Source organism: Nilaparvata lugens, chromosome 9 (assembly GCF_014356525.2).
Source record: "Nilaparvata lugens isolate BPH chromosome 9, ASM1435652v1, whole genome shotgun sequence".
NCBI classification, from domain to species: domain Eukaryota; kingdom Metazoa; phylum Arthropoda; class Insecta; order Hemiptera; family Delphacidae; genus Nilaparvata; species Nilaparvata lugens.
The window spans coordinates 3,814,619-3,879,367 of NC_052512.1; the positions used below are offsets into that span (position 1 = coordinate 3,814,619).

Sequence of the window (64,749 nt, forward strand, 5' to 3'; positions counted from 1 at the left end):
TCTGATTTGTTGACATGACATAATCCTCCTAAACTAGAGTATATCATAATTTTCAAAGTTGATCATTATTCGACAATTTCAAGTGATTAGTGAGTGTTATTTTGTTTTCGATTTGGTTTGTATATAATCTAAATTATACATTTTTTGTTTTCAAATTGATGTTTGAGCAGAAAATCGAACCTGAATTCAAGTGTATGGAACAAAACCCACTTTCTGGACTATTTATAGTGTATAAATCAAAATTCGGGAAAGAAACTGTTTTGGGCTGTGCCTGTTAGTACTTCCCCAATCATTTTAAAGAATTGTGTTCGGTTTATCAAAAGTCAATAAATAAATAACGAGCGAAGCTCAGTGCCCCGATATTATGTATGATCTGTACACTCGACTGGAGAAATCATTAAGTACCTGGAGCAAGGTGGAATTTTTCAGTCGTAATATTTGAAAATGCTTTTTCTTCTATAAGGATAATCTTTATTCGATATCTCTGGTGACTCTAATTCTGAAAAAACAGTTAATACAAATAATTCCTTGTTCAATGAGGAACGACATCTGATACCTTCAACATTAAAATCTGAAACAATTAGTCTTTGTATTTATTAAGAGTATAATTTGTCGTCTGCAAGTTCTCAAAGCATTGTTTCAAGAAAGCCATTCATTCAAAACGTTTGAGGTACAGGGAACAGAATCTGTTTTTTTTACTAACGGGAAAAGTCAAAGAGTTTTCCTGTTTTCCGGCGACGGTTGCAGACATATTAATCAAGGATGAATTCTGAGAAAGCTCGGTTAAAAATATTGGAATCGAACGGTTCAAGTATTACAAAACGCTCATAGAAGAAAGAATGGTTATTCAAGTCAAATTGAGTATTTATGAATTCATTTAACGGTGAAATGACGAATCAAAGTAAGTATTTTTTTCTTTGCCTTCCTCCTTCTCTCTCCCTCATTTATATCCTTCCATCATATTCTTCTCTTTCTTCTTCTTCTCCTCGTTCTCCTCCTCATCCTCCTCCACCTACTCCTCCACCTCGTCCTCCTCCTACTCCTCCTCATCCTACTCCTCCACCTCATCCTCCTCCAACTCCTCCTCATCTACTACCTTTTCCACCACCTCCCACTCATCCATTTTCCCCTCTCACAATTTCTTCACCACCCTCCCTAACTCTTCCTCTTCGTGTCCCTCTTCTTCTTCTTCTCCTTTTTCTCCCTGCTTCTTCTTCTTCTCCTGTCTCCATCTACTCATTCTTCCAATAGAAGGTATGCCCAGAGTATTTTAAGGTAGAATATTGGCTGGTGGAGGAGTGTGAGGGGAGTCTCGGATTTGTTTATAGCTTGGCAAAATCGGAGGAAAGAATGTTCAATATTCAACATCAGACGATTCATCAATTTTCAAACGTGCTTTCAATCCTTATCTGTGAAAAGACATTGTGGTCTGAATGGAGTTCTTGCTAATTCTGTAGATAAGAAATTATTAAAACCTAAGAATGGGGTTTGTGGTTTGTACCTCATTCAACTGAGAAACGAAATAGTAAAATTTTACCCTCTTATACAGTTACCCTTATATACTATTAAATATCAAATTATGTACGATATCCTCATATCATAGAAGTATACTTTTTCTACTTATAGACCATACTCTTATCATAATTTTTTTCAATTCTTCATCTCTCAATACGCTCATTCAATTGATTTGATAGGAAGTATAACTTGATATTTCCTTCTGCTTTTAACAAGGGCTGACCAGTTGACACTCAAGTATAAGGCCCGCCGCAAGTAGACCCACGTTAATCCACGAAAAGCAACCCACGCCGTGGGATGTTTTGTAAACCATTGCTAGGCTTCTCCAGACATTTGTGTAATACATGCAATGAATAATCCACTTGTCAGCTGATTGATTATGAATAATTCTATAGCAACGGTTTACAAAACATCCCACGGCGTGGGTTGCTTTTCGTGGATTAGCGTGGGTCTACTTTGCGGCGGGCCTAAGGCCCCAACTATACGGGAGTCTTATCATTCTACAGATGGAAATTACTGAGATATTGCAATTATTACACAAATGCTAATGAATTAATTATTATTATTAAATGAAAATTATTAGACTGGCTGGCTTCGTATAAGATTAGCGCTGCTATCCAGAGATTGTCAGTTTGGTGTAAGGGTAAGCATTCCTGACCGGCAATTAGGAGGTACTGGGTTCGATTCCAGGCTGACAAATAATTTTTGAATAGTAGCGCTCATTTCCATCTAGCTGTTTACTCTGTTGTCAATGTTTGCAGTAGCAGAAGTCTTCGAGGTGAATATTACAGCATTTAATTTGGATTCTCGTTTGATAATAATAATTAAGTATTATCATTGAGTCAGCTGAACAATTCATTGCATGCAATTACTACACTTCTCCATTCATCATTCTTGACATCAGCTGAGGCTATTTGTGAGCTATCATACTGACCGAGGTATCTAGATTACAATCATCTACATACCTAGATACAGACCTTCATGCACTGACACATGATTCCAGCTGGTTAATAAAACATAATTTACAACTTTTACATCAACAAACTAATACGGGTTGAGATATCAATGTGCGATTTTCGCTATTTATTTTCTCTTGGAACTCTGTAACGAAATCATGTATCACATGACCACCTTCTCATTTTTAAAAATGAATTTGAATTCATGTGTGGGTCAAAGATGTTGAAACGACAGAGTAATATTTCAAGAGTAATTTTCCATTTCAAAAAAGGACCACAATGAAACCCACGGTCAAATTATTCTTGTAAGAGAAATATTAAACTGTTCTCACGATTTTCATCAACTCTGTACGATTAGAATTTGCGGGTTTCAAAAATTATAATACAACAGTTCTTGAGCGTCTTATCGAACCAAGGGGGTCACTAGTAATAGAGCTATATGTGGGATCTTATTGCCTTAGTTTCGCCCACAATTATTTGAAGTGTGTTAAATAAAGGCAATATTATCTATCTATCTATTTGCTCTCAATGAAACAGCCGACCGAAAATCGGTGGCATTTGAGCTTTTGTAGCATTCTGCAGCCGCGGGAGGCTCAGCACTCAGCAGTTCTGTATTTTATAAGAGAGGCTCAAAATCAATAACTTTGAAGTTGGGGGAGCAGCACAATCAAATCCAGCTCATAAATAACTGCATGGCTCTAGAATTGATATGATAGATGCACAGCTCCAATCTCAAATCACTTCTCTTCATCTTATTCAACAAAACTCATGTGAAGTGATGATTATTCACAGAAGAGTCTCCCCCCCCCTACAGTGAGATCCACGTTATAATGACAGTATTCTCTATCTTCCTCCACTGTCATTATAATTTGAGCCTCACTCTAGGAACCTCTTTCAGGATATCACAAATTGTTGATATTGGTTCACGTTGCAAAGCAGCTCTTCCTGGAAGGAAAACATAATTAGTTTATGACATCATGATGGGATGAAACTCCATGTAGCCATTCAGAACCGGCAGAGGGGAGTTGTAGTTTTAATTATGATCCTTTGTAGGATGATGATCCTTTTCCAATACTGTAGCAGTAGAGGTAGATGAGATAACTTATCGAAAAACTTTATTTGAAGATACTAATATGGTAGAGAAATCGAAAAATCAACTTTTAGAAGAAAATTCTGAACTGCATCCTCTCATGAAGGATTTTTTGTAAATCTGAGTAGAAATCTTGTTGAAGTTTCTGAAGTAGACAGACTTGATTAATCTAGTGTACCCGAGTAAATCAATAATCGCTGTTTGTGATTGAGAGCTCATTTCCCTCAATCGCGTACTTCAACCATTTCCGTTATTTTCAGCTTAGTAATTACTTTACAGAAAATACGTTACTTTGATCAGTTTACAAATAACTTTCGATAATAGAAGAAGACTATTACGGTTGGGGAAAAAGCAACTTGGTACAACAAGAAAGTTTTAGAAAATTGAAAAAGTTTGCTTGATCCAGATTGGCAGCTGAATGCAAGTTTTTCTGATTGAATTAATTGAAAATGAATTTATTGCAAGTAACACGGACAGTGTTACTTCATTCATGAGTATCAAGACAGATCTGTTATTATCCTTATTCCATGCAAAAGCGTAGTCAAAGAGTTTTTTTTCTTAATTTTCTTTGATGCAACAAGGCACGGTGCACACTGTCTCATGGCATTAGTATCATCATGGAGAAAAGAATTAGATTAGAATTATTTATTCAAGTAAGTTACGAATTTACAATAAATTACAGTATAGCAGCTAATTATGCAACAAATTTCACATATTATGAAAACTTAATTACAATGAAGATTGAATGCAACATTAGAATATTGATAATATATTATTGTAATGTAACTACATAAATCGGTGGTGTTTCAACAATGAATAAATGATAATTTCAATGAATAAATATACACCCCACTATAAATTATAATTATGTGTTGGGGTATAAGTAATTAGTTGCTTATTGCGTGTTACAATTACTATTTACAAACTTCATTCACTGATATGGGATTAAAGTTTTTTATAATAAAATTAGTAAAAATTCATAATACAAACACAATTATGAAATTAGTAGATGAATATTAATGTTCTATTAAGGATAATAATAAGAAAGTTAATTTTTAGAAAAATGAAAAACAGTAAATAAAAGAATGAAGAATAAATAGTTTCAATATTTACAGTCTAACTAAATTTTCACAATTTTCCACTCCAATATCAACCAACCAGGAAAATAAACTTCTCTTGAACCTGTGTCTATTGAATTCTTCCCTAATGTAACTTGGTATTGAGATTGTAAATTTTTGGTCCCAAATATATGTAGTTTCTTTGCCCAAATGTAGTGTTCATCCTTGGTACTATTAAATTCGTGTTTCTCTGCCTTGTTTGATGGTTATGATCTGCCAGTCTTATGTGTTCGTTGTTTCTCCTCATTCGCGTGATGATAGCCTGGATGTAGAGTTGTCTTACACTCAGTACTTTACTGTCCTTGAAAAGATAGCATAACAGAATTACAAGTCGATTTTTCGTTAACTGAAGCTGATTACTGTCGACTACTGTCTATTACTAGTTCATCCCTGGGTTGAGAACTCGCTCAAGAACTGTTGTATTTTAATCTTTGAGACCCGCAACTTTTAATAATTATACAGAGTTGATGAAAATCATGGAAACAGCTAAATATTTCTCTAACAGAAATAATTTTCCCGTATATGTTTCATTGGAGATCCTATTCGAAATGTAAAATTACTCTGTTGCTTCAACATATTTGTTCCTCATATGAATCCGAACTAATTTTAAATGGGAAGGTGGTCATGTAAAGGTGCGTACAGACACAGAGAAGAAAGTAGAAAAATTCCTTCTACTTTGTGGTACAGATTTACACGCCGCGAACATGAGCAATTCACTTTTAATCAGCTGATGCCAAGCTTTTTATATCTGTATCTTACCGTTTCTGTGAAAATACAGATATAATCAGCTGATAAAAAGTGAATTGCTTATGTTCGCTGATGTCAAGCTTTTTACTTTCCTTGCCCTATTACCATAGGTAAGGAGAGTATTGCTTTCCGAAAAAAATTAAGGTACCCCAATTTCTAATTAAAAGTGTGTGTGTGTGTGTGTGTGTGTGTGTGTGTGTGTGTGTGTGTGTGTGTGTGTGTGTGTGTGTGTGTGTGTGTGTGTGTGTGTGTGTGTGTGTGTGTGTGTGTGTGTGTGTGTGTGTGTGTGTGTGTGTGTGTGTGTGTGTGTGTGTGTGGTGTGTGTGTGTGTGTGTGTGTGTGTGTGTGTGTGTGTGTGTGTGTGTGTGTGTGTGTGTGTGTGTGTGTGTGTGTGTGTGTGTGTGTGTGTGTGTGTGTGTGTGTATGAGTGTATGTGCGTCTGCTGTGTACACGATATCTCATCTCCCAATTAACGAAATGACTTGAAATTTGAAACTTAAGGTCTTTACACTAGAATGATCCGACACGAACAATTTCGATCAAATGCAATTCAATATGGCGGCTAAAATGGCGAAATTGTTGTCAAAAACAGGGTTTTTCGCGATTATCTCAAAAACGGCTTCAACGATTATGATCAAATTCATACCTAGAATGAAATTGAAATTGAAATGAAATTGCAGAGAATAGTCACTGATAAGCTGTATCAATTGCCACAAGTCACATATCTGTAAAAATTTCAGGACTTCCGCCCCATCTATGCAATGTGTAATTTTAGATTCCCAATTATCAGGCTTCAGATAAAATTTGAACAAAAAATTTCAAGTGGAAAAGATTCAGCATAAAAATCTCTACAATTAATGTTCAGTAACATTTTCATCTAAAATTGAAAATAAGCTCGAAATTCGAGAAAATGTGATTATTCAATTGCAAACTGTTGATTCTATTAAATCATTATTTTACTATGAAGAGATAGCAGACTTCGTGTCTCCAGCGTTATTGTCATGTCACCAGCTGACAGATCTTTGAATAGTATACTCTTGAGATGCGCGTAAACACTAGCGTCATGTGATCAATTTTCATAACGGCAAGGAAAGTTGTGTGAGTGCGCCACACCAGATTTTTATATCTGTATCTTACCGTTTCTGTAAAAATACATATATAATCAGCTGATAGAAAGTGAATTGCTTATGTTCGCGGCGCACCTTTATACATGATTTCCATACAGAGTTCCAAGAGAAAATTAATGGCAAAAGCCGCACTTTAAAATCTCAATGCGTATCAGTCGGTTGTAAATTTTGTTGTTTATTAATCAACTGAAATTATGTTTCAGCGCATGAAGTCTGTCAGTATGATATTTTTCAAATAGCCTCAGCCGAAGTTATGAATGAATGAATGGAAAAACTGTAGTTATTGCATGCAATGAATTCTTCAGCTGTCTTATTGATAAATCATAACAGTTTTTTCTTATGCACTCCAATGTTATATGTTATATTCTGAAAAAGGACGAAGGAGTGAGTCAATTTCGTTGTTCAACGAGCTTGACCTGTGAAAAAGTTAGAATACGTGTTCAACATTTGAAGCTGATTGATCAATTCCTTCAAAGTTATTGTAGAGCACACAAACAGATGGACATCGACTTCGGTTTTAGGTGAGTCAAAAGTGAAAACTCGCCAAAGCACGTTCAATAAAATTTTAAGCCGATTTTTTGTTAACTGAAGCCGTTTGCTGTCAACTACTGTCTATTATAACTGTTTTGGCCGGGTGAGTGTGTAAGAACGGCTCAGTATGAGGGACTACCTGCGACACATGTTGATCAAGTAATGTCATTGAAACGTGCACCTCAGTTAAGTAATTGTCGATCCATCACTGCCGCTCTGCCGCTCTGCCGCTGCATCATGCTATGGTCACATGAAACCTGTAATGTGTGTTCATCTATCTATCTATTAGATGTTCACCCATCTACCTTGGGTGTCCATAACTGGGATTGGGTTAGCTAAGCACTGATTGATTCCAGTGAGGAAAGCATCTAGTTTCCGCGATATGGTCAGTGCACTGATCCGTCATCTGGCATCATAGCCTCAGGAAGAGCAATAGGTCTATAATTGAGAGCAATTGGCAATTGCAGTAGTCACCAGCGCAGTAGACCAAGTTCACGGTCGAACGTTCCAGGTTGAGCATGTTACAAGGTGAGATAGATATCAAGTACTAATTCTCCGCTTCACCTATCAGCGAATCGATCAAACTCAAATATCTATATATTCGTATATACATTCAAGTATCTATGTATTATTCATATATATCTATCAGATTATCTCTTTGAAGAATTTAAGGTATTAAATGTACAACAATTATACATAAGAACCCTAACCTTGTATATATTCAAACACAAAGTACCTATATTTTCTTATTATACCTATATCATTCACAATTATAACACCAGAACAGCTGTAAATATCGGTATCGTCAACCCCAGACTTACTAGAACTTTCTCCTCCACTTCGTCACATTATAAAATGCATTTCCTTTTTCGAAAACTACCCGTCTATTTGAAAAATCCTGAAAATTTGAGAATAAGTCACTAAAAAATTAGTCTACGATTGGGTGACTTCCCTAAACCCAGAGGAGCAGGAAGGTATTTTAGTATCACCTTACTCTTTCCGATGATTGTACCTTCTTTGGCTAATAATAATTAATAACTGTACATTACCTAAACATTGAGGGTGAGTGACTAATGGGTGAATGAGAACGCTTGTTGGATGTGAGTGTTCTAGATCCTTGGTCAAAAAAAGCAGGTTTTCAACAATTATTGTATATTTTTTACGATTTTATTTTTTTCGTCGACCTCACCGTGCTTCCCACTTCGTTTTTAGTTTACCTGATTTGGTTTATTTTATTTTTATTCATAATAATACCTCTCTCCAGATTGAGTTTTGTTTTATTTGTTTCACTAGTCTATTCTTTTTTAAATATTTTTTTTATTGTATTTAGAGTCATATTTTTCATAGCTATGAATAGTTAAATTTAAGATCATGAATATTTGGTGCTACTAGACAACTCGCTCCTCTCTCACAGGCATGTGACCATAAGAGGAGCCTCCAATTGAATGTATTTTTATTTTATATATGCAAATATAATTGTATTGTTAATCTTTTTTGGAGAATAAAGAATTTCAATTTCAATTTCATACATGAATACATATCATCAAATAAAGTATTTTAATAGGGCTACTAGAATATTAAATCATTATGACAAATTACAAGTGCACTCTTCATACTATATATTGTATTTAAAAGAAAGGTATATCTATGAAGAGGCTACTAGTAATTTTCTCGCTAGTAGGTATTTTTTTTTATTTATGACGGGGTGTTTTTTGAAATAATCAGCCGTCAATTTATTATACAATATCAGTCGCTGATATCCGATTCTGATAAAATCAATAAAATGCAATATTAAAAATAATTTGTAAAACTATTAATATTGTTTAATTTTATGTTAACATGGGCAATAAGCCAACTATAGTGAGGTCCACTTTATAATAGCAATGTTTTATTAGCAATATTGTATTACTATCCTTGTCTATCATTCAACAAAGTGGATAGCGCTATATCTTTCTCGCTTTGCTCTGTTGCAAGATTGTTTTTTTAACAATCATCATCTTACGTGCAAGGATTGGGCTAGTGCTTGTTCCGACTTACAAACAGCTTATAAAACTAGTTAGAGAGTTCAAAAGAGTTATAAAAATTTACATTCATACATAACATGTCATTTATTGCCATCTCTTACGTGGCCTTCCAATTGATATTTTACCTTCTGGTCTATAATTTAATACTTTACTAAACAAAGAAATTCGAGTGGAAAAGATTGAGCATGAAAATCTCTACAATAATTAATGTTCAGTAACATTTTCACCTCAAATTGAAAATAAGCTTGAAATTCGGGAAAATGTGATTATTCAATTGCAAACTGTTGGCAACGGTTGATTCTATTAAATTATTCACTATGAATAGATAGCACACATCGCGTATCTCCAGCGTTATTGTCCTGTCACCAGCTGACTCAGATCTTTGAATAGTAGACTCTTATGCTCGTGAACACTAGCGTCAGGTGTTCAATTTCCATAACGGCATGGAAAGTAGTGTGAGTACGCCACACCAGATTTTATATCCTAAAAAAGGACGAAGGAGTGAGTCAATTTCGTTGTCCAACGAACTTGACTTGTAAAAAGGTTCAAAAAATATGTGTTAGATAATTGAAGCTGATTGATCAATTCTTTCTTGGCCTGCAGTAAGTCAAAAGTGAGAACTCGCTATCGCTCGTTAATTTAATCTAGAACGAATAATAATCTCGAATCTGATGATAGTGCAAATTATCACGATATTTAGATGAAAACGGTAGGGGTCACAAAATGTGTGCGCAGTGGCCAGCCAGCTAGATTGCGTCATCGCCACCAACCGAAGTTTTTAGCACTTATTGGCAATTTATGAAACTTATTTGTTAGAAACAGATGATTGGATATAAAATGACGTCAGCTACACCGGAAATTTAGCACAATGATGCACGAGACACCTACCGTCTTCTTCTATATACCGTGCTAGCCATGACCCGAATGCTTTTTGTCACTTGAAAGAGAGTGCTGAGGCAACTGAATTCAATCAACTTTTTACTGGTGATATTTTTCGAAGTTTTTCTATTTGTATACTATCAAGCTATCAAAATGAAAAAGTTTTCTCAGGAAAACATTTTTTTTTCGATCATTACTTTTTGAGATATGAGCGCCTAAATTTTAAATTTTTGGGACAGAACATTTCAAATTCGGTGAGAGATAAATCCATGAGATTTAGAGGATAGATTCTTCATGGTATTTTTGATATAGTAAAACGAAAATTTCCTGAAAATATCAATTTTCGAGAATGTTATTCAATTTACTAAAAATTACTAAAAAACAACTTTTAGTTGAGTTATTTTTGGTCATTTTTGGTAAATTGAATCAAGAATTGCAACTATCTCAAGAATTGTTAGTTTCAGAAAATTTTTATTTTACTGTATCAACAATACCATGAAAAATCCATCCTCTAAATCTCATGGGTTTATCTCTTACCGAATTTCAATATTGTTCTGTCCCAAAAATTTAAACTTTAGGCGCTCATATCTCAAAAAATAATGATATAAAATGATACTTTGCACAGTCTTAAACGTTCCCTTTAAAGTTAAGTGAATTCTGTTTCCTTTGAAACTCCACTACACCTCGAATCATCTAATCAGAATATTGTCTACGATTCAAAAGTAATAGACTGTAATTCTGTTTCCTATAGAGAGGTCCACGTTATAATGGCAGTGGAGAAAGATAGGAGATCAACGTTGCCGTTGCCTCTGTCTTGTAGCTGATACAGGTTTATCGATGTAATATTAACTGTTAATTCTCATTTAAAATAATCAATTATATTCTATTAAGCAAGTAATTATATTTTCCATGATGAATTTTCATAACTGGGATGTAATATTTTGTTAACCAATTAATAATTCTATATTGTTAAAAGACGATCTGGCAACAGAGCAAAACGAAAAAGAGATAGCGCTATCCGCTTTGTTGAATGATAGACAAGGATATAGCAATTGCATTGCTAATTTAAACACTGCCATTATAACGTGAACCTCACTATAACTAGGATGATAATTATTGAACAAATATAAATTATTGTTAGCTACGATTCAGAAGTTATAGACTAAAACTCTGTTGTGTATCACTTCCATAATAATTATTAAACAAATAATGTCAGCTATGAGTCAGAAGTTCTATCAATTGATACCGCTTGAGAATTGAGTTCTAGTCCAAGTTGTGGGTAGTTGTTACTCCAAGATATGGATGATAATCATTGAACAAATATAAATGATTGTCAGCTACGATTCAGAAGTTCTGCTGCCTATCAATTGATACAGCTAACAAATACCGGTACCGGTAACGCTCGAGAATATTTGAGTTCTAGTCTAACTAGTAGTTGCCACTGTTATCACACTTCACGGATTTCACAAGTTTGAATCACACACGAGTGGAGCTAACCTGATTTCCCGTTTCATTCTACATGGCCTAGTCCAACTTTGAATAACTGGGTAACGCTGTAATAGTTTATGAGTTGATTATATATGATTTGAATCATATTGTCAATGTTCTACTCCAACCTTGAATAACTGGGTTATTCTGTTGAAGAGTTTATGACTTCAAATCGAATTTATTCACTCGAAATTCAAACTATATATTCTCAAGAACGACAAGTTTACAAGTGAACAAGATACTACTCAAAGTTGGTTATATGGTTTGAAGTGAGGTTCACAATGACAGTTGAGAGAGAAACAGTGGGTGACGTTGTCCCACCTCGCGGAAAAATATTCAAGTCAGTTTATCTCCAATCTCTCTGTTATCCGAAATCTATGATCAACATCGATAGCAGTAGCCCTGATCATTATAAACGTCCTAAAATATTTGATATCTTGTCGAATCTCGATATATTGGTTGAATTATCGACATACAATCAAACTGCTTGCTTCATCTTGCGACTTCGTTGTCGGAAAACTTCGTATTAGAAAACCTATTTCTAAAAGACGGTAAGTACATTTTATTTTTATTATATTTCAATTGGTATATCCATAATATTTATAGTTGAACTGGTTAGGGTTCTGCTACTAGTTGAATACAAAAAGGTTACTTTTAGGTTAAAATGGGGTGACTTGGTCCTAGTAAAAAATGTGATATTATGCAAATTAAATTCGAAATATGATGTGATCTACCTAATAAAACAAAATATCCACCTTGCTTGAGATTAATTGAAAGTTCTCAATATTCATTTTTTGCTGATTCTGCAGTAGGAACCAACATGCCTTGAGGCTACAAAATATCATTATAGGCAGCAGAAACTGAAATATTTTTCAATAAATAATTTATGATTTATTGAACTGGATTTCATTATTCATTTTAGACGTTAACAGTTGGTTTCACTTCGTCTAACTCATGAAAATTTGATTTTTTCCTTATATTTTTCAAAGTGAGACAAAGTCACCCCAACCCCTGGTTGACGTTACTTATTTTCAAAAATATATTATCTTTGTTAAGTGAAGAAAAATACTTAATTTTATACTGAAAAATTTTCTTCAGACATTGCAGAATACAATAAAAAATATTGTAAGAGATTTTTTCCAACTGTATGCCTTTCGCTAAACATTCAGCAGCAGTGGCGCAGTTGTGTGCCTAAGAAGATAATTTTGTATAAAATTTAGAATTTAGAAATAGGCCGACACATCTAGAAAATACCTGAGTCTATACCTAATTCATGCAGGTGAACGGGCTAGAGTCAAGAAAACTTCAATTAATCTTGCCATGCCTGATTTAATAGGTTTATACTATAGAAAATCACAACAATTTGAAATAATTGAAAAATACAAACAGTTTCAATAAACATTGGCAACTAAAATCGAACAACAGAAACAACAATTTCATGTTACTTTGTTGACATTCTTCATCTGATTCGGGGGCGCATTACTATCCCCGTTTAGATAGCAATACGTCACAAAACCAAACAATATCAGTCATCAAATAACAAATAATTAACTTCAACATAAAATTACTCAAGAAAGAAAAGCCCGTTGAACCCAAGTTTCGTCGATAGTAACCCATATAACCCATTTCATAATAATTTTGAATCCCCACTTTTGATTGACATTCTCGAATGAACCTTTGTTTCACTACACTGCACTTTCGTTGGTCTGTACGTTGCTTTATCGTCGGGGTTACAGTACCTTGTTTTTGGCGGTGAGCTTTTACCGGTTGAATTTGGCTTGACGGCGACGTCCTCTTACGTCCCTAGACCTGTCGTCTGAACGGGTGTCTTGAAGCGGTGTTACATAAAGTTGCGGAACCAAAGGGGCGGTAGTACAAGAAGTTGGTTTGGGGACACACATGAACCGCTGTAAATAAATGTATTACAGCATTAATTTCTAACTCTTCCTACAATTCATCAAAAGCTAAAACAGGAGTTATCTATTTATTACAATTAATTAAATTCTCTCATTCTATTTGAATCCTCATTTTATATAGATTTTTATCTTTAAACTACTGATTCTTTGTATCAGAATTAATGGATCTTTCTTCACAAATAATTCAAAAGTTCTGTTATAATTTAATAAATTAGCGTTCAGTTAAAAGCCTTAACGCCACGAGAAAACACAGTCAGAAAAATATAAAATTGAGTCTTAAACTCAATATGAACATAATCTTAAAGATTTCATTCCAATTTAAAGGCTATCTTCCTGACTTTCAGCAATACTCCACGATAATATATCTCCAGAAACAATAACTCAAATGTAACGTAACTGAAAACTTTCTATACTTCTGTAGAAAAAAAATTTATAATTATCTTCCATCACTAATAAAACCAAAAGGATTATTCTCAATCAATATTATTAACTTGAAAAATAACAGGCTTAATTAATTCAATACTCTTATGGAAGTTTCAATCAATTAAATTCCCTAAATTATATTTTAACCTTATTTTACGTACCTTAGCGGTTATTTGAAGAAACAATTATTTGTACATGATGAAGAAACACAATTAAACTTTTCAGGACATGGCACTACTAGAAAATTTAAACTTTAATAAAAATAAAACTAGCTCCTACATTAACTAACGAAATAAACTTATAAACTTGCCCAAAAAGGGCGAAACATAATGACTACATCTTTACTCTCGTAGTGCTCCTAGCAAAGTGTCCTCCGAAACGTAATCTGGTCTTGCGCGGCTGGGGAATCGCCCCACTACTGTATTTAGAAACAGGTCTCCTATTGGGCAAAGGGAATCAATTTGACCAATCGTCGCGTGGCTTCTAGAGCCTTTGGACCAAATAGTAACTGCAAAATCGGTAGTTTGTTATAATTTCAATGCTTGCTGTTTTCCAACTTATCGCACTTTATGTCGCGACAAGAAGGCTAAGTTTTAGAGATAATTCCATAATCTACATTCCTCGACGACTCGGAGCCACAATTTTTAAATATCTATCATGGGAAACTCGAAGTCATGGCCGTTCATAATAGAGAGAGAAAATAATTTATTTCGCTAACTCACTTACAATAATGGCTCTAGTCTATTGCGTATTAAATTTACTATTATAACTTGGGAAAAGGCCTAAATTAAAAAGAGTGCTCGGCACACAACTTAAGTATTGATTACAAGCTGTTTAAAATCTAGACTCCTAAAAATTGGGACAGTCACCCCGGTTTAACGGTATATCAGGAGTAATATCAACTGTTCTTTCTTGTTTATTATGATCAATTATACTCGTACTTTATTCGTCAGGGAAATGTCTCTTTATGATTAAATGATGGATTTTTATAATTTAGATGAGATATTTTGTTAATGAATTATATTTCTAACGATTTGGCAACGTTGCAGAGCTAACGGAGGATAGCTCAATCTGCTTTGCCGAATGATAGACAAGGATAGTAACACCAATGTTAATCAAATACTGTCATTATAACGTTGACCTCACTCAAATAACTGGGTTATTCTGTTAACTTAGCTCCGCAGTGCAGGCTGGATGCTTGGCTGACTCGGACTAGGCGCTGAGACAGCAGATAATAGCACCGTTGGTGGGATTGCGAGCGGCCGCAGTAACATCTTCCACCCAGCAATGGTCGGCGTAGTTCCGCCTAGCGGACAGATTCAAGATCAACCTAGTCGGTTGATTTGATTCCTCAGACATGTCTCAGCCGAGCGGAGCGGCAGTTTAGCTTCATTCCAATTCATCAGTTTCAGTTTCATTTAGTTTCATTCCAGTTTTATTATTTACTATATTATTTGATTTATTTGAGTTTCAATATAATATGTATTTCAATTATTATATTTAGTACTCCAAAAAGTAATAATATATTTTATATTGGAACAGCATAACGTTTCAGAGTTTTCAATACAAAAATACCGCCATGAAGCTGGCCCCAACATATCGAGCCCAAAATTTGAAACACATGCCAATCTTTAGGGCTTTTTTTGGGCTTCCAGAATATCCAAGTTACAAATATTGGCGGGCCAGCTTCACGGTTAGCCCGCGACCATCACCGATCTTCAAGATGAAGGTGTCATTCGATAGAGCAAATTTTGGACTTCCATTTTATACCGTTTTCAAGTTTTGGGCTCAAAAAATAAGACCGTGAGAGACTTCGAAAGTTTTCAAATTCGGCGAGACAGCTTCACGGTTAGCCCGCGACCATCACCGTTCTTGAAGATGAATGTGTCATTCGATAGAACGAATTTTGAACTTTCATTCTATACCATTTTCAAATTTTGGCTCATCAATAATTACGCAGTGGGCAGGGGAAAAACGATATTTGGGCTGTGGCGGGGGGGGGACTATATTGAACCAGGTCCCTTGTCGCCCCCAGGGAAAGTGTATTCCAGGGAAATTTGATAAGAATCGATTAAACAAGTCTTCAGCTATCATGTGATACCACTTTCAAATTTTGAGCTCGACAATTAAACCGTCAGCGGGGGAAAGGAAGGTTTGTAAGTAACCAGGTACCTTGCCGCACTCAGGAAAATTGTATTCAAGAAAAATTGATTGGAATCAATGTAACAGGTCTACAGCTATCATATGATACCACTTTCAGATTTTGGGCTCGATAATCACGCCGTCAGCGGGGGGGAAGGGTTGTAGGTAACCAGGTCCCATGCCGCCCCCAGGGAAGGTGTATCCAAGAAAAGTTTGATGGAAATCGATGTAACAAGTCTACAGCTATCATATGATACCACTTTCGAATTTTGGGCTCGATAATCACGCCGTCAGAGGGGGGGAAGTGTTGTAGGTAACCAGGTCCCTTGCCGCCCCCAGGGAAGGTGTATCCAAGAAAAGTTTGAAGGAAATCGATGTAACAAGTCTACAGCTATCATATGATACCACTTTCAGATTTTGGTCTCGATAATCACGCCGTCAGCGAGGGGGAAGGGTTGTAGGTAACCAGGTCCCTTGCCGCCCCCAGGGAAGGTGTATCGAAGAAAAGTTTGATGGAAATCGATGTAACAAGTCTACAGCTATCATATGATACAACTTTCGAATTTTGGGCTCGATAATCATGCCGTCAGCGGGGGGAAAGAGTTGTAGGTAACCAGGTCCCATGCCGCCCCCAAGGATAGTGTATCCAAGAAAAGTTTGAAGGAAATCGATGTAACAAGTCTACAGCTATCATATGATACCAATTTCGAATTTTGGGATCGATAATCACACCGTCAGCGGGGAGGTAGGGTTGTAGGTAACCAGGTCCCTTGCCGCCCCCAGGGGAGGAGTATCCAAAAAAAGTTTGGAGGATATCGATGTAACAAGTCTACATCTATCATATGATACCACTTTCAGATTATGGGTTCGATAATCACGCCGTCAGCGGGGGGGAAGTGTTGTAGGTAACCAGGTCTCTTGCCGCCCCCAGGGGAGGTGTATCCAAAAAAAGTTTGGAGGATATCGATGTAACAAGTCTACAGCTATCATATGATACCACTTTCAGATTTTGGGCACGATAATCACGCCGTCAGCGGGGGGAAAGAGTTGTAGGTAACCAGGTCCCTGCCGCCCCCAGGGAAGGTGTATCCAAGAAAAGTTCGATGGAAATCGATGTAACAAGTCAACAGCTATCATATGGTACCACTTTCGAATTTTGGGCTCGATAATCACACCGTCAGCGGGGGGGTAGGGTTGTAGGTAACCAGGTCCCTTGCCGCCCCCAGGGAAGGTGTATTCAAGAAAAGTTTGATGGAAATCGATGTAACAAGTCTACAGCTATCATATGATACCACTTTCAGTTGTAGGTAACCAGGTCCCATGCCGCCCCCAGGGAAGGTGTATCCAGGAGAAGTTTGATGGAAATCGATGTAACAAGCCAACAGCTATCATATGATACCACTTTCGAATTTAGGGCTTGATAATCACGCCGTCAGCGGGGGGGAAGGGTTGAAAGTAACCAGGTCCCTTGCCGCCCTCAGGGGAGGTGTATTCAAGAAAAGTTTGATGGAAATCGATGAAACAAGTCTACAGATATCAAATGATACCAATTTCAGATTTTGGGCACGATAATCACGCCGTCAGCGGGGGTAAGAGTTGTAGGTAACCAGGTCCCATGCCGCCCCCAAGGAAGGTGTATCCAAGAAAAGTTTGATGGAAATCGATGTTACAAGTCTACAGCTATCATATGATACCACTTTCGAATTTTGGGTTCGATAATCACACCGTCAGCGGGGGGGTAGGGTTGTAGGTAACCAGGTCCCTTGCCGCCCCCAGGGGAGGTGTTTCCAAAAAAAGTTTGGAGGATATCGATGTTACAAGTCTACAGCTATCATATGATACCACTTTCAGATTCTGGGCTCGATAATCACGCCGTCAGCGGGGGGGAAGGGTTGTAGGTAACCAGGTCCCTTGCCGCCCCCAGGGAAGGTGTATTCAAGGAAAGTTTGATGGAAATCGATGTAACAAGTCTACAGCTATCATATGATACCACTTTCAGATTATGGGTTCGATAATCACGCCGTCAGCGGGGGGGAAGTGTTGTAGGTAACCAGGTCTCTTGCCGCCCCCAGGGAAGGTGTATCCAAGAAAAGTTCGATGGAAATCGATGTAACAAGTCAACAGCTATCATATGGTACCACTTTCGAATTGTGGGCTCGATAATCACACCATCAGCGGGGGGGTAGGGTTGTAGGTAACCAGGTCCCTTGCCGCCCCCAGGGGAGGTGTTTCCAAAAAAAGTTTGGAGGATATCGATGTAACAAGTCTACATCTATCATATGATACCACTTTCAGATTTTGGGCACGATAATCACGCCGTCAGTGGGGGGGAAGGGTTGTAGGTAACCAGGTCCCATGCCGCCCCCAGGGAAGATGTATCCAAGAAAAGTTTGATGGAAATCGATGTAACAAGTCTACAGCTATCATATGATACCACTTTCAGATTTTGGGTTCGATAATCACGCCGTCAGCGGGGGGAAGGGTTGTGGGTAACCAGGTCCCTTGCCGCCCCCAGGGAAGGTGTATTCAAGGAAAGTTTGATGGATATCGATGTTACAAGTCTACAGCTATCATATGATACCACTTTCAGATTTTGGGCTCGATAATCACGCCGTCAGCGGGGGGGAAGGGTTGTAGGTAACCAGGTCCCTTGCCGCCCCCAGGGAAGGTGTATTCAAGGAAAGTTTGATGGAAATCGATGTAACAAGTCTACAGCTATCATATGATACCACTTTCAGATTTTGGGCTCGATAATCACGCCGTCAGCGGGGGGGAATAGTTGTAGGTAACCAGGTCCCATGCCGCCCCCAGGGAAGGTGTATCCAAGAAAGGTTTGATGGAAATCGATGTAACAAGTCTACAGCTATCATATGATACCACTTTCGAATTTTGGGTTCGATAATCACACCGTCAGCGGGGGGGTAGGGTTGTAGGTAACCAGGTCCCTTGCCGCCCCCAGGGAAGGTGTAAACAATAAAAATTTCATGGAAATCGATGAAACAAGTCTACAGCTATCATATGATACCACTTTCAGATTCTGGGCTCGATAATCACGCCGTCAGCGGGGGGAAGGGTTGTAGGTAACCAGGTCCCTTGCCGCCCCCAGGGAAGGTGTATTCAAGGAAAGTTTGATGGAAATCGATGTAACAAGTCTACAGCTATCATATAATACCACTTTCAGATTTTGGGCTCGATAATCACGCCGTCAGCGGGGGGGAATAGTTGTAGGTAACCAGGTCCCATGCCGCCCCCAGGGAAGGTGTAGCCAAGAAAAGTTTGATGGAAATCGATGTAACAAGTCAACAGCTATCATATGATACAACTTTCGAATTCCGGGCTTGATAATCACGCCGTCAGCGGGGGGGAAGGGTTGAAGGTAACCAGGTCCCTTGCCGCCCCCAGGGAAGGTGTATCCGAAAAAAGTTTGAAAGAAATCGATGTAACAAGTCTACAACTATCATATGATACCACTTTCAGATTTTCGGCTCGATAATCACGCCGTCAGCGGGGGGGTAGGGTTGTGGGTAACCAGGTCCCATGCCGCCCCCAGGGGAGGTGTATTCAAAAAAAATTTTATAGAAATCGATGAAACAAGTCTACAGCTATCATATGATACCACTTTTAGATTTTGGTCTCGATAATCACGCCGTCAGCGAGGGGTAAGGGTTGTAGGTATCCAGGTCCCTTGCCGCCCCCAGGGAAGGTGTATACAAGAAAAATTTCATGCAAATCGATGAAACAAGTCTACAGCTATCATATGATACCATTTTTAGATTTTGGGCTCGATAATCATGCCGTCAGCGGGGGGGAAGGGTTGTAGGTAACCAGGTCCCATGCCGCCCCCAGGGGAGGTGTATCCAAAAATTGTTTGATGGAAATCGATGTAACAAGTCTACAGCTATCATATGATACCACTTTCGAATTTTGGGCTCGATAATCACGCCGTCAGTGGGGGGGAAGTGTTGTAGGTAACCAGGTCCCTTGCCGCCCCCAGGGAAGGTGTATCCAAAGAAAGTTTGGAGGATATCGATGTAACAAGTCTACAGCTATCATATGATACCACTGTCAGATTTTGGGCACGATAATGACGCCGTCAGCGGGGGGGAAGAGTTGTAGGTAACCAGGTCCCATGCCGCCCCCAGGCAAGGTGTATCCAAGAAAAGTTCGATGGAAATCGATGTAACAAGTCAACAGCTATCATATGGTACCTCTTTCGAATTTTGGGCTCGATAATCACACCATCAGCGGGGGGGTAGGGTTGTAGGTAACCAGGTCCCTTGCCGCTCCCAGGGAAGGTGTATTCAAGAAAAATTCTATGGAAATCGATGAGACAAGTCTACAGCTATCATATGATACCATTTTCAGATTTTGTGCTCGATAATCACGCCGTCAGTGGGGGGGAAGGGTTGTAGGTAACCAGGTCCCATGCCGCCCCCAGAGAAGGTGTATCCAAGAAAAGTTTGATGGAAAACGATGTAACAAGTCTACTGCTATCATATGATACCACTTTCGAATTTCGGGCTCGATAATAACACCGTATGCCGGGGGTGGGGGGGGTGGTAGGGTTGTAGGTAACCAGTTCCCTTGCCGCCCCCAGGGTAGTTGTATCCAAGAAAAGTTTGAAGGAAATCGATGTAACAAGTCTACAGCTATCATATGATACCACTTTCAGATTTTGGGCTCGATAATCACGCCGTCAGCGGGGGGGTAGGGTTGTGGGTAACCAGGTCCCATGCCGCCCCCAGGGAAGGTGTATTCGAGAAAAATTTTATAGAAATCGATGAAACAAGTCTACAGCTATCTTATGATACCACTTTCAGATTTTGGGTTCGATAATCACGCCGTCAGCGGGAGGGAAGGGTTGTAGGTAACCAGGTCCCATGCCGCCCCCAGGGAAGGTATATCCAAGAAAAGTTTGATGGAAATCGATGTATAAGTCTACAGCTATCATATGATACCACTTTCGAATTTCGGGCTCGATAATCACGCCGTTAGCGGGGGGAAGGGTTGTAGGTAACCAGGTCCCATGCCGCCCCCAGAGAAGGTGTATCCAAGAAAAGTTTGATGGAAAACGATGTAACAAGTCTACTGCTATCATATGATACCACTTTCGAATTTCGGGCTCGATAATAACACCGTATGCCGGGGGTGGGGGGGGTGGTAGGGTTGTAGGTAACCAGTTCCCTTGCCGCCCCCAGGGTAGTTGTATCCAAGAAAAGTTTGAAGGAAATCGATGTAACAAGTCTACAGCTATCATATGATACCACTTTCAGATTTTGGGCTCGATAATCACGCCGTCAGCGGGGGGGTAGGGTTGTGGGTAACCAGGTCCCATGCCGCCCCCAGGGAAGGTGTATTCGAGAAAAATTTTATAGAAATCGATGAAACAAGTCTACAGCTATCTTATGATACCACTTTCAGATTTTGGGTTCGATAATCACGCCGTCAGCGGGGGGGAAGGGTTGTAGGTAACCAGGTCCCATGCCGCCCCCAGGGAAGGTATATCCAAGAAAAGTTTGATGGAAATCGATGTATAAGTCTACAGCTATCATATGATACCACTTTCGAATTTCGGGCTCGATAATCACGCCGTTAGCGGGGGGAAGGGTTGAAGGTAACCAGGTCCTTTGCCGCCCCCAGGGAAGGTCTATTCAAGAAAAATTTCATGGAAATCGATGAAACAAGTCTACAGCTATCATATGATACTACTTTCAGATTTTGGGCTCGATAATCACGCCGTCAGCGGGGGGGAAGGGTTCAGATTTTGGGCACGATAATGACGCCGTCAGCGGGGGGGAAGAGTTGTAGGTAACCAGGTCCCATGCCGCCCCCAGGCAAGGTGTATCCAAGAAAAGTTCGATGGAAATCGATGTAACAAGTCAACAGCTATCATATGGTACCTCTTTCGAATTTTGGGCTCGATAATCACACCATCAGCGGGGGGGTAGGGTTGTAGGTAACCAGGTCCCTTGCCGCTCCCAGGGAAGGTGTATTCAAGAAAAATTTTATGGAAATCGATGAAACAAGTCTACAGCTATCATATGATACCACTTTCAGATTTTGGGCTCGATAATCACGCCGTCAGTGGGGGGGAAGGGTTGTAGGTAACCAGGTCCCATGCCACCCCCAGGGAAGGTGTATCCAAGAAAAGTTTGATGGAAATCGATGTAACAAGTCTACTGCTATCATATGATACCACTTTCGAATTTCGGGCTCGATAATAACACCGTATGCCGGGGGTGGGGGGGGTGGTAGGGTTGTAGGTTACCAGGTACCTTGCCGCCCCCAGGGAAGGTGTATCCGAAAAAAGTTTGATGGAAATCGATGTAACAAGTCTACAGCTATCATATGATACCACTTTCGAATTTTGGGCTCGATAATCACACCGTCAGCGGGGTGGAAGGGTTGTAGGTAACCAGGTCCCTTGCCGCCCCCAGGGAAGTTGTATTTCATAATAATTTCATGGCTATCGATGTAACAAATCCACAGCTATCATATGATACCACTTTCGATTTTTGGGCTCGATAATCACGCCGTCAGCGGGGGGGATGGGTTGTAGGTAACCAGGTCCCTTGCCGCCCCCAGGGTATGTTTATTCAAGAAAAATCCGATGGAAATCGATGTAACTAGTCTATAGCTATCATATTGTACCACTTTCAAATTCTGGGCTTGATAATCACGCCGTCAGCGGGGGGGAAGGGTTGTAGGTAACCAGGTCCTTTGCCGCCCCCAGGGAAGTTTGTATTTCATAATAATTTTATGGCAATCGATTAAACAAGTTACAGCTATCATATGATACCACTTTCAAATTTTGGGCTCGATATTCACGGCGGTTACAAAAATTGGATTATCATCTGCTTGTCTCACGCATACTTCTAGTTAATTTAAGTTGATAGGACTCAGCTCTCGAAAACAATTATGGGTAGACAATCAATCAAACTTCAATTCATCAATACAAAATTATTACAATGATCTATAATAATATTAATAATACATCATATCATCATCCGAAAGAGGGAAACTGAGCTTAGTCTGCACTATTCCTTCTTAAAATTTAATGTTAATGGAGTTATTTAATTGGAGTTGTAAGCTGGGAATAAATTGGATTTTAAAGTATTATTATATTAATAATTACCGTATATTATCGGTTTTTGTCGGCACGGTTCTATAAACTCAGTTAACCAAGAGCAAGTATTATGAACCCATTGTTCCTGCATTTTCTTTTCAGTTGTAAACAAATATAACAATAATTGTTATATTTGTTATATTGTCAATGGGAAAAAATTTGCGATTCATGTTGCTCAAAGTTAATTATTTTACATTGATGGAACACAATATCTTGTTTTGTTGTAGTAAGGTAGTTCGATTCACAGACGATACTAAGAAGAATCTAGTCTCGAATATCACCAATAATTAGAAAAAAAAACTTTTCATAGAGGAGGTCTTTGTAAAAAGGGCATATACCTGAAAACTGTTTTCTGAGATAATGAGCTCTAAAGTTTTCACATGCTTGTAACTTTTTAACTATTGAAGTTATCCTTTTCATCCTTATTATATAATTTTCTAATTGAAATTCTATCTTCAAAAAATACCAAATTTATTTGGTTTTTAATAAAAAACATAGAACATTATGGAGGTACTTTTTCCAAAAACGCTTTACTGAGGAATGTTTAATCTAAAATGTTCATTAGATTGATAAGTTTCCTGCATCATATTGTATGAAATTCTGTCCTTGGAAATTTTTGGCCTACGAATAATAGCATAGTAATCTTTACTAGAACTAGAACTTCTACCTTCATCCATTTTAACACGTTGCCTTTACAACAAAATGTCACTTTTCAATATTTTACCTACACTTGTAAAAGTTTTAGGATGGTCTAAACAATGATAAAATATTCAACAACTTAGGCCTACAGGTCCAGTAATACAGGACGTTTCTTTTTATGAAACACAAAAATGATAAAGTTCTGTATTATTCACTTCTAATACAGGAAAATGACTTGTAAATTGTTTTACAGGGTAAATTGTTTATGAAACACAAACTTTTAATTTTCACCTGTAATACAGGAAAAGTTATTGTATTATAGGTAAAAATCTGGTGTGGCGCACTCACACAACTTTCCTTGCCGTTATGAAAATTTATCACCTGACGCTAGTGTTCCCGCGCATCTCAAGTCCACTATTCAAAGATTTGAGCCAGCTGGTGACAGGGCAATAACGCTGGAGACACACGAAGTCTGCTATCTCTTCATAGTGAATAATTTAATAGAATCAACAGTTGCCAACAGTTTGCAATTGGATAATCACATTTTCTCGAATTTCGAGCTTATTTTTTATTTTAGGAGAAAATGTTACGGTACTGAAAATCAATTGTAGAGATTCTCATGCTCAATCTATTCCACTCAAAATTTTCTGTTCAAATTGTATCTGAAGCCTGATAATATTGAGAATCTAAAATCAAACTTTGCATAGATGGGGCGGAGCTCCTGAAATATTCACAGATATGGGACTTTTAGCAGTTGATAGAGCTTATTGATGACTATTTCAGGTATAACTTTAATCAAAATCGTTTGAGCCGTTTTCGAGAAAATCGTGAAAAACGACACGTTTTTGACAACATTTTTCCCATTCTAGCCGCCATCTTGAATCGCATTTGATCGAAAATGTTCGTGTCGGATCCTTATATTGTAAGGACCTCTCGTTCCAAATTTCAAGTCATTCTGTTGATTGGGAGATGAGATATCGTGTACACGGACGAACATACACTCATACACACACACACACACACACACACACACACACATACAGACCAATACCCAAAAACCACTTTTCGGACTCAGGGGACCTTGAAACGTATAGAAAACATGAAATTGGGTTAAGTAAAAAAATTTCAAGTCTATCGGTTAATTAGGAATGAAGTTATCGTGTTCACAGACATACACACACACACACACACACACACACACACACACACACACACCCAAAAATCATGTTTTTGGACTCAGGGGGCCTTGAAACGTATAGAAAACTTGAATATTAGGGTACCTTAATTTTTTTGGAAAGCAATACTTTCCTTACCTATGGTAATAGGGCAAGGAAAGTAAAATAGTCATTGAATGTCAAAATTTGAGGCTCGATTTTTATCTATACAGATTCCAGTTATATTCAGCAAGCAATTTGTATGATGTATGAAGATTTGTTCGTATGATGGATCTCAAAAACGATTATAACGATTTTGATAGAATTTAGATTATAAATATTTCACAAAAACAATCTTATCTTTTAATTCCCGTAGCGAAACACAGGTGCCCTGCTAGTCTTCTATTTAATCCAGAATCTCAGATAACTCATCTTAACTTAAGCTTATTTCATAGGATGATGGAAATAAAGGATTGAGAAGGAAATAAACACATTTATTCCTAAATCTTTCATTTTTGAGCGAGGCCTTTTTCGTCAGACAATATCATTTGTGCTTTCGTGATTTTTCCAGATTCTCGTGAACATAGTTTGTACGAGTATGTGGTGTGTACTTTACACGGCTACAGCCGCAGCTAAACTGAGCGCGTAATCTAATAAACGCTTCTAAAGTTTTCTTAACCTGCGCACAACAGCGAATCTTGCTCTTGCGCAGTCTTTGACTCCCCCCCCAACACTTCCCCGGTACAAAACACTTCCACCCTCCGAACACTGCCCCTCACACAATTACCATAACCTACCTTTCGTCAATACTTCCGCTCACCCTATCACAAACCCTGTGACCTCAGGGCTGGGAAAACTAGATGTGGTTCAATATTATTTAATTTACGTGTCATACACTTTTAGAGCTATGCTCATATATACAGTTTCACAAAATAATAATGATAATAAACAAACACTTCCCTTCCCCTCATTAGCAGCAACAGATCATTCCATCGGACTATTTTCGTGAGGTTGACTATTAATAGCTCTCCCTGCAAGTGAGGATATTCTAAATCGTCATCAAGTATTTCATCAGAACTTAATATCGGGGGACCGAGCTTTGCTCTGGAGTGTAAAAGCATAGAAAATTTGTAACGAAAGATTAAACGAAAATAAGTTTTTCTTGCTGAATTTTTCTTCTCGTGAGATCAGCTGGATGATCCCATACACATGCACTCGTTCACTCTCTTCCATTACGGTATCGACAGACGACAAAATTTCCAGCTGTTTTTCCAAGGAGGTATTTATCCTTTCAATGTACTTCAGCGAGTTATCCCAGGGTTGAGACCTAGTGCAATCGAATCTTCATATCATAAACCTACTTTGTTCCAAATTTCGTGAGGATCGTTAGAGCCGTTTTCGAGATCCGGTCACATACACACACACACACACACACACACACACACACACACACACACACACACACACACACACACATATATATATATATATATATATAATATATATATATATATATATATATATATAAATATTGTGACATCTTAAAAATTATTGAGACAATGAAATAAAATAAATCTAAGTAATAGAAGATATTATTATTGTCAGAGGCTAGGAAGAGTATCAAATGTACTGTTACCTGATAGCAATGAAGATTACACTTATCAACTGCTGTGACTGAGATAAGAGCACTGTTATATACGGCATATTTTGGAAGAATTATTTATTGAAAATTATAATTTACTGCAAATAATTTGTAAATTGTTTATAGTCAACCATAAAATTTGGAAGTTACAACTTCGTTCATGTTAGTGAACAGCTGTTTTGAATGCAATCAAGACATTAGTCAAAATGAATTATTATTTGTACTGCTGAACTTACGTTTCAAAGCGATGATATAATTACTTCTAAAAACCAATAATTATTGTAATAAGGATAAGAGTTACAAAATAAAAATATAATTATTATTGTTAAAATAATTTATTAATGGAAATGTACAACATGTTAGATATTATAAAAGCGAGCACGGTCATGATACAAGCATTATCATTGATAAGAATTATAATATTCATTTTCTTTTATTCGTTAATGTAATAAGAATCTCTTGTATGAAATATTAATATTATATAATGATTATTATAGAATCAACCGCATGGACTGATGTAAAAATCTCTGTAGGCCAATCATAGGTCAGAAAAATGACACCAAAAAGGGATGATATTGAAACATGATATTCTATTTTTGTTATCAGCAACTAGAAAAGGCCTTATCATATGCGGTAACACATTGTATGTTGAATAAGGAGAAATATGAAGAGAATTTAATCACTAATAAAAGGCAGATAATTTAAGTTTATTTATTGTAAAGCAAGAACTATTCTCTTACTCATCTCTGAAGTGATGTATACGTCATACTATTTCCACCAATAGCAAAATTCTATGCAAATAAACTAAGACGGAACTGCTCCGCAAGAGTTTTTCGAGAAGAGAGACACTACTTCCCTTCCAATGCCTTCACTGTGAAGACCTTGTTCTAAAAGTTACCATTTTTCTAGTGGGATTCTTATTTGTTAAATTTATGTAATTTAAATGTTAGCCTATATCTGAGGCAATATTATTCGTTATATTTGTAGAATTATTCTATCAATTGATTACTTCCATAAATCTAAATCTTATTATTCATTTTGTATTAGTGAAGGAAATAATTAATTTATGAATAAAATCTCCCATGTGCTGAAGATTGAAGTTGGGACGAACCATCGAATCGAAATTAATTCAAAGAAACTACCATACCAAGAAGGATCACGTGAGTTTTCTTTTTATTTTTGGGGCCCCACCCTTCGCTTCGAAAAGTACAGAAATTACTGCAAATTTTTCTTCGCTAATCATTAATGGCCACATCGAAAGTGCAAATAGCTTAAGTGTACTGAATTATAATTGTAAGTTTTGTGGTCATTTAACTGTCCTTATCTGCCTGAACCACGACCCTGATTAATTTTCACATATTGTAATATTTTCTAGTTAAATCATTGCAATTATAATTTATCTTTAAGGATTTTAAACTTTGTAAAAAGAACGTGCATGATAGCCCAGCATCATAGCACCAATTCAAATAAGCCTGTCAGCAGAAAATTATTCAAAACCTGTTTATCAAATCTTGAAATTGTACTGTTTATTAATATTATTATTACTGCTCATTATATTTCAAATTTAATACTTTATTTCCTAAGTTCAATTATTTCTTTAGCCCTTCAGATTTTGTGTTTGGCACGTTTGTACTTGTTAAGCACCGATCAAAAAACGATCATTGAAATAAATGATCCGAATTTGGTTCAAGGAACAGATCTAAGTGGAAGTATTAAGTGGGGTCAGATCGAGATCATACGTTCTCTGTCCTTACCTGCTAATATCTCAGTTTCTATCTGTGCCCTTCATCGACTTAGGAATAAAAGTTCCTACCACAGAGCAGAAACAGTTACAGCGTAAAGAATCATACAATAGAGCCTGAAACTTGGAAAGATTCTGTCCGCGAAGTATCTTCCGAACGGCATTTGGTATATCGAACCTAGCCTAAACCGTCGGAATTTATTAGTGGCGCAATCCCGCAAATTATAGTTCCCTGCTCGACCTGTTTGATTTTGTGCACTGTCCACAATACAGGTAATAATTTAAAGTCTCTGAATCTGGTGTCTAGCAATTGCTACACTACGACGCATACTTGCAAAGAACATTATTCTCATGATATAGTCATTGAACAGATCAAGGGTGTGCAGGAGTTTGTGCCTCCCGCGATTTGGACTATTAAATTAAATCTTATATTGAATCTCTCAGTCTGGTGTTCAGTAGAATTCATACACATACTCATAAATTTGAGATTACAACACCGAGGGTTCAATGTAGGATTTTATACCTGTGTGAGGCATTTAAATAAAGCAACCCCACAATATATAAGCATAAAAATATCTAAACAGAAATTGCTCCTTTAATATTATAGGATTCAGCCGGGGCCACACCTGTCATAAAGCGTTCCCATCCTACTCATGTCAGATATTTCTGTCGGTTGGGACAGATCATAAGACGGATCACGCTATCATCCGAGACTACAAGACTTAACCTATTTCGGACTAGCCTGTGTAACCTTATATGAATTTGGGAGAGGAATAAGCACAAGGCTAGGTACCTTATTTTTTCCCTCCCTATCATTTTGATGATGTACTTATTGTATCGAATATCGGGGGACCGAGCTTCGCTCTGGAGTGTGAAAGCATAGAAAGTTTGTAACGAAAGATTGAATTTATAGTTTATAATTTATTCATTTTCTCAGTCGTACAATTATTTTTACAGTTATATGAAGAGGCATAACAGGCTTATGCCCAAAACTGTACCTTTTCAAATTTATACTACAGTCCAAATCAAAATCTAGGTTAACCTACTATCACTCATCAAAATAACAATTCATTCACACTTCAAAAAACAAACACATAATCAATTATTACAAATAGATATACTATGAATTCCATTTAGAATGATATGCAATGTTTGCTAAAATATTTGTTAATATAATATGTACTATTCTACACTAACAGCATAATTATAATTACTATAATTTGGACTCTCTGAAGTAAACATGTTTTCTAAAAAAAGAGAAATAATCAAAAATAAGTTTTTCTTGCTGGATTATTTTTCTTATGAGATCAGCTGAGGAATAACCCACACATGCACTCGCTCACTCACTTCCATTACGGTATCGACAGATGACAAAAGTTCCAGCTGTTTCCCCAAGGACGTATTTATTCTTTTAATATCTTTCAGCGAGTTATCCCAGGGTTGATACCTAGTGCAATCGAATCTTCATATCATAAGCCTACTTTGTTCCAAATTTCATGAGAATCGATAGAGCAGTTTTCGAGATCCGGTCACATACAGATATATAATCATATAAACATCTAAACAGAAATTGCTCGTTTAATAGTATGGGATCAATGAAGAATCTATATAATAATAATCGAGCCTCAAATTTTGACATTCAGTAACTTTTTTATGTGGGCACCGAATTTGATGATTTTTGTTTAGTTGTGTTTGTTATATTCAGGAGCAGGTTTATGGCCTATCAAATTCATGATCCGACTTCAGGACTCTTTCCTACGGTCCTTCAAAGTTTAAATGTAATCCTTATGGGAGAAGATTTATGAGTTGACCACACACAAAAAAAAAATCAGCAGTTATAATCATTGCGTCATCTAACGACAGCCGTCGGTTGATCAGTTTTTCATTTTCTTTCTACTGATTCACAAAATTGTAATTCTAATAATAATGCCGCGGAACGAACGACGTCCAAACTTGAGTCGTAGAACTCGAAATGCTGTAAATTTAGAATATACAGCAAAGGAGAAAATCAGCAGCAAGGAGACATACCATTCAATTTCCCAGCAAGCTGCATTGAACTATATATAGAAATACAAAATGTTGCAGAACTAACTAAGCACACAAGAAGTCCATATTGAGATATTAATGTAATTACTGATTGTGGATAATTTTCATAAAAATATAGTGCATCGATTAAGCTAAGACTGAGCACACCTGAGGAGGCGCGGCTTGGTGATACAAAGTGTTGATCTTATGGAGATTGCCTTAGTACTCCGTTCCACGCCATGCCCGATTCAGAAGCCAGAAGCACCTGGATGCAAAATGCCGCTGCGCGCCTCCTCAGGTGTGCATACAGCTAAAGTGTGTCATGAGATACATTAACTATTTGGCGGTACGAAGTTCGCTGGGCCAGCTAGTAAAGAATAAAGATCGGATCGGAGTCGAAACTGAACACTGTATGACAGGTGTGTCCCAGGCTTTATTGAGGCGTTTGGTAAAGGTTTGAATAAACAGGATTCTCTTTGCAAAACAGTAGATATTTATTGTGAATATAAAAGTGACAGGAGATATACAAATTTGTATAGAAGATGAATACGTTTGATTATTAATACGTATTATACGTTATTTCTCTTAATTTATTTTCAATACATATATGATATATAAATAAATACGATGACTTGAGGTATCACGCCAGTGTATGTATTACGCCAGTCAACAATGCCCTGGTAACATCTGTAATAAAAAATAAAAGTTATTTTCAAATAGGTTTCCTTATTTCTAACCAGTACAAGAAAATAGTTAAAAAATAAATATTAATTGAATGAGAAAAGCAAATTTCCAGTTTAAAATTAAGTTTTTCAAGATTCAATGATTTAATTTTAATGATTGTTGTATGTTCTACAATTACTCGAATCCTTTCAACAATTAACTTTTTCAACATTTCCAACCCCCCCTCTCGCGTTGGAAGACCAAGGAAAAGGTGGTCTCAAAACTATACACTATTTTAAAGTTGAATTTCTAATTATATTTTTGATAAATTTTAATTTCCAAGGCTATTATAAAGACGGGAACAGGCAATCATGCCTATAAGGTGGAAGTCAGAAGAAGAATCATTTCTAACCTCACTTCACCTCAAATTTTATTATAATTATCATGAATATTGTCTTATCCAATTCTTATTATTGTCTTATCTAAAATGATGAAACAAAAAAGAAGCAACAAGAAAGAAAATGTTTGTACTCAGTGCTTTAACCATGAAGATGAAACTTTAAAGTTCAAATTCTAACCTCACTTCATCAAGAATACTCGGTAATTCAAGTCGCTTCTCGACCAACATGTCGAGTCGTCTCAGTCTCACAGTCGTGAGATCGCGGAGACTATAATGAGATCCACGTTATAATGTCAGTGAAGAAAGATAGGAGAAAAACGTTGCCAAGTCTCTCCATTTTGCCACTGACTGTACACAGCTGTTACTCAATTCATCCCATTAAATTTGGTCTATTAATAATTATCATTTCCTAGATAAAATAATCAATTTAATGTCAAATTGATCAAGACTATATATTTTTTCATAATTTGATTCAAAAATTTGCTTCTATAACTAAGATCAGATTTTTATTTTTATACAAACCTGAAATGGCGGCTAATTAAAAAAGCTGTGATACACCAATTTGAATTTCAAAACAACAGAAATTAAGTTATTTGGTAGGTATTCTATTCCAATTTATTTAAAAAATAATAGAAAAATATAAATCCTATTTAAAATAAGTAATTTCAATGGTAATAATTCTGAAATAACCTTTCAATATTATTTATACTGGTACGAGTAGGTCTAACCTATATGAGGCTAACTGAAGGATGGATGAAGTTTAGGATGATTAGTTATCAACTTTTGAAATGTCATTTAAGGTATTTTAATTTGTGTTTCTCATACGGTAATGTCTAAAAATCATCTCATTGTTTCAAAAATACATTTTAAATCAATTATACGACTTGTGTACCAAAGTATTTTGATAGAATGAAGGAAAAAAAATGGCGGCTGAGAATTGTTTGTTTACTTTTGTAGTCACTGTCAAAAGTAAAAATAAAATATTCTGGCAGACAACATTGCAGAGATAGAGAGAGATAGCGCTATCTGTTTTGTTGTATGATAGAAAAGGACAGCAACAGTATTGTCAATCGTACACTGCCATTATAATGTGGACCTCACTATAGAATCGATTGGTCTGAGTGTCAACATTTGAAAACATATGCTGCGTCTGCGTCAGGAAGAGACTATATTATAGAGTAATATAGACTGTTCATTCTCTTTAAAAATGATCAGTTATATTTTATTCGTCAAAAATCTATATTTTTCAATGATGAATAATTGACCGAACGAAGTGAGGTATAAGATTCAAGTCGACGGTATGGCGTTTCTCTTGATGTTTAAATGTTAAAATGTTTATATGTTTTTTTGTTGCGCATTTACGGCGAAACACGGTAATAGATTTTCATGAAATTTGACAGGTATGTTCCTTTTTAAATTGCGTGTCAACTTTTATACAGGTTTTTGGAAATTTTGCATTTCAAGGATAATATGAAAGGAAAAAGGAGCCTCCTTCATATGCCAATATTAGAGTAAAAATCAGACTAGAATTATCCATCATAAATCAGCTGACAAGTGGACTATAATACTACCCGTTCAAAAACATCGAACATCTTGAAAATGTATCTTTCCATCAACGTTAGTAGACAGTTGACTATTTACTAGTAGTTCTGTGAACAGTAGACCTCGCGCTCAGTAAGTTACATTGACCTGTTGTTATGTTTTCTCAGAAATTAATAAATAATTTATCAATTTAAAATGTCTAGAAAAAATCCTAAATAAATATAGTGCTTTCTGTCCTATATCGTACCGTGACGTGTCGTCCCGGAATGTGAGTGTGAGCGCTGTTATCAGATCTGGCTGCAACTGTCCAACGTTGATGGAAAGATACATTTTCAAGATGTTCGATGTTTTTGAACGGGTAGTATTATAGTCAACTGTCTACTAACGTTGATGGAAAGATAAATTTTCAAGATGTTCGATGTTTTTGAACGGGTAGTATTGTAGGACAGTTCTTGTTTGAAAATGTGAGCAGTTTCGTTTACCTAAGCACAGAGCTGAATGTAGAAAATAAAATGTCTGAAGAAATAAACAAACGAATAATCAGTGGTAATAGAGCATATTTTGCAAATTTTAAAATAATTAAGTCCAAGCTGATAACACGTGACACTAAAATAAAACTCTATAAAACAGTAATCAGGCCAGTAGTTACATATGGCAGCGAAGCATGGACATTCACTGTAGCCGATATATCCGCACTTAGAGTCTTTGAAAGGAAAATCATCCGAAGAATTTTTGGACCAGTTCGGCAAGATGAAACATGGAGAATAGGAAGCAACAGAGAGATAAACAATATCCTCCAAAACCAGGACATAGTTCGTTTCATCAAATCACGAAGAATCAGCTGGCTGGGACACGTCTGGAGAATGGAGCAGAACAGACTCCAGAGACAACTGCTTGAGGGTGAAATTTTCCAAGTAAGAAGAAGAGGGAGACCCAGGAGAAGGTGGCTGCAGGATGTCGAAGGAGATCTGAATAGAATGGGGATTCGTGGATGGAGAAGGATGGCGAATGACCGGAACGAGTGGAGGCGAGTGACGGAGGAAGCCAAGGCCCACCCAGGGCTGTAGTGCTAAGAAACAACAACAACAGTATTATAGTCAACTGTCTACTAACGTTGAAGGAAAGATAAATTTTCAAGATGTTCGTTTTTGAACGGGTAGTATTATAGTCCACTAGACAGCTGATTTATGATAAATAATTCCATAGTCTGATTTTTATTCTAATATTGGCGTATGAAGGAGGCTCCTTTTTTCTTTTATATTATCCTTGAAATTCAAAATTTCCAAAAACATTGTATATACGTCGACGCGCAATTTAAAATGGAACATACCTGTCAAATTTCATGAAAATCTATCACCGCGTTTCGCCGTAAATGCGCAACATAAAAACATATGAACATTTAAACATTCAAACATTTAAACATTAATAGAAATGCCAAACTGTCGACTTGAATCTTAGACCTCACTTCGCTCGGTCAACTACCCGTTTAAAAACATCGAACATCTTGAAAATGTATCTTTCCATCAACGTTGTAGACAGTTGCAGCCAGACCTGATAACATCGCTCACACTCACATTCCGGGACGACACGTCACGTTACGATAAGACAGAAAGCTCTATATTTACTATCGATACAACAACCCAAACAGCCATTAGTTGTTTACACACCGATATCTCGCCGACACGACAGGACAGAATTTACTCTGATGGGCAGTATTACAGGAGGCTGTGGTTTATAACTGTGCGAGGTCTACTGTTCACAGAGCTACTAGTTATTGAAAAAATTGAAAAGAAACTCAGACTTACTTCTGAAATAAAAGCTGTAAGAAGTTGACAAGAATGAAATGAACCAACCATGATGTAAGGACAGGCAGGCGTTGCGTTGATCTATGCCTTGCCTTTCCTGAAACGGAAGCGAGCCTGTGCCTTGGTGTAGCGATTGTGGCCCGAGCTGCTGTGCTGGTTGCTGGTACCAGCTGCATCCTCCTCCCTTGCTTCACATCCACCATCCCCACCTGACAACTCGGCTCCTGCCAAATAACACAAATACATTATTAAACTAATGATCATTTGGGTTGAATAGGTCGCTCACGAACTGTTGCAAGTTGATATGAAACTTATAATTTAAATACTATGTTGTGTATTATTCAGCTGAAATCATTTGTCGGCGCATAAAGGACAGTCTGTGTGATAACTCCCAAATAAGGCAAATTTATTTCAAAAGACTTCTTGAACATATTGTTAAAAACAATAAACAAGATACATTTATCAGAACTGATAAACTTTTTATAACTTAAGACCTGACACATCTTTGAAATATATTATCCACGATTCAAAGTTGAGCTTTCTAAGAAGACAGATCATGTATATGAGCACTAGATTTATAAATATTTTACCATTCGATTTTAAATTAAAAGTCCAAGATAGAATGATTGATACTTGGATTAAGGAGAGGTTCTTTTTTTCACTGGGAGCGGAATGGTGGTAGTGTCAATTTAATTTGTCTTTTTTTGTCTCATTTAATTTTGTTTTTCATTCGTTTTTAAGCTATCTATGTATTTACTCGTTTATTCTTTTTAGTTGATCTACTTTTTCAAGTTTTTGTTTTTATTTATTTATATAAATTAATACTCCCACCAGCGGGCAAGATGTTTTTTCTTCTGCTGGTGGCGCCTAAAAAATTCTACTTTTATCTTAGGTTTTCATGATTAGTCAAGTTCTATCCTATGTTATTTCTTAGATTATATATTGTGTTTTTGTTAGACTTGTCTATTTTTGGCAAATAAATTTCAAATTAAAAAAAAATCAGCTTTTTTTAGATTAAAATTACAGAAATAGCATGCAATTAATTCCAGTTGACTAGATGATAAATCACAACAGTGTTTATTCTTATGCACTTTCGATGTTATTTTTATATCCTGATAAAGGAGGAAGGAGTGAGTCAATTTTGTTGTCCAACGAGCTTGACCTTTAGAAAGGTTCGAAGAATACGTGTTCAAAATTTGAATTCTTTCTGAAGTTATTGCAGAACATACTAGTAGTTCTGTGAACAGTAGACCTCACGCAGTGTTCTCATCCACAAGTACCTGATTGGAAATATAGACCTTATGGAAATACAGCAAAAGACTGGCTTCTCCACACATCAGTGTAATCACTTATCACCTGATTTATGATGAATAATTCTATAGTCTGATTTTTACTCTAATATTGGCGTATGAAGGAGGCTCCTTTTTCCTTTTTTATTATCCTTGAAATGCAAAAATTCCAAAAACCGTATATACGTCGACGCGCAATTAGAAAAGGAACATACCTGTCAAATTTCATGAAAATCTATTACCGCGTTTCGTTTTAAATGCGCAACATATAAACCTTTAAACATTGAGAAAATGCCAAACCGTCGACTTGAATCTTAGACCTCACTTCGCTCGGTCAGCAAACAGACGGACAACGACTTTGGCCTTGAGTGAGTCAAAAGTGAGAACTCGCTCAGCGCTCTTTCAATAAATGTATGTTCATTTCAGTTTTTCAATTCAATATATGGCACTTCAAGCCTTTATTTCAAAAGGGAAAAGGGGAGGAAGAAGAAAAAAAGCAGATGGAGGAAGAGGAGAAGACTGGATGAAAAGAAGACGTCGAAGAAAACAGGAGAAGGACAAAGACAGGAGAAGGAGATGAGGAAGACAAGAGAAGGAAGAGGAGGAATCGGAGAAGGAGGAGGAGACTCGAGAAAAAAAAGAAGAAGACAGGAGGGAAGGAGGAGGGGAAGACAGAGGAGGATGAGGAGGAGCAGGAGGAGGAGTGAGAGTAAGAGTAGGAGGAGGTTGTGGAGGAGAGAAAGAAGAAGACAACAGGAGGAGGAGGAGTAGTAGTAGTGGAAGGAGAATGAGGAAGAGGAGGAGAATGAGGAGGAGAAGAAGAAGGTTTCATTTTCAAATTGATTGATGTAGTTGGATTGTGAAGTTTACCTTTGAACAGGTCGACGGGTGGCTCTAGCAGTCCATTCCACTGGCACTTGTTGTAATAGCGATAGGCCCGGGCGAAGCCGTAGCCCAGCATAGCTATAGCAATCGTCAACAGCGCCATCAGTATAGGATGCTGCAATTCAAAACATTTTCCACATTATTTATTCATCTCATTTTGTGCAATACTATTGACCAAAGCGAATCTGAGGTCTTAGTTTCTACTCGATTTGCTTTTGTCTGTTTGTTTGTACCACAGTTAAGTCGCAGTTTTTGTCCGATTTGGATAAAATTCGGTATACAAGTAGCCTGATTTGAAAAAAGGCGCGTCGACGGTGGGAGAAAAGTCCGATAACGGCTTAATATCTTCTCATACACGAAGGCAATTTGACGGTGGGTATGATTGGGGATCCTACTCAAATTTGAAATACTACTTTACTAAGACTTGGAAAATCTGGTCCGACAATTTGAATGCAACTTTATTTTTTTCCATAAGAAGATGGTCATACAAAACATGTCTTCGATACAGAATTTCAAGAAAAAATGAATGGCGAAACCCGCACATCGATATCTCAAACCGTTTCAAAGATATTCATTCACATTGTGCCTGACCTTTATGAAGGTAATAAAATAAAAATCATTCTCAAAATTTAACATATTGAATTAAAACAAATTTACTTACCAGAGTTTCATTAATATACAATGCAACATTTATGAAAACACCCGTAATAAGTTAACATAATGCTTTTAGAAAATGAATACTTCAGAATGAAATTATGTTAACTTTTATATAAATTCATATAATACTCTTACAAAAGGAATAATTCAGATTGAAATGATGCTAACTTATATGATATTTTTCGTATTGTTTGCGAAATCAAATATAATTGTTCATATAGTGGCTCGACTGGTATCTTTGGAAGCTTGTGCGCTAGCCAACATTTATTTTATTTATTTATGAACTATAGGACGCAATACAAGTGTAAACAATTGGCATTCGCTCAAAACTGCTCTCAACCTTAATTTAAAATGACAGTCCAGAGTTTATGTAGAGTTCATGATTTGATTTTCATACAAATTCAAGTCAAAAAACGTGTATCAACTAGAATAATTATGAATTTATCACAAAACAAAACAAGAAACTTATAACACAATAAAAGAAAAAATATTAAAAATTTCTCTTTAAGGTAAAAATAATGTTTGCCCTATAAGATTCAAATTGTAGATAGTTTTTACCTATAATTGAATAAAATTAGCAGACACATAGAAATTGACTTAAATTGTATTGAAATTTGATGATTCAAATTATATTTGATATTTATAATATCAGGCTCAATATCAGGAATTAACTCATGTATGGTAACATCCATTAATTAATTTCATGGAAAAGAAAAGCTTTCAACTTCATCTATTAAGATTTCTATCATAAAAATTTACTAAATCATTCGAAGATCTTAATGCTATAAGAAAACAGAGTCTGAAAAATATAAAATTATGAAATGTCTCAAAATCAACTGGGACTACACATTAGAATAACAACAGTACTTTTATCAACAGAAGGTTGATTAACAAAACTCGGATTCCTAAATAATTATATTTTAACATTTTTCGCCACACTGCACAGAAAGCAGCTGTTTTCCAGTCCCTACGTAGATCTGAAAGACATTGTTTGCAGAACACTCTCGTCTGACATCAGAACAGGTTTCTTTCCGGCCTAGGCCGGAAAGAGTACCCTTTCCAGCCGCTAACATGGAACTAAGAAAGGTGATCAAAAAACAGCTGATCAAAAAACTTTTCATTATTTGTGTTCATTATTCAATAATTAAAACATTATTTATAATATCATCTTATTGTCATTTGAAAGAATAAAAAAGTATAAACTCAACCTCCCACATAATTGAACATCATCTTTTAGGTTATTTAGACAAATCAGAATAAAAAATACTTGTACAATTTCCTGATATTCATATTACCTCAGATTTGCTAGAGCTATCACCTTCCACTTCTGCTTTCGGAAGTGCTTAGTAAACAACTATTCTCATATATATTGTGACTAATCGTTCCAGTGGCTACTCAAGAAGAAACTAATTCTTTAAATCATATTGTGAAAATCATGCAAACAATCTCGAAATATAATAGTTATCAACATTACCGCTAACTGATAACAGTATCAAATTGAATCAGTCTCTTCCAGTAAACCAATTGAGTTCATATTGCGTATTATATTATTTATTCTATTAATTTGTAAAATTATTGTATTAAAATCACATCTATAGGTTAAGGGAATGTTGTGGTAAACCTAACCTAAAACGTTCAAACGCTTAGAACACCAATATAGAGTCGAGATAGTTCAGACCTGCTTATTGTATAATATAATGTGATGGCATGCTATTCATAAATTATTATTTTTCGTTATTGTGTAGGAAAAAAGGAATCTATAATAATAGGCTAATCAAAATTATTAGCACAATAAATGAGTTTATTTTTGAAAAACAAATTATAAAAAAGATATAGTATTCTTATGTACAATAATAGCAAAAAGTTACAAATACTCTTTGTATGTAAGTCTACATTAACAAATGGTACTATTTAATTTTATTATATTTATTGTTTGAATTATCAACAAATAAATATTAAATAGAAGTGATCTCGCTAGATTTATTCCTCTTTGCACGAACAACCAATCAGAGGATAAAGAAAAGGATACCAAAATTTGAATTGTTCAGATGCAACATAGAATGTCGAGATCTCTGTCATTGTAATTTTATTTATTATTATTAATTCACCTACACTGTTGGAATTGAACTGTATTTTGAAATGATTGAATTATATTTATGTTTTAATGTATTTATTCGTCTTGTAAGTCAGAGAATTGAATGTAAACAAAGGAACCATTTTTCATAAAAATATGACGTGTGCACTACGTCACTCAGCTGCAACCAATAGCAATCATCCTATGCAAATTAGGAACAAAGAGATTCCTAGAATTGTGAATTGAATTTGGGGGAAGAAGATTTTAAGCGGTTCTAGCACTGACCTTGCCCTAGTCACACGTTTTTGAGTAAACTTGCATTCTTGTTGAAAATTTTATGTAACTTATTATTAACTGTTTATTTGTGAATTTAAATGTTAAATTGTAAAGTTCCTTTTTGTTTGTGGAGATAATAATTAACGTAAAATACCCGATTAAATCTACATGAATCGCAGAGTGATATACCAGCAACACGTTCTACTTGGAGGCCAGAAAATCCAGCACATGGCAGAAGAATAATTATTTGCGAACCAAGGAAAAAAGGAAAACATAGTCGCGTGAGTGTTCTTCTAATAAATATATTGGGGCCCCATCTACGATTCATGAGTGATATAAATTCTAGTGAAAATTAATGGTCATGACCAGATTATAATCAGGGAAAATCCAACGTTAATCCACATTATAATAATCATCATTGAATTAGATCAATTTGTAATAATCTGTCTATCGATCAAGCTATTCCAAAGCAGAACTCACAACCCTGAAATTATTATTTTAACATACAACTTCTTTCAATTTTTAAATCATTATTAAATTGTAATCTATACATGTCTGGTATTGTTAAACCAGAACACGTTCTACTGATCATCATCATTAACTTTAAAAATTATTATTTATTATTTGCTTATCTTGAGAATTGTCAATATATTGAAATAACTGAGCATAACTTCCGGTTCGTTTCTTTTCTGAAAACCTTGATACCGTCTTTGACACGTTACCATTGGTATTGTGATAGACCTCATATGGTCAGTGTAACAAGTCGGGAAATTAATTGAGTGGAAGGTTGTGGATGGTTGCTAATGTATCAGTGGATCACTGCGGGATTAATAAATATAATTCTGCTTATATTTGCTTTTACATTGGTCACTGTCGGCAGCTTAGCTTATAATTTCCAGACTAAATTAAACAGTGTATGCAACATTTTGTAGGATTTAAGTCAATGTAATCCAACACTGATAGGATTAGATTCTGTACTCAAACCCCTTTTCAGAAATTATATTTATTTAATAAAATATTCATCATCAATTCTGATAGCGGTAAGAGGCACAATCATACATGGATTTGTGATCTATATCTTTGTTCGGGTTGCATTGGCTCTTTATCAGAACAACAACCAGGTAATAATTTTAAGATCGCTTTGTTTAAGCTCAATATTATTGGAACACTCCAATCCTACATTTGGGATAAACTACAGATTTCTCAACCAATTAAATAAATTCTCAGGTCTGATATTACACAGAGGGGCATATATTCATGTACCCGTAAAAGTGAGCACTTTCATAAGATTATCTATTTTTTGTGTGGTCCATGCCCTCCCTGGAGCTAGGTCCGTGTCAAAATATTGTTTATTTTTGTGTGTAGCGAAAAATAGCGTTCGCACCACGGTAAAAAATGTTTTTCCGGCTCTCAATCTTTTCTAGTCCTCGGACTTGAAAACCGATTTCGAGCCGGAAAAAATTCATTTTCTGCTCTAGGTGCGAAATATACTATTTCGCCACACTTGGATGTAATGAGCTGGGTTTCGTGCGTCATATGGAGGCCGAAAGTGATTGTTTTCTGACCAGGCCGGTAAACTTTTTACGGCCCTAGGGCTGTAAAATAATCTTGTAGTCAGCTGATCCTGATTTGATGTGAACGTGTTTACAAAATTTTATAAAAATTGTACCTACACGTGAAATTCTAACCTTATCTTTGACTTTGTCACCTATAAATTTGGAAGAAAAATAGCACAAGGACTACCTTATTATTTTATCTTTCAATGTTATTACATTAGTGTTATTTGCATTGTAGAAAAATAAATAATAAATGAAATAGTTTATGAAACAGAATCAGTTTATGCTTCTAGTATTGAATAAAGTATTTTGCTATAAGATACTATCATTTTATTTGGATGAATGAAATACAAATAATATATTATAAACTATTCAAATACCATTTTCCGAGTAGGATAGGACTTCTAACCTCAACTTCCTCAGTCGACGATAACAAGCATTGTTGACATTCAGATTGTCCAAATTTCAAGTGCGCTAAAACAGCTGATAAAAAAACTTTTCATTATTTGTGTTTATTATTCGAGAATCAAAACATTCATAATAATATCATCTTATTGCCATTTGAAAGAATAAAAAAGTATAAACTCCACCTCCCACATAAAAACATAATTGAACATAATGTTATTTAGACAAATTGAAATCTACCCAAACCCAGCTTAAGTACTGTGTTTACCACTAAACCTGGTGGATAATTTTGGAACTACTTAAAACAACCTATTTTTCGGACATGTTATTCATTATCAAAATTTGGGAACAGAATATTTTTGGGCCATGCCTGTTGTTCTTTCCCGATCATATTTATAATATGATTTGTAATTGTATCCACTGAAAATGAACAAAATAAAAATACTTGGACAATTTCCTGATATTCAGATTACCTCAGATTTGCTAGAGCCATCACATTTCAGTTTTGCTTTCGGAAGTGCCTAATAAACAATTATTCTCATATATTCATTGTTTTATTTTTTTTGTGTGGCGAAAAATAGCGTTCGCACCACGGGCAAAAATGTTTTTCGGCTCTCAATCTTTTCTAGTCTTCGGCCTACGGCCTCAGACTTGAAAACCGATTCCGAGCCGGAAAAGTTTCATTTTCGGCCCTAGGTGCGAAATATACTATTACGTACCTTAGCGGTTATTAGGCGATGCTATCTATCCACACAATTGAATTCAATTTATTTATTTCCACAAAAAATACATACATATTCAGTAATATTCACAACAAACAAAACAGATCAAGGAAATATATTTCCTCACTTGTGCCGGTTGCACAAAAGCCGGCTAAAATTCAACCATGATTAATTTCACGAGAGCCAATCAGAGATGCCGTATTTTCAAGAACGCCTTCTCTGATTGGTTCTCGTGAAATTAATTACGATTACAATTTAAACAGCATTTGTGCAACCGGCACTAAGTGGATAAATATATTTCCTTTCTTTGTTGTGAATATTACTGAATATGTATTTATTTTTTGTGGAAATAAATAAATTGAATTGAATTGATTAACATTGATGTTGCAATCCTTGTCTATCATCCGACAAAGCAGATACCGCTATCCTTCTCTATCTCCGCAACATTGCCAGATCGTTGTTTAACAATTTAGAAATAATAATTTATTTAGTATACTTATTATAAAAACTATATACTCGTAATCTACTATTCGTCAAGAAAATATATTTTTCAATGATTAAATAATAAATTTTCATTGTTTCTATTGAATATTCTTTTAATAAATTGTATTTGTACATTGTTGAACAACGTTGTGAAGCAAGAAAAGGGTAGCGCTATAAGTTTTGTCGAGTGATTGACAAAGATAGCAACAATGTTAATCACCTATCATTATAACGTAGACCTCACTATATTAGCTACATAACCCACATTTGGAATATTGTATGGATTGGAATAACACCAGTTTTGGGCATAAGTGTGTTTCACTTATGCCAGTAGTGTATTTCTGTATAAATTTGATGTATTAATACTAAAGTTATATATGATATATTTTTGCTATATTTTTACTTTCCTTGCCCTATTTACCATAGGTAAGGAAAGTATTGCTTTCCAGAAAAAATTAAGGTACCCCAATTTCTAAATTTCCATACGTTTCAAGGTCCTCTGAGTCCAAAAAAGTGGTTTTTGGGTATTGGTCTGTATGTGAGTGTATGTGCGTCTGTGTACACGATATCTCATCTCCCAATTAACGGAATGACTTAAAATTTGGAACTTAAGGTCCTTACTCTAAAATGATCCGACACGAACAATTTCGATCAAATGCAATTCAAGATGGCGGCAAAAATGTTTTCAAAAACAGGGTTTTTCGCGATTTTCTCGAAAAACGGCTCCAACGATTGTGATTAAATTTATACCTAAAATAGTCATTGATAAGCTCTATTAACTGCTACAAGTCCTATATATGTAAAAATTTCAGGAGCTCCGCCCCATCTATGCAAAGTTTGATGTTAGATTCCCAATTATCAGGCTTTAGATACAATTTAAACAAAGAATTTTGAGTGGAGAAGATTGAGGATAAAAATCTCTAAAATTAATGTCCAGTATCATTTCCACTTAAAATTGAAAATAAGCTCGAAATTCGAGAAAATGTGATTATCCAATTGTAAACGGTTGGCAACTGTTGATTCTATTAAATGATTCACCATGAAGAGATAGCAGACCTCGTATGTCTCCAGCGTTATTGTCCTGTCACCAGCTGGCTCAAATCTTTGTTTATAAGTAGTACTCAGTAGACTTGAAATGCGCGTGAACACTAGCGTCAGGTGATTAATTTTCATAACGGCAAGGAAAGTTGTGTGATTGCGCCACACCAGATTTTTGTGGAAATGAATACATTGAATTGATGCAACCAGGCCTTAGACTATTAATCCGTGTCTGAGGAAGAATCGAATAATGTCATTACAACGTGGATCTCACTATAAGAAATTAGATTTGATTCTATGTTTTATTTGAAAGTACTCACTGTTAATGAAGGGTTTTTGGAGACTGCGTAATCAGCAAGTACAATTGCAACTCCAATTATTATACCCAGTCCAGCTCCAAGCCAAGGAATCTGCTCATCGGCTGTAGGAATACACAATTTATTTATTTCACAATTACAGCAATAAATTATGAGCAAAATAACATACTCAATAATTAAATTTCATGCCTGAGCCGAAGCCTTGTGCAGGAATGAGTTGCATCATCACATCAATTTTTTTTTCTCTTGCTGAGGATGATGCCCACATGAGCTCAAGGCTTGTGCGTGGGTAATGAAACGGACATTTCATGCACAGACACATGATTTCAGCTGGTTAATATACAACATAATTTACAGCAACAAACTGATACGGGTTGAGATATTAATGTACGGTTTTCGCCATTCATTTTCTCTTGGAGCATTGTATCGAAACCATGTTTAACATGACCACCTTCTCATTTATAAAAATTAATTTGGATTCATATAAGGGACTAAAATGTTGAAGCGACAGAGTAATTTTCAATTTTAAATAGGATCCCCATTGAAGACTCCTTCAAATTATACTTTTGAAAGAAATATTTAGCTGTTTTCATAATTTTCAACAACTCTTCATAATTAAAGATTGTGTGTTTCAAATATTTATTTATTTATATTTTTTACAAAGAAGCACTGATTGGGAGAGAAAAACTAAGGATAAAGTAAATTCGTATGGCTTTTGTTGGTGAGGAGTCCCTTGCGGGAAGGTTCCACCGCCTGAATATATAATTTAAGTCGTCAATGAGCCTTACAACTGTCATACTTCAGCCGGGACCGACAGTTTAACGTGTCCATCCGACAACACGGGAGTGTACTGAGGATCCTCTTGTACTATTTCTTTCCCAAATTTAGATAACACTTTAAAAGTCCAAAATAGGGTTATGATTTCACTTTCTCATAATTTAGTCCATTTTCACTCAAAAACAAGGAAAACTAAGATTTTTAAATTTTGACGGTATAAACACAATAAAAAACAAAAATATCACACTCAAATCATCATTAATTGGAAAATTTTTGACTTATATTACAAAATTTAGAGCCAGAAAAAACACAACTCACTATTCAGCACAGCTGATATGTTTTACTTACAACATTATATTACAATACAACAGTAAGTTCTTCAGCGAGTTCTCTAACCCAGGGGGTTAGTATTTAATGTGTTATATTGTGTGAAAATGAAAAAGTAATTTAATTTGGTTTACCTTTCTTTGTTTTTTGACTTTCTCTAGCGGTGTTTGTGAGTGCCTCGACGATGGTCACATCGTTCGGCGCCAATTGCAGCGCTCGACTGTAGGACAGAATCGCCTCGCCAAAGTGCTTGGTGTTTCTTTGCACTTCGCCCAATCGGAAGTAGCCCTGCAACAAAGTTAGTAGGTAGAAGGTCACTCACTCATCTATTGTATCGGAATTGGCATGCAATTAACGCAGTAATAGATTTTCATGAAATTTGACAGGTATGTTCCTTTTTTAATTGCGCGTCAGCGTCTATACAAGGTTTTTGGAAATTTTGCATTTCAAGGATGATATAAAAGGAAAAAGGAGCCTCCTTCATACGCCAATATTAGAGTAAAAATCAGACTATAGAATTATTCATCATAAATCAGCTGACAAGTGATAACACAGATGTGTGGAGAAGCCAGTCTATTGCTGTATTTCCATAAGGTCTATAATTTCAATCAGGTACTTGTGGATGAGAATTCTGCGTGAGGTCTATTGTTCACAGAACTACTAGTTTAATCTTATTGACCGAGCGAAGTGAGGTCTAAGATTCAAGTCGACGATTTGGCATTTCTCTTAATGTTTAAATGTTTATATGTTGCGCATTTACGGCGAAACGCGGTAATAGATTTTCATGAAATTTGACAGGTATGTCTTTTTTAATTGCGCGTCGACGTATATACAAGGTTTTTGGAAATTTTGCATTTCAAGGATAATATAAAAGGAAAAAGGAGCCACCTTCATACGCCAATATTAGAGTAAAAATCAGACTATAGAATTATTCATCATAAATCAGCTGACAAGTGATTACACAGATGTGTGGAGAAGCCAGTCTATTGCTGTATTTCCATAGGGTCTATAGTTTCAATCAGGTACTTGTGGATGAGAATACAGCGTGAGGTCTACTGTTCACAGAACTACTAGTATATATAGTTTGGCTATACGTCAGTTTGTGAATTTCGGGGATGAGATATTTCTCGTAGTACAGTTGTAGAACATGTGTTCGATACCTGCATGTGTTCAGTGCATTTATATGAATGAATTCATATAAATCATATTGATATTTTTATATGAATGGATACATTATAATCATATTGATATTTTTATGAATCGGATTTATCGGGATCGGTTTATGCATTGGTTTATCAAGATTGTTTTATGAGTTAATTTGAAAATATAATAGTATAACGTTGTCTACTTAACGTTTTTTCAGCTTATTAACTTTTTCATGTCACGTTTTAAGATTCTTGAGAAAACTTTAAACTTTAAACTTCATCTTATTTATAAAAGTTGAATAAACTTGAAATTGGTATATTCATCCACATCATTGGAATCTGTGATTCATTCGCTACAAGTACAGAGAATTTTAAAGTTCTAGGTTAATCTTAAGGGAATTAAACGACGACGTATTTGAAGCTTCAGTTAATAGACTTTATGCTCAGTGTGGTTACTCTATAACTTCTTTGCTACACGTGACGTCACGCTGGCGTTCCCCCACCACTTTGAATCTTACACCTGTGAGTGTTCAACCTTCTGTCTATTAATGCTGGCCCTGCAAACCAGAACCTCAATACATACATCTATAATATAATTAAGGAAAAAATCGCCTTACACATGTACGGGATAGGAAATACACGAATACATCATCACGCCTTAACTTGAAATTTTGCATGAAGATAATGAATTTACTGAGGATGGACAAATGCTTTTATTAATTGGCATTAATCAATTGATTCTTGTTGAATAATTGACACATATTCAATACATTCCATTTTGTGATTCAACGTTTATGTGATCATAAAATCCCTACCAAACAGTCCTATCCCATGTAACTCCGTAGCTTAGTTGGTAGCAAACGCGGTTAATAAATCTAAAGCTGCGTACACATATACACGCTTCCAACCCGCACCGAGCACGCTCCGCCTTCGTACCGCCCTCGTTCCTCCATCGTACCGCAGTAGCTCCGCCTCCGCTCGGCAGTCGCACCCATCATGAACGTTATGGAAGATGTTGGATTTTCTCTCGTTCCCCGGTCGAACCACTGTTGTTCCCCGGTCGATCATCAAACGCTCTGCTGGAGTGACGTTCGGTTGCGGAGCAGAGCGAAAGTCTGTACGCACCTTAAGGTTGCGGGTTCGACACCTATGAAACTCATTTTTTGTGCTGTGAATTTTCAACTCTTATAACTGATTACCTTGAAATTTTGCATAAAGATTCTGAATTCACCGAGGATGGTTATAGGACTATATGGAATAGGCCTATTTTCATTACCACGATGACTGCCGGAGATAATTCAGCAAACATCCTCCAGAGGCAGAGCCTTACGTCAAGTTCTCAGTTTTTCAATGTTTCAATTCGTCATGCTTCCAGTTTGTTATACGTTGTAGCTTTGCTTGACAGTGGTCATAGATAAAATAGTTGACCGAGCGAAGTGAGGTCGACTTGAATCTTAGACCTCACTTCGCTCGGTCAATTATTCAATTATTGAAAAATATATTTTCTTGACGAATAAAATTAAATTGATTGTTTTAAACAATTGCTATTACATCATTATTAGCTATCCTCTATAGAAGGTAGTGGGAAAGCAGAGAATCAGCAACGCTGTTCCTTTATCTTTTTCTTCACAGCGTCTTTTATCTTTTTATTTATAACGTGACCTTTAATATATATCTTGTTACTTTACTGACTTTATAATGTAGACTTGACTATAGTGAATACGTTCTGCTTCATGCATTACCCACACTTGTGGCATCGATGGCGTCAAAAACCCAAAACACGCAATTCAACACAGATGGCAGTGATCCAGTAACCGCTTTCAGTAAAAATTCAAATCATCAACCATGAATTCATTCACACTGTCACACAGTAGCTTCCGGCCGGTTCTCTTGAAGGCGGCTCATCCAACTGCTTCACACCATGAGCCAGCTTGTTGAAGAATTTCAGGGCAGAAATCCTACTGGCCTGTGATCCGTGGAGGCGTCTCCTGGATACATCCAACACAAGAAATGGCCAATTTCTATATTCAAAGCTGCATGACTTGTGAAATACTTCTGATAAAATTTCCAGATCTAGTGGAGATGTGAAAATTGGCCATTTTTTGTGTATTGGAATATTACATTCACTCATAATATTACATTACATAACACTCAACAATACATTTTCCATTTTTCGACCAAATTCGACTTATGATGCATTATTTTGGACCGCCTTGACGAGCCGAGAAGGATGAAGTGTTGTAAGATGAAATCTGAGCATTGTGTCAAAAGTTGTAAGTGTTTGAAATTTTGATCCTTGAGGTGTCCTTAAGCGCGCCTCTCCACTGGGAAATAATGAAATGAAGTGCATCTAACGGGTGATTCTCATAAAACATAATCTCATGTCATTGTGCTAAATGTCAATGTGAGGACAATGTAGTTGGTGATGATGGATGAATCTAAAAATTAGGTGTTTTTCACAATACAAGGAGCATTGTTGTCAGGTGTACCTGGAAATCTATATGAGATAGAGCGCTCTACTTGATCTCAGATTGTAGAGCACAAAAATACGTCCAGAGGGATTTTGAATTATACATCTAAATGGTAACAATCGGAAGATATTGTTGACCAAAAACTAAAATTCATCAAAATTTATTTTTTCTTCAAATTTCACTCATTTTTGAAAAATTATAACTCAGTACTCATTGGAGATAGAGAGTTCCGGATGATCTCATTTTATTAAGAATTTTATAATCTAAGAAAGATTTTTAGAAATTTTTCTAAGAAAGAATTTTATAATCTAAGCGAGAACAAAGTTTTCTGTCCGATAACGAGATTTGGCAGAAATAGATGAAAACTGGAAAATGAGCCGAAAATACGAAGTTTTTGGGCCACTCTGTATCTAGCACAAGGAAATTTTGCATGAAGAAATTGGTTCTGGACTTCTCTTATGTACCCAAATAATATATAGAAAATCAGAACTACAATATAAATTGCATGCAATACCAATGTATACAGAATGATTCTTAATTATGGTAGAATAATTTAATACGTGATAGTAGAGGTAAAAATAAGAAAAAAAGTTCTTATAAACATATATTCATAAACGCTTCATTAGCGAGCTATACAGGGTGAAAGATTTCGCCCGGAATTCAGTTCCTCTGGTGAAATACACCGATGCTAAATTGTTTGAGGACTGGTTTTTGAGAAACTTATGCTGTATTCATATGGAAAAATATCTGAAAAATTGAATAAAACTAGTCTGGAAGCTGTAGTGTGAGTAGTTTTTGAGAAAAAAGTTGAAATATGCAAAAAATCTAAGTAGAAAAACACAGACTTCTACGTTTGATGCCCAATAACTTTCTTTAATGACCAGTAAACAAATAATTTTTCGCAATAAAAATTGCAGAGAATTTAATTTTGAGAAGAATCATGTAAGCTGTGTAAACTAAATTTGAATAAAAGGTATTCTTATGTAGTACATTACACCACAAAAATTTGCTGTTTTATGAGGAGAGAACTAATAACTCATAGGTTGTAGCTGATTGCAAATAAAATATTCGCTTTTTAAGAAAAGTTTTATTTTTCTATGAAAGTAACATATCTAAATGACATTAAACTTATACCAAAAGACTAAAGATGATGTTCAAAGTGACCTCCGTTGTTCTGAATGCATATGTTCAGACGTTTTCTCATCGATTGTCGGACCCGTTCAAATATTCCAGGAGTCTGCTTTATCATTTCTATTCCGTTCAAAATCCTTAATCGGAGTTCTTCAATGGTATCAATCGGAGTATTGTATACTTAGGTTTTCAAGTGTCCCCAAAGATAAAAATCCAAAGGATTTAAGTCTGGTGACCTAGCTGGCCATGGTACTGGCCCACCTCGGCCTATCGGATTTGGAAAGCTGTGATTCAGGTGTTCACGAACAGCAACACTGAAGTGTGCTGGAGCTCCATCATGCATAAACCAAATGTTCTGGCGCAACTGAAGAGGTACATCTTCAAGTAAGATAAATAGCTCCTCTCTCAAAAATTTCGAGTAGATTATGCCATTAAGCCTGGGAGGAAGCTCGAACAGAAGTAGATGATCTCCTATGATTCCTGCCCAAATGTTTACTGGAAACTGATGTTGTGGACGATTAAGGTTGATGGCATGAGGATTCTCATCTGCCCAAATATGTTGGTTGTGGACGTTAACGATAGCTGTTCTTGTAAAGTGTGCCTCGTCGGTAAATAAAACGGTTGTTAAAAAGTTTGGGTTATAGTATATTTCGCACCTAGAGCAGAAAATGAGATTTTTCCAGCTCGAAATCGGTTTTCAAGTCCGAGGCCGTAGGCCGAGGACTAGAAAAGATTGAGAGCTGGAAAAACATTTTTGCCCGTGGTGCGAACGATATTTTTCGCCACACTACAGGTATTGCTGACAAAATAAATAAAGAATACAAAATAAAGAATACTCGTTAAGCTATCGTACCTATCTCTTGATTTTAGTGGTAGAAGATTTGCAGTCAGGATTTCAGATTCTTTTAAAATTTCACTTGGAATACCACAGTCATCTTCAAGCATTTTTGAAAATTCGGAATGCACTAATCAACAATAAATAATTGAATAAAACTGGTTGCGAAGCGAATTAGTTTGATTCGAAACTGGAACTAAAATCATGGCGACTTCAGCTTATTATGAAAGTGGACACTCGCCCGATCTAGCGGATGACTTATTAATAATAATTAGCGCGTTGTTTCCAGCCATAAGCGGCTGGAAAGAGACAACTTTCTGGCCTAGACCGGAAAAGAAACCCTTTTCTGACGTCGTCTGCAAACAAGGTCTTTCAGATCTACGTAGGGACTGGAAAACAGCTGCTTTCTGTGCAGTGTGGCGAAAACAAGTTTTTCTAAAAACCATCTGCAAATACCAGCACGGGGAATACAGTCTCGTGGCAATAGAGTATGAACTTTCTGGAGGTGGTATGGATGTAATTGTTGCTCTTTTAGTATCCTCCAAATAGTAGATTTATTGATATTAAACTGCACTGACAATTCTCTCGTGCTCTTCTCTGGATGTTCATAAATTTCATTAAGAACCTGATCTTCTAACTCAACAGTCATAGTAGATCGGGGTCTGCCTGCATAAATGTGCTCTTTGGATATCAAAGAACCTGTTTCAGACAGACGTTGATGAATAGTGGCTAAACACCTTGAACTTGGACATACTCGGTTAGGAAAGTTCTCTTGATACAAATGTCTTGCTTCAGTACTATTATAGTGTCCCATTCCATACTTTAAAATGCATGTCAGCTAATTCGGAGTATGAATAATGTCTAAAATTACCTGCCATTTTTTAAAAAGTCAACACTCAACACAAAAGCAAAGTGAAATGGTTACAAATAACTGGTTAATAGATTAAACAAAAAACACAGCGCGGTTACAGAAGGCCTAACTTAGTTTGTTGTTTTGTTCAACAATGAGCTAAAATATTTCTGAAAATAATTTTCAGCTGATGATTTCTTTTAAATATTTTCTTATTTAAAACAAAATAAATCCGCTGTTTTGGAACAGCTGTTATTTGAATCCATGTTACATTTGCAATCAGCTACAACCTATGAGTTATTAGTTTTCTCCTCATAAAACAGCAAATTTTTGCGGTGTAATGTACTACATAAGAATACATTTTATTCAAATTTAGTTTACACAGCTTACATATTTCTTCTTAGAATTAAATTCTCTACAATTTTTGTTGCAAAAAATTATTTGTTTACTGGTTATTAAAGGAAGTTATTGGGCATCAAACGTAGAAGTCTGTGTTTTTCTACTTAGATTTTTTGCATATTTCAACTTTTTTCTCAAAAACTACTCACACTACAGCTTCCAGACTAGTTTTACTCAATTTTTCCATATTAATCCAGCACGATTAAGCATCGGTGTATTTCACCAGAGGAACTGAATTCCGGGCGAAATCTTTCACCCTGTATAGCTCGCTAATGAAGCGTTTATGGATATATGTTTATAAGAACTTTTTTCTTATTTTCACCTCTAATATCACGTATTTGATTATTTTACTATAATTAAGAATCATCCTGTATAGTGACTGAACTAACCGAGCACAGGAGCAGCTTCTCTTTGTCTCAGATACTGAGTCACGGCTAGCAACGGTCACAGTTATCACATAGTTATTCAAAAGTATTCTTCGAGTATCTATAGTGAGGTCCACGTTATAATGACAGTGTGTGATTTGCAATGGTGTTGCTATCCTTGTCTATCGTTAAACAAAGCAGATGGCGCTATCTCTTTCACGCATTGCGATGTTGCCACTTCGTTCATCAACAATGTAAAAACTCAACTAATTGACAAAATATTTTATCTCAATCATGAAAATTTATTATTACATCTTTAAAAAATATATTTTCTCAACAGGTAAAATATGATTAACTATTTTCAACAATAATGAACAGTTAAATTCATGAGATATACCAGCATCAGCTGTTTGGGTGGCAAGGCTGGGATCTGGCAACCCATTTCTCCTATCTTCCTACACTGCCATTATAACGTGGACCTTACTATACACGCTGATTGCGTGCCAACAAGATTCAACTCGCGCATCATAAAATGGATATAATTATGTTTAGTTCTAGAAAATGAACCACATGTTTATGTTTTGTTCTAAATATGACGAATAAATCTAAAGTATTAAATGTGAAAGGGTTAGGGGTTAGGTTTTACTTTGGTTATATTTAATAATGTTTCATTAGGATAGGTTAGGTTTTTGCTTTGAAATTGCAGTATGCTAGAAGGGGCTACGGTCCAGGTAGAGTTATGTTTTTTGATGTTTCAAAGGTGGAAGGATAGGTTAGGGGGTTATGATTTTGCTTTGAAATTGCAATATGCTGCAATGGATCAGGGGTTTTTACCAAGAGTTATGTTTATTAATGTTTAAATTTGAAAGGGGAGGTTAGGGGGTTAGGTTTTTGCTTTGAAATGACAAAATGCTGACTTAGTTATAGTGTTTTCTTAACATCAGTTAAATAACAACCGTTGTATTATTCAAAAGTACTCTTTCTTTTATTGAATAAAATAATAATATATTGATTACTATATTGAATTTTATGATAAATTATCATTGGTTGATAATATTATCAAATAGAATGACGATTGGCTCCAGTTAGTGCTCGGTAACCATAATCATAGAGAACGTTACATTCGAAGAACTGACTGAATGGAACGGGAAAAAACATTACTAACGCATGCGCGTTACGGTGCTGACTGAGACCGAGAGTGGTTTGTAGCACAGGAGGATGTCATGACTGATGACCGTCAGTACACCAAGGCGAGCAAAGATGGGCTTACAGTGGGCAAGATGGTTGTGCCTGTTATGATTCTTACAGCCCTCTTTTGCAGCCTCAGGACATCAACAGCCCCTGTCGAATGACCCCACAGGAGCAATCCATAAGTGATGTGGCAATTGAAGAGAAAGAGAGCGTGATACATCATTACCAGATATCTCTCAGTCACCAGACCCCTCATCTTGAGTAACAGGAAGAGTCGGCTGGTTACCTGCTGTATATGATTGTTCCAGGTGAGTTTGCAGTCAAGACAAAACCTAGCAGGTTCACTGGATTCTGTGGGTCACGTGACAAGCTGCAGATGATCCTTGGGGTCTTGTCCTTATTCAGCTGCAATCGATTAGCCAGAAATGTTGGCAGAGCAATATGCTTGATTAGCAACTAGGTATTCTTATGAGTGAATTAGTCAGTGGCGTAACGTTTCCAAACCGCCCCCCCCGCAAAAAATTCGGGCCCCTCTTCTAAAATCGTACCACCTTTCTCCAGCCCCCTTCTTCCTCAATCCTAAACTCTAATGTGAACGTACATATTTCATGATTGAATTACATAGTTTAGTTGAGAAAATAAAACTTGTTCTCGATTGAATTCTACAATAATTCAAGTCAATAATTATGTTTCAAGCTACAAATATAGAATCCAACCTTTAGAGCTAGAACTACGGTTAATAAGTTCAATCTAAAGTTCTATCTAGTTTTAAGATTCATGAATTATTAAAATAATAAAGATAATAATTTATAAAAACCTTTGATTTGATGTCTCCTACAAGCCTCCAAGTTCTGCAATCACTGCTTTCTGGGTAAAGTAGCACCTTGGTTCTTCCTCCCACATGTCTATTTTCTCACATGTTTGTATTCTGATTTTTTGTTCGCGCATTTAAAGAAGTTTAAGTTTTAGGTTTTAGTAAAAAGCTAAAAATTTTCAAGGTTTTAAATTAGAGTTTGATTGATAATATTATTTATTTTATTGATTTGAAAAAAATAGTAGCCTACCTTTGAGTTGTAGGATTTATACTTTTAATTTATTCTGTCGACTTGCTTTTCGAGATGCAAATATTCTGATAGCTCCATCGAGAACTATTTCATGGGCTCTCTTATTCTCTACGCTTAGCAGAGCAAAATTAGAAAGACGGCCTTGCGTCATACTACTCCTCAAGTAACTTTTTATTATTTTTAATTTAGAAAAAGACCGCTCTGCACTTGCTACAGTAACTGTGTAATATAGTGAATATTGAGAGGTTTGAATTGTAGCTTTTTTGTGCCTTTCATTCAAGTTGTTGAACTGATCTGAATTGAACTAAATTTTTCCAATATGAACTCTAGTGAGCCTTGTTTTTGATTGTTGAAGAATTTATTCATGCACAAAGTAAGCACCTAAATTTTGAGTTGCCATAAAAGATTTGCTAACTTGCTTCTTATTCATCCAAATTATTGCAGTCTTCTAGCATTTACATAGTACTGGCTTGGATTTCGTAATGAAATTAATACAAACGTATTTAGAAATGTATTTGAACCGTGCAACCCCACGACGTTTTAACCAGAAATTGGGCCGGGCGCTTCACGTGTTTTCTTCAAAATTGAAAAATTTGAGTGGAAGAGCGGCAGTTCTAATCGAGTCGCCACCGCGAGAAGATGTAGTCATAGAACAAGTCTCGGCCTCTAAATTAGGCATTGGCCTATTTAGATGAAAAATATCCCTATTTTTATTTTTATAATTTAAAAGCATGTAGTATGAAAAATAGTAGGTACCGTAGTTAAAATGTAAACGTGAGTGATTGTGAGTGCCGATTTATTTGTTAAATGTTCGATTCCATGGTGAGTGCCACAATTATTTTATTATGTTCAAATAGATTGACCAGATAAATTGTCCGAGGCACTAAATTTATTGTAGAGTGAGTTAGCAAAACTTGTCCAAATATTAATTATGATTCATTGCGATAAAGTCTTAATTTGAAAAATATTATTTGGAATTATTTTTTTATGTAATTTTGAAACAAGTAATTGAATAAATAACCAGAGTGGTTACAGTGAAGATTATGATTCGATGTAACAAAATTTCAAACATGACCGTTAATAAATAATTGTATGTTTGAATACAACTAATAAATTAATAGCAGTAGCATTTCTACAAAATCTTTTATTTTACATTCGTGGCTCGTAATAAGTTACTTGTTGCTAAAACAGGTGTTGTTAAACAATAGTGAAGATCTTGGCATTTGCATGAATGAATCCATCCAAAGCTCCCAACCGTGGATTCGAATAATTTAAACAAGTTTATAGTTAAGAAGAGATTTTAAAAATAATTATCATACATTTTTTCCTTGTTACAAAATTGAGTCCTCTCATAAATGAATCCCCCCCTGGCTTCCCACCCGTTACAATGGTGTCAGGTGTGGGGTAGTGTTATAGATACCTCCACCCGTTACAACTGGTAGCATCAGAAAATAATACAAGCAGTGTATATGTCTGGGAAGCTTGATGCTATGGTATAATTTTCAATTATCAAAAGCTCTGCTAGCTGCCGAATCGAGGTTATTTTTACAATTTTAGTCTTTAAGGCTACTCTGGAAGAATTCAACTGAAAACTGAGGTCTTTGCTGAGGTCTACTTCATACTCAGAAACAAGCACATTCACTTTTTCCGACACTTCTTTGTCCCTCGCTTGTATAAAGAATTTTGGAGTGAGCACAATGAATAGTTTGCTAACCCTACCCATAGCTTGAAATCTGGTTGTTAGCTGAGCAATGACTTTGTCTACCAATTCCTGTCTACCAATCTATCGTCTTGGCTCAGTTCATCGAAGTCAAATTTTCTTTTGCTCTCTCTAACTGCATAGTTGCTTCGAAGAGATCATAGTCATTGTTTTGTAAATTTGAGGAACTGAACCACTGAATGCGAATGGGAATTGCAAATGAAATAATGAATTGAGTAAGCTATTATATAGTAGGCCTATCTATATTTACGGCGCCCCTGCCACACACTATATATATATATATATATATATATATATATATATATATATATATTTTTTAAGTAAGTGGTTTGAATAGTCTCAGTCTGGATTGTCTAACCGGATGTATAAATTTTAATGATTTGTAAACAAACAACATTCCTAATTTTTCAATAAGCTCACTACCAGCACACAATTATTGAAACTCTGTCAATGTAACCATAATTATCATTACGAGTAGATTTGAACAATGATTGTTTTTCTTTCTTGCCTTATTCATTATTTTCTACTTGTATTCTCTTGATATTAATTTATAACCAGACTGATAACATTGTTCTATTGCATATTCCTTCTTACACAATGAATGAAACCTGTCATTTTCCACCATAAAACTTCTGCTTTTTTATCAAAAGCTACTTCCATGATTATTCATTTTTTCTTTTTAAAGTATGCAATATATAATTATCATTTCGGGCCCTAACCCGGGCCCCGTGGACCAGGTAATTTTATTTTTTCAGAAAACCTATATTAGCCTACATATTATCCGGGCCCTAGCCCGGGCCCCCCGCGCCGCGGGGGCAGCGGGGGTGTACGTTACGCCACTGGAACTAGTCATATAATTATGTCTTATGAGTGTGTTTCACTTATATTGTTATGAAAATGAGTATATTTTCATGTTTTATAATTTATTGTAATGACTTCTTGCTTGTAATTATGATTCAATCTATCATTGACATTTGTGATGCAATTGATGTTCTCAATTAGCTGCTGCAATAAAATATTTTGACTTCAACTTTGAACCATGAAATAGTTGATTTAATTTGACCGTGAGGTGTGACTTACCTTCACCCAATCGGGTCTCAGCTGTATGGTTTGTTTGGCATCTTGCATTGCATGATAGAACTGACTCATGCGCAGAAACGCAAACGAGCGATTGCTATACAGAGCCGCATTCTTGGTGTCCAACTTGATAGCATGCGAATAGTGCACAACTGCTTCTTCAAACTTTCCTGCTTTTACACAAGCATTCCCCTGCTCTTTCAGCTCATCTACCTGAGATAAAAAATAGGGGTAAACAATATTACTGATTTTATCAACAAATCAACTTACTTTATCTTAAGGCTCTGAGTAGATTTTCGCCCACACCGTTTTCTATCAGAATTCCCAGTGTCGCTCTGGGCCAGCTAGACTCAGTCGGGGTGGGCAACAATAGGAGACGGGACGCTTCGTGTGGTGTCCGTCAACCACCCTGACTCCTGTCGGGGGTTGAAACAGGGCCTTGAGTGCCTTGTTGAGATGATTTCCTCTTCAAGGAAAGAGGGGCCGTGCTTTCGCACTGCCTAACAGGGTTGGACATGGAGAGACGGGAGTAGGAACAGTCTGGTAGCCTCTGGGAAAACGATCTCCGTGACTGGAAAGGTGTTTCCAATCCCTACTGAAGGTCCTTTTGCTATTCCACTTGGAATCAGCAAGATAGAAGGGCCCTGGAACCGGGCGTCACTAGTGGTCACCGAGTCCAACACCTCGGTCACCGGCTGTTTTCTGGCTCTCAGGATCGTGATATCTGGGACGTGAAAGGTGTTCCCAATCCCTACTGAAGGTCCTTTTGCTATTCCACTTGGAATCAGCAAGATAAGAGGGCCTATACCTTGGTCACCGGCTGTTTCCAGCAGTGAGGATCGAGATCTCCGGGACGTGAAAGGTGTTCCCAATCCTTACTTGAGGTCCTCTTGCGATTCCGACCCTCTTCGGAATCTTCCTGAGTTCTGTTAGATTTTGATCCAAAATCTAACTTGTTGTCACAGGACGAAACAGGCTGCCACGTGTCGCGGAAGTCGTCGTACGGGACTCGCCGTCTCGCCAGTGCCGTATCTCGATGCCTCACGCGTCTTCCTTCAACTCCAGTTAAGGGAAGGCGCAGTTCGAAGTTGTTGAAGAAGTGTAGAGGATGACCGTGTCACGAGTTGCACCCGCTCTGGCCGCGTCCTGCTTCCTTCAACAGCTCTAGCACAGAATAGGTACAGAATGGAAACTGTCAATAAAACGCCTATCTAACCAATGCTTTTTACATGACGCAAATACTAGACACGTCACGTGACCTTGGGAAGTTCCAATCCTGGTCTTCTGATTGGCTCGTGGCAGTGAATGAGATGAATTGATCCGGATCATTAAAGTGATCCGAATCTACCATCAATTCTATTACAATGTGGCGCTTCCTAGCAAGATGGCGGATTTTTGCGACAGGTTACTAGCCTAGTTTCCATACTATATGTATACTGTGGCTCTAGACCAACTGACCAAACTGGCTCTCTCTTCTGCTCGGTAAGCCTCCCTTGGCAGCCGAGTGAGATAAGACAAGGGTGCGCGGCTTAGCAGAGCAGTAGCCCAGTGCCTGGGCACTGATCTTGTACAAAGATAACCGAGCGTCTACAAAACTAGCTCTAAAAACAATTTACCTCCTTAGTCACGAAATACATCGTGACAATGTATTATTAATTGTTCATTCTCGTTTAAAATAATCAATTATATTTTATCAAGCAAGAAATTATATTTTTCAATAATTTCATAATGAACTACCATAATTAAGATTTTTTGTTAAAATATTTTGTTAATTATCAATTCTACATTGTTAAAAGCCGATCTGGTAACAGAGCAAAGCGAGAGAGAGAGAGATAGCGCTATCCGCTTTCTTGAATGATAGACAAGGATACCAATACCATTGCTAATCAAACACTGTCATTATAATGTGGACCTCACTATAGAATGACTCTAAGGAAATGCACCTTAAGATAGAAAAGGGGGCCCAATTACTGATTCTATCAGAAAAAAGAAAGTACCTAAATAATCTTCATCTATCGATGCTTTTACTGGCTGATTGAGAAAATGTATAATTGACATTTTATTGTGGCTATTTCAGAAGCTTTTCCTTTGTCACAAATTATTATAAAATTAATGACACCGGTCATGAATCTCTATTCATTTCATTTCTATATTGTCTACGTTTATCATTCATTTTTATAAGGTTTCACCTCTTTATTCAATAAAAACCATAAGCTTATGTGAAGTTAAAAACAAATTAAAAATGATTCAGTCACTTATAATTTGTATTGTAACTGAATATAAAATTAGAACGGATCGTTTTATATTTTGAAATATTATTTACCAATAAGATCCGTTTATAAATAGGTACGGTAGGCTACTATTGTTATTGAGCTGAAGCACAGAATATATGAAATGTGTTAAGCTTCAGTTATTACTGCTTAATATTGAAAATTTCAAAAATAAAATACTGGATACATACCTGATCTGACGCCATTCTTTTACGAGAAGTTCAAAGAACCTTTTTTATCATTATTTAATTAGTTTAAACATTTTTATCAGTCACATTACAGTACAATCTGACTTCCTCAGATATTAGTTTGTGATCAACTAATTCGTTTGTAATGTAATACATTACATTTAGTAAAATGGAATATTAGAAAGGATAGAGTGTTCACAAATCAATACTTCTATCTAGAGGTAATTAAAAAGGGTAAAAAATATTTTTGTACTATATTATATATAGTTTACATAACATAGAAAAGATTCTGTAATGTCAGTTTGTCAGTGAACTCCGAAATCGAACATAACCTAAAAGTTGATCTGACTTTGACAGTGCCATCTGAATATGGAAGAAACCTATATTTAATGAAGTAATTCCTGAACAATCAGTTAAATCAATGTGATATTTTCATTGATTCCACAATGAAATGTTTGAATATTAAGGCAATTGTGTAATATAAAGTTCCTCTTCCATTGCTATGGGTAAGCTTTTCTAAGAGCGTTTTCAAGTGCATTGACCAATTCTACGTTGTGAAATTTGATCGTCAATCTAATCAACGAAGGACTTTGGAGCTAAGGAGGGAACAGTTTGAAAGACAATTTTTGACCCCGCAGTTCTGTTTAGTGTTGTAAGGAGGTAAGCATATCAAAAGTCACCAACCCTATCACCTGTTCTGAGGAAGTGGGGGTGGCTAAAATGTACCTTTTTTGGTTTTTTGCATATATCTGACAAACTATGCGTCTCACATCTATATAAATAAAAATCGAGCCTCAAATTTTGACATTCAATAGCTTTTTTATGTGTGCACCGGATTTGATTATTTATTTTTAGTTGTGTTCGTTATGTTCAGGACCATGTTCATGGCCTATTAAATTTATAATCCGACTTCAGGACTCTTCCCTAAGGTCCTTCAAAGTTTACATGTAATCCTTCTGGGAGAGGATTTGTGAGGTGGCCACACACAGAAATAAAACAGCCGTCGGTAGATAGTAAACAAGAGTGAGTGCTGCTCCATAACCGCTCATGTTTTTTATTCTAAACGCCCCGACTAAAAAATCTGGTGTGACGCACTCACACAACTTTCCTTGCCGTTATGAAAATTGATCACTGACGCTAGTGTTCCCGCGCATCTCAAGTCTACTATTCAAATATTTGAGCCAGCTGGTGACAGGGCAATAACGCTGGAGACACAGATGAGGTCTGCTATCTCTTCATAGTGAATGATTTGATAGAATTAACAATAATTTGCAATTGAATAATCACATTTTCTCGAATTTAAAGCTTATTTTCAATTTTAGGTGGAAATGTTACTGAACATTAATTGTAGAGATTTTCATGCTCAATCTACTCCACTTGATTTTCTTTGTTTCAATTGTATCTGAAGCCTGATAATTGGGAATCTATCTGCATTGATGGGGCGGAGCTCCTGAAATTTTTACAGATATGGGACTTGTGCCAGTTGATAGAGCTTATCGATGACTATTTTAGGTATGAATTTGATCAAAATCGTTGGAGCCGTTTCGGAGAAAATCAAGAAAAACCCTGTTTTTGACAACATTTTCGCCATTTTAGCCGCCATCTTGAATTGCATTTGATCGAAATTGTTCGTGTCGGATCCTTATAGTGAAAGGACCTTAAGTTCCAAATTTCAAGTTATTCCGTTAATTTGGATATGAGATATCGTGTAGGCTACACAGACGCACATACACACACACACACACACACACACACACACACACACACACACACACACACACACACACACACTCATACAGACCAATACCCAAAAACCAGTTTTTTGGACTCAGGGGACCTTGAAACGTATAGAAATTTAGAAATTGGGGTACCTTAATTTTTACGGAAAGCAATACTTTCCTTACCTATGGTAATAGGACAAGGAAAGTAAAAAGCAAAATGCATGACTGTTCTGTGTGTAACCATTCAGCAGTGCGGCCTCAGGTTAAATACTTACATGCTCTTAAAGACATTGCTTCGTTTCGAATAATTAAGCTGTCTCCGGTGTTCAGAATTAATTGATTTTCAGTAAATTATTTATTTTGCAGTTGGAAAATCTAAAAATGAATGTCTGTTTGTTTGTTCCCTATAGACACGTAAACTACTTGACAGAAACTGTATAAATCTTTGAGAATGTTGTGTGAATATTGGGGATAGTTTCTTAACCAGAAATTATAATAGGGGGTCAAATGTTCGGAAATAGAGAAACTCAGTGGAATTTAAGTTTTTAATCAACCATTGCTACACCATTTGTAACCAATGTTGTACTTTTTTGATAAATATTGGGGGCTCCACCACTTCCCAGATGGGTTAAATATGATTAAATTGAGGATATCTTGAAACACAACCTGCTTGTACAACAAATCTAACTACTGGACCATGGAATTTAAGTAAACTTGACTAAACATCATTAAGACACTGGAAATTAAAGTAAATACTTCTTCTAAATTTCCGTAAGCTGCATCATCAGATTTCTACATTCTCTTCAACTACATATTCTCTTCTCTTCGCAAATTAATAACTTGGAAATCTTTCAAAACGTCGAGTGAAATATTAAAGGGGTAGCGCTACTTCCTAAATTCATGAACTCTAAATTTAATTCTATATCAATCTTCTATAATTCTGTACTTTGTGAAAATCATGGTTTCTTTTCGATTTCCATATTTGTTTTGAGGAATATATTGTTATTTTCTTGACTCTCTGAAATTTCGAATTTTCTTAACCTGTTTTCTCTCATGATATTGAGCTGCTGACATGATCTGCCGACTCTGGGGTTCATTGCATTCTTTCTCTTGTTTACAAGTAGTTTATTATTGAACTGGTTGTAACAAATGGTAGCTGGAACGTGGTTACAATAACAAATGATAGCACAATGGATTGTGGTTTCATTTCAGTAGCTTAATTAATAATATCATTGATTGAAGTTTGGTTTTGTTTGTACAAAAACACATTGTTTGTACAAATATCACAAATAGTAAACTGTAGCCTAGCTACTAGTCAAGCTCTGTTTAATTCAAGCATTGTAGGTTAGTATTTTTTAATTGTATTGATTTCACTATAGATTCCAGTAACATGTTGAAAGTTGTTCAAACAATTTTTCATGACATTGATGTGTCAAAATTTGTCACTAACAAGATAAATCCTGATTATTTGATTAAGGAAGATCTGATTTTTGAACTCTATTCAATTGGAGATGATTATGGTTTAGCAAGTTTGGAAGTAGTTAACATCAGGGCAGAATATTATAACTTGATAAAAAATAAGCACAATTCTAAATTATGATTAATTTAATAATAATATAAATAAATAATAATCTAAATTATAAATTAAAAATAAGAATAAGTGTACCAAAAATTGCTTTGAAGATGCAAATTACTAATAATTTCAAAGAGAAAAGTGTTTGTGAGTAGCAGTTGTCTAGAAAATTTAATCTAAATAAGAAAGCTGAGCGATGCAACCACAAGGTAAACTGCATGTCATTATCAATTATTGCTTATCTGGATCTCTACATAACTCTACATGCTGGACAAGCCAACACTACAAGCCCCAAAAATTATTTATTCTGAATAAGCTTATTGAATGAATTATAGGTATATGGCAAGCTTAAGCTGCGTACACATATACGCGCTTCCATCCCGCACCGAGCACGCTCCGCCCTCGTTCCTCCATCGTACCACAGTCGCTCTGCCCCCGCACCGATCATGAACGTTACGGAAGATGTTAGATCTTCTCGCGTTCCCCGGTCGAACCGCTGTTGCTCCCCGGTCGATCATCAATCGCTCTGCTGGAGTGACGTTCGGTTGCGGAGCAGAGCAAAAGTCTGTATGCACCTTTAAGTCTTACCAGAAATTTGAGCTATACGCACTCGATACAACTAAATTGCACATGACATAACCTATTTCGACCTTAAATCAGTACGAACTCTACTTGTTCAAATTTCCTGTTTTATGCAAACTCAGTTCTTAAAGCGGTCTAGACTACTACTTCTGCAAAGAAACAGTCTGTCAACATTGATTTTATTCTTCACAAACTTTTATATTAGTGCACTAAGATACGATCTCTTTGATGGTAAATAACTTGACTTGGCGACACACCTGGCAAATTTAATACCTGGCGTAAATCTATTGCAGAGTACTCCATCTATAAACAAATTGCAATTAATTGCATGAAAAATTATTCCCGACTGTGTAAGGATGTGATATATATGTATAGGATGAACTATTTCGATCTTTATTAAAATTTCTCATAAAAATAACTGTGAATTACCAAACAATTAACTGTGATATTACCAAAACTCTTGTGTATTATATATCTATCTCTGCTTTACTCAAATAACTGTTGTGGTGCAGACTTTTAGTCCTATCTTGAGATTCACTCGGAGCAGTCAAATACTTTGGAAAAATAATCCACTCAATTATTGTTAATAAGCATAACCACTGTGACAAAGCTCAACAGGGTGAAAATTTGCAAGATTATATGTGCCAAACCTGCCAACACTTAGTCCA

At 36.1% G+C, this 64,749-nt stretch overlaps 1 protein-coding gene across 2 annotated transcripts; it reads right to left on the minus strand.

The window, feature by feature from the left end:
- Positions 1–30,753: 30,753 nt before the first annotated feature.
- LOC111055041 (small glutamine-rich tetratricopeptide repeat-containing protein 2) lies at positions 30,754–60,545 on the minus strand. 2 transcript variants are annotated; one of them, XR_002606333.2, is made up of 7 exons: positions 60,209–60,542; positions 57,751–57,960; positions 45,634–45,787; positions 44,399–44,499; positions 36,853–36,982; positions 34,694–34,917; positions 30,754–30,970 (listed from the first exon to the last, which is right to left on the minus strand). XR_002606333.2 is itself a non-coding variant. In XM_022342204.2 (7 exons), exons 1-6 carry the CDS (start codon positions 60,221–60,223, stop codon positions 34,775–34,777), a joined length of 753 nt encoding a protein of 250 aa, XP_022197896.1. In that variant the 5' UTR covers positions 60,224–60,545; the 3' UTR covers positions 30,754–30,970; positions 34,742–34,774. The 2 variants fall into 2 exon arrangements, 1 of the variants encoding a protein (XP_022197896.1); XM_022342204.2 differs by having other exon boundaries at positions 34,742–34,917; positions 60,209–60,545.
- Between the last annotated feature and the right edge of the window lie 4,204 nt (positions 60,546–64,749).

Bases quoted from the DNA above. Each gene is read 5' to 3' on its own strand.
- LOC111055041 (XM_022342204.2), bottom strand. The intron at 44,500-45,633 runs GTAAACCAAATT...GTATTCCTACAG, and splicing joins AAGTCAAAAAACAAAGAAAG to CCGATGAGCAGATTCCTTGG. The intron at 36,983-44,398 runs GTGAGTACTTTC...TTTGAATTGCAG, and splicing joins CCAAAAACCCTTCATTAACA to CATCCTATACTGATGGCGCT.